The sequence below is a fragment of the Dipodomys spectabilis genome, unplaced genomic scaffold, assembly GCF_019054845.1.
Source record: "Dipodomys spectabilis isolate Male_0828 unplaced genomic scaffold, ASM1905484v1 ptg000157l, whole genome shotgun sequence".
Taxonomy (NCBI): Eukaryota; Metazoa; Chordata; class Mammalia; order Rodentia; family Heteromyidae; genus Dipodomys; species Dipodomys spectabilis.
In genome coordinates, this window is record NW_024870834.1 from 5,112,534 (window position 1) to 5,183,158 (window position 70,625).

Sequence of the window (70,625 nt, forward strand, 5' to 3'; positions counted from 1 at the left end):
ACACACACACACACACACACAGATACATGGATTGGGAGCAGTGAGGAGTAGGGCCAGGAGACAGTGGTAGAGAATGGGGAAATGGCTGCTCTCTAGAGACCTTCCCCACTTCCCCAGGCTGGGCCTCACACAGTGGTGAATGCCTGTCATCCCAGCAATGATGGGAAGCTTAAAATAGGAGGATTGTAGTCCAGACAAGAATTGAACCCCATCTCAAAAAGAAGTTAAGACTAAGATAAACATGAGCCACCAGTGCCTGACAACTTCTTTTAAAAAAAATAGAGAGAGACACACAGGATTCAATACCAGTTCTATTCATGACCTTAGACAAATTAACACCCCTGAACCATTTTCCCTTTAATATAACAGGGACAAAAGCAGCTGTTTGACAAGACAGTAACAGAGATCAAACAGGATAAGGTACATGAAGAGCCTGGCACACAGTAGGGGCTGCCTGGCACACAGTAGGTGTTCTGTGAAAGGTAGCTGTTATTGGCTTTTTCTCTTGTCAGTTATAGGGCTTGAACTCAGGGCCTGGGTGCTGTTCCCGAGCCTCTTTATGCTCAAGGCTAGTGCTCTACCACTTTGAGTCACAGCTCCTCACTGCTCCTACATTTCTAGTTTTCTGGTGGCTCATTGGAGACAAGAGTCTCACCGACTTTCCTGCCTGGGCTGGATTTGAACTGCATCCTCAGATCTCAGCCTCCTGAGTACTTAGGATTGCAGGTGTGAGCCACCAGCACCTGGCTCTGTTTTTGGCTTTTGAGAGTCACTTCTCTACAAGAACCTCTTTCTGCAACCCCATCAGGAGTTAGCTGTCCCTGCTCTGTGAAGCCTCCCATCTTGGGCTTATCTCTCTACCAAATGTTATTGTATTCTCTTACTTCAGTCTTCTCCAGACTACAAGTTCCCCAAAGGAAAGGCAGGGTATATTCTGTGTTAGAAGCTCACAGTAATTCTCCAATGCACAGTTGTTGCACACAACTAAAGCAGCTCTTCCCTAAGAGGCCAGAGGTAAGTGACATATGCAGAACGATTGCTTATGTCTACAGTGTAGGGTAGTATTGCAACCACTCAGGAAATTACAACTGCCCAGCAGACCAACAGTCCCATGTGCCTCCAACCCTGTAAACCCGAGCTGAAGTTCATGCTTCATAGAGTGCGGCTTGTATTCGGTAGGCCTCCTGGCCAGGGCCTAGAAAACAAGTTCGCTGGTGAGGACTATAAGCCTCTACACAGGTACTGGGACACAGAGTCTGTCGAGGACAGCGTCTGGGGACTCACCCAGCCTGACTCCCAGAACTGAGGCTGCACATTGCCAGGCCCATCCACTGGCCCACATTCTCCCGGGCATTGACTCTGGTCCAGAGCAGCTCCAGGTTCATCCCAATACTGGGCACCTGGTGTGAGCTAAGTGATCTGCCCTTGGGGTCAGCCTGACAGACCAGGGAGGCCTGGCTCCCTCCTCCCCAAGCCCATGTCCAAATCCCCAGCCATCCTTACGGCCAAGTTCACATAGTTTAGGACAGGAGGTTTCTATCTGACAGCACACAATGACCAACTCCGCCCAAAGTCCAGATCCATGGCCTGCTTCAGGTGGCTTGATGACTGCCACCATCCTGGGTGCCTCCCTGGTTACTTTTTCGCACTGTTCTTGCGGCTCCCATGGTAGCTGGGATTACATGGACACATCGTGGTGGTCTTAATGGCTGGGGAAAGGCTGTGTTGAAATGCAGCCACATGAGACAACTATGTCCATGGAAGCATAGGCTAAGGGCCTGCACAGAAGGTGTGGTACTCCAGGGTGATGGTCATTAATCAAAACAGTCGCATAAAACGGCCCCAGTCATCTCACGGGGCCAGGAAGTCCAGAAGTTCTCCTGACATTCAGTCAGAGGTCATCTAAGGTTGTGATCTATATGGAACTACCAGAATGTCTCACTGTATAGTACCCCACTTTCCCCATACCCAAACAAGACAGCCATGAGGCCAAGATGGGAGCGGCAGCACCTTTTGTGACCGCCACTTAGACGTTACACACTGTCATTCTATTGGTGGCTCAGACCAGCCCTGAGGCTACGTGGGAAGACCCGTCACAAGTGCATAAAATCCAGGAAGCAAACATCCCCGGCGCCATCTTGGAGGCTGGTCCTCACAGACAGGGAAAAAGCAGGTCCCCAAGTGGAAATGGCGATGGGGCCCCAGAGAAGATGACATGTCTGTCTCTAGACTTGAGATTTGGAGGTAACAAGGTGGCCAGTCACACTCTCCTAAACTGAGGGTGACCAAGGAATAATAAGATGTAGGGTGAGATCAAAAGACCCTGGAGTGGGCCAGGTGCTGGTGGCTCACACCTGTAATCCTAGCTCCTCAGGAGGCTAGAATCTAAAGATTGGGTTCAAAGCCCACCCAGGTAGGAAGGCTCATGAGACTCTTATCTCAAATTAACCAGCAAAAACCAAAAGTGGAGCTGTGGCTCAAGTGATAGAACACTAGTCTTAAGCTCAGAGACAGCACCCAGGCCTTGAGTTCAAGCCTCAGAACCAGCACAAGAAAAGAAAAAGATCCTACAGGGGAACCTAAACTGAAGAGCACATGTCACTGTGTGGCCTCTGTCTGAGGTCCCCTCACCTCCTGTAAAGTCAGCTGCGGCCGTGGCTGGCGGCTCTGGACCTGCAGAGCACACATCTAGTGCCAGATACCCTTCAGCTTCTCTGTCTCCTACTGGCTTGTCCCTGACTTGGGTCACACTGGAAGTACAGAGGATGCCACCGCTTCCAACAGAGGGGAGAGCTGGTAGACGCATGCCCCAGCCTGTGTTCCCATGAGAGAACCCCAGCTCATTTTTCATAGTTCCCAGGAAGGGCTGAAGGCCCAGGTGCCCCCAGCAGGCGGTGCCAGCTCACGTTGCCTTCCTTCCCTTTGCCTGCCTCTGTCACCTTCAAGACGTACTGCATACCTATCATACCTCATTTCAGGGGGACCCACGCTTGCACAGTAAGCTTCCCCATGTATACAGCTTCCCCCATGGCCTACATTTATAACAGCCTCTGCTGGGTCTTTTGTTTTACAGACACTTTCTGAGCACTTGCTCAGAAAGCCAGACAGACATGATCTCAGCCCCAAGACCTTCAGCCGCATACATAGAGGTCCCAGACAAAGGCAGTGGCCTCTAGGGTACTGCGACATAGCGAAGACCTAGTGTCCATGCACATGACTGGATCCACACTGTCAAGGGATTGATACTAAGACTCTGTTTCTTTCCTTCTTCCTTCCTTTCTCCTCTTTCTCTGTCCTCCTTCTTCCTTCCGTCCCCTTCCCCCTTCCTTCCTTTCCTCTCCCTCCCTCCTTCTCTCCCTCCCTCCCTTCCTTCCACATTTCCAAGAAGCTTTTCCAAGTAGTTACCCTTCCAGAGATCAAGTCATGTAATTTTCATAAGAAACTATGTGCAAGCCAGACGGTGGTGGTTCCCATCTGTAATCCTAGCTACTCAAGAGGCTGAGATCTGAGAACCATGGTTCAAAGCCAGCCTTGTCAGACAAATCTGAGAGACTATTATCTTCTATTAACCACCCAAGAGCCAGAAGTAGAGACGTGGCTCATGTGGTAGATCACTAGCTTTGAGTGTAGTTCAAACCCTAGTGCACGCGTGTGCGTGCGCGCGCGCACACACACACACACACACACGGTAGCTGTATACAGGGTACCTCTCCCAATTTTACAGATGAGAAAATGAATGGTTACCCATGCAAGACATGGCAGGGCTAAGATTCAGAGACAGGCCAATCTGATTTTCAGCCCCCTGGTCTGAGCCTCCCACATGCATTTCCTCCCGAGGTCGGTGGGGTGGGGTCAGAGAGGGCGGGTGGGGCTGGAAGCCTCTGCAGGGCTCAGAACATAACAAATGATGGGCGTTTAAGAGAACGACAAGCTCAGCTTTGATATTTTCCACAGAATTCTGAGCCCCGCCACATTTCCTTCTGTGTCCCACCATTCAGGAGACAGGACCTTGTCCGCTCCATGGCCAGAGGGGTAAGGAGCAAGCAGCACCCCCATGAGGCTGGTGTGGGGGTTGCAGCAGTAATCAGGACCCTGTTTCTAGCCAGGCTCTCTCCTTCCCTCCCAGGTAAGAAACTGCCCTGTGGACCTCACCTTCTAGGATCTGAGATTTTATTAAAGGGAGTGACATATTTTTTTCCCCAAGTTTATCCCTCTCAGAGAGCTTAATAAACATCGTCTAATGAACAAGGAGGGCCTCAAGGGCACAGTGAAATACACTACAATGATTTTTTTTAACTCACCCTGCTCTTTTCTAGAACAATCCTAATTAAGTCCAAGGTGCCAGTAACTCAAAGAATTTACCAACTGCCTCTCAAAGTTACTCTGATTAATAGCAAGGGCACAAAAGTGTCTTCATAACCAGGTCACACGACATAATAGAAATGACTGTCTGTTGCTATTTTTAAGTAATGTTTGTTAGAATCCCTTGGCGCGTAATAAATTTAATTTACAGCTGCTTGCTGCCCAACTTACACATGGCCTCCTGTGGCTCAACTCATTAACACACTCCGAGAAGAAATGAGTTTTTTCTTATAATTCCCCATTCCATTTCTCCTTCCTAATGAGGCTAGATTGCAAAACTTTGGGAGAGAATGCCTGCACTGACTCCAGTACAAATTGTCTTAAATGCTCAAAAAATTTTAATTATCTCAGAGGTGCACAGCACAAATTCACATTGGATAGCTTGAGGCTGAGCTAGACAAAGATTCGGTGAACTAGCCAGGTTCCTGGGAATCAGGGCCTTCAGCCGGAAGAGGCAGCCTGGAGAGGCCTTGGCATCCAGAGAACATTTCAACTGGAGATTTGCAGGCCTCTGAACAAATCCATCTTCTCTAAAGAAGAGAAGGGCTCAGGGCTCAGAGACTTACAGACTCGGGACTTAATCCTGCCTGTGGGGTTGAACCAGAAAATCTCAGAAGATCCTCATCTGATCCCTTCCACTTCTTAGATTAAGGACCAAATCCGAACACCAAATATCTCCACCAAATTCATAGAGCAAGAGTCAGTACGCTTATTTGCTGACAAGTCAGATAATATACATTTCAGGCTTTGTAAGCCGAGAAGCAAAATCAAAGATACTGTGTAGACACTTAAATCACAAGAAAGAACCAATGTCCACAAACTATTATTTGCAAGATTCAAAACATAGCCAAGGACAGTATTTTGTAATTAATGAGAAGAATGGAATTCTTTTTTATAGACCTCGCAGGTTCCTGACTTTGGGTTCAAAGATCAAATTCCCAGCCATCAAATTGGTAAAGTTGTTCACCTGTCATGACAGTTCTTAGCTCGTGGGTTGTAGAAGAACAGGTGCAGGCTGCCTGGGCCTGAACCCCAACTGCAAGCATAAAAGACAGTATCTGAGTGTGGCCTGCACAGCTGGACTACTGGGCTCAAACCTTGATAGACACTCAGCTGAGGAGCTGCAATGATCTCTCACATCAGGAGAAATCTTTACTTAACTCAGAGTCTGCAAAGATGCCTTGACCCAGGCCAGTCCTGCAGCTTGCTGGGCTTGCTCATGATCTACAGGTGACCACAAGTTGCCTAAATGGCTTTGCCAATGCTAACAGGGCTCATGCACAGCCCAAGTGAGGTTCAACAGCACTTAGCTGATCCCAAGAGGCCTCAGATGGGGTGACTTGAAGGGGGCACTGGGACCCAAATCAGCATGAGGGGCATGCTCAGTCACATGGCAAAGAGGACAGATGTGGCTGGGGACTGTCTTGGGTGAGAACAGCAACAAACGCTGCACATTATCATCGGTTTGAGTACCCCTGGGACCAGGGTCTCCGTTCCGGTCACCTGGTAAGAACTAAGGGTCAAGACATGAAAGCACCTGGAAGGAATTAGACTCTAGGTCTCTTAGAAATCTCTCGATGCCTACGTTGGGTCTATGGCTGCCATGGGAGGCTCACAGGAGACTGAATCAGTCTCCTGATCCTTCCAGTTAGGAGTTACACAGAGGCTAGGTAGAAAGAAGGCTCTAGTCCTGCAAAGCGATCTCCCCGGCTGTCTAGGATGTCTGCTAGTGTGTCTTTTGCATGGGTGGATGGCTGCTTCTTGTCATCAGTCCTCTCCCTCCCACCCCTTGTCCTTTCCTAACTACATGCAGCCAAGCATGTCCCCAAACACAGACCACCAACACCCAGGACAGCAGCCTGAAGACATTGATCTGGGAGGAGACGCTGTCTGGGGAAGAGCTTTGAGCTGGATTTGGAGGATGAGAGGGACTCTGTTAGGAAGCAGAGAGCTCTCTCGCTGTCCAGGCAGGAGAAATGGTATGTGAAGTTTTGGTGGGGCAGAATGTGTGCAGGAAGCCCCAGTTTGGTCTGTCACAGGCAGAAGCTACAGCAGTGCTGCAACGTGAATGGCTCTGGGTCTTCCAGGGTTTTTACAACCATCGCTTTCCTTCTTGGTCATCCCTGCAGAACCATATGGCTGGTGCCCAAGGTCTGGCACCAAATCTACAATCTAGATGTGCTTGAGGAAGTCCTAAACACACACAGCTAACCTCAAATATCTCGCAGGGAGGCCCAAATCCAGCCTTCCACACGTTTCTCTTGAGAAAGGCATACTCTGTGCAGGGCTGGCTCATGCTGGTGTGAGGAGCAGGTCCCCCAGTTCCCGGAAGCCTCTGACATTTCTGACTAAAGTAAATGGCAAAGCTCTCCTCCTTCCCCGAAAAAAAAAATCTACAAAGTTCACACCAGACAGGTTTGCAGGCAGAAGCCATCCCATGAAAATCCCAATGTCAACAAGAAGATGCAGAATGCAGCAAGCTATCCCTCGGATAAAAAAGCCACCCAAACATTTTACCAGAAGGCAGGGCATGAAACGCAGAACGCTGCACATTGTCTTTCTTTCTGCGCATTCATTGGGCACATACAGGCTGGGCCACTACAGGGTCAGACGCTGCTCTGGGCTCCAGGAATATGATAGCTCATAGATTGGGTTCTCCTAAAGCAGATGATCAGATAGCACTGGGGTGCAAGTGAGCCCAGAACAGGAAGCCAGGTAAATTGTTGATAGGGAGCTGGTTACTGCTGTGGGTGATAGGCTGTTCTCCCCTGGGGCTCCTGAGAAAGTGCACAGAGCACAGAACCATCCCTGTGGAGAAGTAGGCTGAACATGCACACAGAAGCCTTCTGTTGTGAGGTGCCCCCTACACGGTCTGGTTTCCCTGCTAAGTGGGCTTTCTGGGCTCAGGCAGAGAAGCAGAGAGAAGCGTTGAAGCAGAGAAGCCAGTGTATAGAGAACTAGGCTGAAAGCTGTGGTCTGGAGAGATGTGGGGTGCAGAGTTTGCTCCATATAATGAATAATACAGTCTAAACCCTTCGCTCTCATGGATCTGTTTCCTACTGAGGAAGAGACACAACAAACATAGGGAAGGAGTAACACACAATGTGTCCCTTAAGAAGGCAATCCCCACTAGGGACCACCAAAATCAGAGTTCATTCCACAAACACCACCACATGTACCTCTTGACACCCTCCCGCCCCAAGGTCTGTCAGTATTTCCTATTGCTTTACCAAAACACCCTAGAGCTGGGTACTTTATAAAGAAAAGAGGCTTTTAGTTCACAGTTTTAGAGTTTGAAGATCCAGGATCAGGCAGCTCCATTGATGAGGGCCTAGTGACTGACCACATCATGGAAGGACAGCCACCAGTATGACAGCAAACCAAAGCAGGCAGGGCCAGCCTTGTTGTTGTTGTTGTTGTTAATAAGTAGGCATTTTCACAGGAACTAACTCAAGGCCTCACAAGATCTTCCTTAATCCCTTCCAAGGGTGGCACTACCAATAACCTAACTACCTCCCACGAGGCCTAGCTCTCTCTTAAAGATCCCACCACCTCTTAGCATTACCACACTGGGATCAAGCTGCCAACACACGGAGGAACTAGAGTACAGTTGCATAATGAGAGCCATTATGATGGGTGCTATGGTTAGTGGGCATCTGAGATGGAGAGAACAAGTCAGGAGGACTGCACAGGAACAGGCCAGGATCATGGGAGGACGAGAGATTCTAGGCAGAGCAAGCAGCAGGAGCAAGGAGAGGAAGGGTGCCACAGGGTGCCTGTTGTAAGCTGCAGAAACCCGAGTACAAAGGTACAGTAGACAGGGAGGGGAGGGGAGGGGAGGCGCTGGGGCGTGGCACAAGGAATGTTAGGCAGGGAAGAGACGTGCGTGCTATTTGCATTAGGGCTGTGTACATTTCTCCTCCTCACCAGAGTGTGAGATCTTAGAGCGTAGGACCCAGATCCTTCTTCCTGGTGGTCCCAGAACATACTGGCCCTCACTGACTCTAGGACATGGCTCTGTCCACTGGGCTGGCGTTTGGATTAGACTGTCCTAAGCAAAGGAGCAGCCCACCAGGAGGTTCCAAGCTAATGTTCTCTTGGCCCCTATCCCTTTGGACTCTTTTAATGCAGACCCGGCTGGGACAACCAAGCAAACTCAGACTTCACAACCCTTACAAAGTCTTGGTCAGTTTTTAGTTTTGAAAGTGAAGTTTAAAATCTGAGCTTCTTCCTGACACACACACACACACACACACACACACACACACACACACACACCATGTGGAAACATCTACCTCAAACTCAAAGACTTGAACCAAGGTGTTGGTGGAGAAAAAGCAAATGCACAGTTAGAGATGGAACAACCCTCCTCCTCTAGAGGCTGCTGTGGAGGGGACAAACCTCAGAATGACCAGTGTGATGAGTCAAGCAAAGTCAGGAGAGATGTGGGGCTCTCCACACACAGACATTCATGATCACACCCCCCCCACCCCAGACCTGGCCAATCAGGAAAATACTCCACACAGTCACACAGCCGACCTATAAAATGTGACATTGACAATGACTTGGTTAACACTTTGGATGATTCCAATGCCTTTTTCTTTTTGAATAGCCACGTGCTTAATTGCAGCATTTCAAAATAAAATTGGGCTGCATCATTTCAAGGTTTAATAATGAATGCTCCTTCACCGCTCAAGTGTTTCTTTTGTGTTTTGTTAAAAAAAAAAAAACCACCCTGGTGCCAATTAACAATCTCCCTTGCAACAGATAACGTCTTGTTTCCTGCTCAGACGTGTGCCCGTTTTTACGCTTCCCCCTATTTTATGCTTCTCACCGTTGCTGTGGTGACAGGTATACGCCACCATGCTCAGTGTCTCTCATTGAGATGGAATCTGGCGGGTGGGGGGCGGGTCTGGGCTGAACTATGATCCACCAGATTCCTGTGTAGGAGAGATGACAGGCACAGGCCAGCACACCTGAAGAGCCAAGTTTAAAGGTGAGGAAATTCTCCAAAGATTAGAGAACCAAATAGCCCAACACAAGAGCCCAGATTCTGGACCAGTATGAAACTCTCCCTGCTGGAAATGAATTGCTCATGTTCACAAAAATGCAGAGGTGGAAGGAGAGCCTCTGGGTGGTCAAAAACCCACTCCCTCCACTTCCCACGGACTCCCAGGTGTCCTAGTTCCCATGGTGTTCCACGTCATTTCACACACATGCCGTAACCTCTAAGGCTCATGACCCCAGAGGACCTGTCCAAGCCAGCGGGTCCTGGGTCCCAAGGAAAGCTGAAGTAATCACTTATTTTGGGGGTACAAGTCCAGGTCAGAGGGCATGAGGGAAGAATGAGAAGGAAGGTGACCAATGCAGGGGTGCTGCAGAGCAGGTCTCTGTTCCACGAGACCCCCACGGTGGTCACAGTCCACCCCCAGGGCGTTCACACTGGTGTGAGCTTAGGTTGTGTTGATGGCCAGTAGGGAAGCCAGCTCCATGCTCTATGGTCTGAGGCTTATGGTGTGAGCCTGGGATTGGAGCGGAAGCCTCAGACACTGGGGCTCTGCTGGGCCTGGTTCTACCACCACTGTGTCCCCTGCCCAGTGGGCATGGTGGCAGCTATGCTGCAGGTGACACAGGGGAGGGGCCAGGAGATGGAACAATGGTAGCAATGGCTGCCTTTTCCATTGGGCAGCCGGAGGAGGTAGGCGAAGCATGCACAAGCGCATGCACCAGCGGGGTCCAATCGAGCTCACCCAGGCTTGCGGTGGTGTGAACGTGGTTTGTCCTCACTCCTGCCTCCCTGTGGTGGCGTTGGGAGGTTGGGGGGCCTCTGAGGGGTACTGAGGTCATAGGGGCTCCATGCTCAGGAGGAGCTGATGTGGTTTCTGCAAGAGGAAGCTTTCTCAGCTCTCTTGTGCTTCACACTGCCATCTGTTTGCGTTCTACTTGTCCTTACACGAGGCCCTCCACAGAGCCCGAGAAGCTATCAGGGCCCTGCTCTTGGGCTTCCAGAACCGTAAGCTACAATGAGCCTCTTGTTCTATAAATTACCTAGACTCAGGTACTCTGTGACCAAAAATGGATGGATAGAGCCGTTCCTGTCTTCCTACAATATTTAGACTAACATGAGAATCAAATGTCATCATCTCAAAGAATGAAAGACTTGACACGGTCAGTTATAACCTCCTTTAAAAAAACAGCCATAGTGTGACCTGAGTGGCCACTCACAGGACTCTGATGGACACTTGTTAGCGAGCCCCCTTCTGCCCCACTATTTCAGGGCCAGCTCGTCAACTGGTCTTGGGTCCTCACACTATGGAGCCTGTGGATGCTGCCATTGCCTGCTCATGGTTATCTCTAAGCAGAGAAGCCCCAGCAAATCCTAGACAGGCAGGTAACCTAACAAAGTGCCACAGGCTAGGTGGCTTGAATAACAGGAAAACTGATTGATTGATTGATGGCTGGAAGTCCCACGTCAGAAGTTAGCAGGGTCAGCCTGTGGCTTTCTCACTGGCTTATACAGGACCGATATACTCACATGACCTTTCGTGTAAGTCCCCACTTAGAGAGAGGAGAAGAAAGGGGGAAAGGAAAATGAGGGGAAAGGAAAGAAAGGGGAGAAGGGAAAAGAAAAGAGAGGGGAGGAGGTACAGCGCCCATTACTGGAAGTCCCACCTTCTAGGGGCCAGGACCTCTAACCGGACAACTTCTACAGGAAGATGACCTGCTACGTCCAAGCCTGCGTCCTCTCCTTGTGCAGTCTAGCTGCTGGAGGCATTGCACCAACTCCTTCCACGTCTAGGACAGTGCTCCAACCCCATCAGTTGTTGTCTCTAAGCTGGTGGCAGAGCTGAGCCTTTAAAGGGCTAGCCCATCACGCAGGGCAGCACTGAGGTGGCCCAGGAAACAGGCTGTGTCCTCCTGTCCATCTGATGTTGACAGAGGCCTTGGCAGTGGATGTTCTCATGTGGGCCTGGACCGTCACCCTTTGTGCTCACTCCCCCGGGTCCCTCAGTGACTGTTTACCTGACCTTCAGGTCCCTGGGTTTTGATTTTTTTTCTTCCTTACACTATTAGTCCAGCCACTCACCCTGCATAGGAGGTGGTACATGCCTGGCACCTCAGGCCACCAGTCCTGCTCTTGAATGGGGGTGTAATGCAACAATTAGCACCAGGACACTATCAGTCAAATGCAAATGAAGCTCTGGTGCTTTTCCTCCTCTGTCAGGCTGTCATATGGAACTCCTAATTGAGATCAAAGTTGAAAGTCGAGGAAGAACTTCCAAAGACACACATGCATGTATGCATGCTCGCACGTACAAGACTCTGGACCAGTTGCTTAGCAGCTTACCTACTGCCCAAGATTAAACTTCCAGATGCTTCAATCACTTGCTGGATTACTGTTGTCCCTAACCATCCTCAGTGGCACTGTATGGGTCCTTCAAGGAAGCTCAGCCACTTCTTCCATCAATGGGCTCTGGACTTAGAACAAATTTCCACTACTGTAGTTGATGTCATTTTGGTCCTAAAAAAATATTTATCTATACAAATCAAGCCATGCTCTGTCAACTTTCCATTAGTCTTTTCTGTAGTCACAGGATCTGTTAGCCACTGACGTGGCTTCCCGTAGCTTAAGGCACCTCATTGCCAACCCATCTGCTGCCCATTAAGGTCATTCTGCCCAACTTGTCTCTCGTGACAGTATGCCTCTTGGCCTATGCCATTGTATTAATTCCCATTGACATGAGGAAGTCTAGTCTCTCACGTTGCCATGACCCACCAAACTCAGCCTGCAGAAGACAGCCGTGGCTGGGCTTCTCCAGGATGCAGATATCCTTTTACCCGTATTCAGGTAATGAAATGTTCCTTGGGTCATCTTGGGGGATAAAGTCTATGGAATAAAAATCAGAGGCATTGTCATATCTAAAGATTGAAGTCCTGGATAAGAAAAATTCTCTGACTGGAAAGGCATTTGAACAAACACCCAATAGAAAACACACAAGACACCATTTGTCCTCAGCTGGCCAATAGGGGCCCAGTTGTGTACTTTAGTCCCTTTGTACAAATCATGAATCTCCCAGGAAGTCCCACTCTCCATCCTTTGCTTGCCATTCCTGCTCTCTAATGCTGAAGTTCACTCTTTTGGCATCAAATGCTGTGGGCCCTAGTAGGTGCCCTAGTATGGAATGAATGAATGAAGGCAGGAACAGTATCTCCATATCTTAGTACAAGGGGTTACTAAAGCGCCTGACATTTTCCTCAGCCTCAGGTCACTTTGTCCTGGAAGTCTCTACCTCCTGTCCCTCCTGGCAGTCTCCAGGTGCGGGCCCTTTTCTCACACAAGTGGAAAGCACAGAACACACAATGGCTGACTTTATCACATCTTATCCAGCCCCAGATTTGTGTGTGTGTGGTGTGCAAGCAAGCACATGTGTGTGCATGTACATGTGTGCACTGGCACTGGGGTTTGAATTCATAGCCTGGACACTGTCCCCTTGGCCTTTTCACTCAAGACTGGCGGTCTACCACTTTAGCCATAGCTCCACTTCCATCCAACTATTTGCTGGGTAATTGGAGATAAGAATATCATGGACTTCTCGCTCAGACTGGCTTTGAACCTCTCCCCTCAGATCTCAGTCTCCTGAGTAGCTAGGATTATAGCGGTGAACCAGGACACTCAGCACCAGGTTCTTGGGGGAAAGGAGATAGGCCTTATTTAGGCCTTATTTACACACACACACACACATATATATATATATATATATATATATATATACATATACACACACATATATATATATACATATATACACATATATGTATATATACCTATATACGTATACATATATGCATACATATATATTTAACATGGGGTGTCAGGGAGGTGCCCATGGAGATGGAGAAAGGGCACTAGTAACTCTTTATGAATGAACTCTTGGTGTCTGACTCTCTTCCCAGCGTCCTTAGCCATTGACTATCTTGCTCAACCTAAAATGGCCTTGACTGGAAGCGTCCCCCTCTCCCACACAGTTTTCAAAGCGCTTGCAATGCGCACACACCAGGTGAGCCCTCCGGCTGTCTGCCAGGTAGGAGCAGCTTGCTTATTGGGACGAGAACGTCGGTCGTACCCCAGCTCCTTTCCTACCAACCGACTTGTTGATAACCATAGAGGCCAAGCAATGATGGAGAAATTCTGCTGAGGGCCGTCCCAACTCCTTCGCAGACGCAGCGGAGTGCTGATCCCGCTGCCAAGCAGACACTGCAAGGGGGAAATCAAGGCACGCGGCCTGGGGGTGTGGGGGCGGCCTGCTCCGTTCCAGCTGGCACCGGGCAGAGCCTGCGGGGGACGGGGGCGGGAGGAGAGGGGGCGTCCGCAGAGATCCAGCGCCAAAGCCGGTCTCCGGGCAGCCTCGGGAGACGCTGGGGGAAGGGCAAGCCAGATTCCCAGTAACCGGGAGTCCTCGGCCTCCAGGGTGAATAAATAAATGATTAAGCGCCCGATACACAATAGCCTCGCTAGATGGAGACGAGGAATCACTGCAGCGGCGCTGGCGGCGGCGGCGGCGGGGAGCGCGGGCGGGAGCGCAGCCCGGGGCGGGAGGCGGGCGAGGCTCTGGCTCGGCTCACGTCTGTTTTCCTTTTTCGTGCATTATTTATTTCGCTTCCACCCGCGTCTCGGCTGCCTGAGCGGGCACCCGGGGCCGGCGCGTCGGGCCGCTGTCCCCCGCGGGCCGGCGGAAGGCGCACGGCGATCTCGGGTCCCCCCGCGTTCCCCCGCAGCCGCACGGCGCCACCGGGAAGGGCGGGGATCTGGGTGGTGCTGGGGGGCGGGTGGGAGGGGGGGGGGTTCCGCCATCCGCCCGGGGAGGGCAGGCGCGGCTGGCTCGGCGTGGCTTGGAGGAGACTTTGCCCGCCCTCGGCCTGGGCTGCCCGCCCCGGCCCGGCCCCGAGTTCCGCCCCTCCCGCCCTGGCCCCGCGCGCGCCCAGGCGCAGCCGGAGCCACCGCGCCCCGCGCCCCGTGGCGAGCGCGCCGCGCCCGGGTCCCCGGCGCAGCCGCCCTGGAGGCCCAAGCGGCGCGCAAACTTTTGCTCCAGTGCCCAGCGCTGCTCCTCGGCATGTGAAGCCCCCAGGCGCCCGCGCAGCCGCCAGGGTGAGGACCGAGGCCCCGCCTAGAGGGCGGGGGTACTGGGGAGGCGGCTGGCTTTAAATGGGGGCCGTCCGGTGGCTGGCCAGCAGAGCCGCTGCGGTGGGGGCAGCGCTGACCTCCCCTCCCCGCGGCGAGCGTCGCTTGGGGCTGCCTCCAGGCAAGGTTGCGGGGAGCCTCGGAGGGGTGCGGGCGGACATGGGAACCCTCGCCCTGGGGCGGGAGATTGGGGCCTGGCGGGGGGCGGGGGGAGAGGAGAGGGGTGCGCACGGAGGCGCCGGTGTCGTGAGGGGTGCGCAGTGAGGCCAGAGGGACCGCTCGGAGCGCACGCAGTGAGCGGTCTCGTGGTGTGAGCGTGCAGGGCCCCGAGTGTGCGGGCAGGAGTAGGTGAGTGTGAACGGGGGCCCGTGGGTGCGCACGGCCGTTGCCGTGGGTGTGCGCGCCGCGAGCGGTTCCCGCCGGCTTTCGAGTGAGTTGCGTACGGCCTTCCGGGAACTGCACCGGGCTCTCTAAGTGTGCCGGGCTGTTTCCGGAGGTGTGCTTGGGCTCGAAGTGTGCACGCAGTCCTCTGGGGGTGTGCGCCGGGAGTGATCGTGACTTCTGGAATGCACGGAGCCTCAGCAAGGGTGTGCCAGCTCCGGGGACGGTTGCGGGTTTGCCTTAAGGTGTCCAGAGTGCGGGCGAACCCGCTGGCTCCGGACCGGGACGCGTGCCGGTGCGGTGCGCGGGCCGCAGTGGTGCCCGCGCCTGTCCGCCTGACCTGAGCTTGCTTCCCTGACAGTTCGCCCCACCCGTGGGCGCCGCCGGGCGAGATGCTCCTCCGGGACCTGGTGCTGCGTCGCGGCAGCTGCTGGCCCTCCTTGCTGCTGCGCTGCGCCCTCCACCCGCTCTGGGGCTTCATGCAGGTGAGCGAGAGCAGGCTGCGGAGGGCTGGGGCCTGGGGAGGGGAGCGGGGAGAAGGTCACGTTAGACTCTGGCCCCCGACAGACAGCCATCCCCACTAATTGGTCCAAGGGAGAGTTTAGGAAAAGAAAAACTAGTATGGTCCGGAAATACACTGGTTCAGATAAAGGTGAGAAACTTGGAAGGAGGCTTCATTTGTGGCCTAAGAGCCTGCAGGCCAGGACCTTGGCATAGAAAGGAGGTTAGACATTATTATTATTAATAATAATTATAATAATTAGTATTACTCTACCAGTACTAGGGCTTGAACTCAGGGCCAGTGTACTCTCTCTCTCTCTCTTAGCTTTTCACTCAACGCTGGTGCACTACCACTTGAGCTACAGCTCCACTTTTAGCAGTTCTGTTTTGGGTAGTTAAGTGGAGATAAAAGTCTCGTGGATGGGCTGGGAAGTTGGCTCAGTGGTAGAGTGCTTGCCTTGCATGCCTGAGGCCCTGGGTTCGATTCCTCAGCACCACATAAGCAAAAAGAAAAAAGCCGGAAGTGGCGCTGTGGCTCAAGTGGTAGAGTGCTAGTCTTGAGCTGAAGAGCTGAGGGACAGCGCTCAGGCCCAGAGTTCAGGCCCCACCACCGGACCGCCCTTCACCCCCCCCCCCAAAAAAAAAGTCTCATGGACTTCTCTGCCCAGGCTAGCTTCAAACCACGATCCTCCAGTCTCTTAAGTAGCTAGAATTACAGACATGAGCCACTGGCACCCAGCTTGACATTACCTTTTGATGCTAACATTTATGAAAACAAAATTAAAAAAGAAAGAAAGAAAATGTGCTTTATTTCCTAACCAGAACACTCATTGAAAGTTTCTGTTAGCTTCTCCAAAGTGCTTTCCATGCAGGAGTTGGTTTCCTGTGGCTCCAATTGCTCGGGAAGCTCTGATGGGTTGTAAAGACCCACCCATCTATCAGGAATGAGGTGGAAGCCCTCATTCTCCTCCCCCAGTTTCCTGGCAGAGATCAGGCAGCCAGCCTCCTGCTAGCATTCCTTGGTCAGAGAGAGAGGATTTGCTAGATGCTGTGGTCCCTGGTATTGTCCCAAAGGTACCCGGTCAATGGTACAGTGGAGAGCTCTGGATTTTAAGCACCAGCTCATATTTGATCTTTCTGAGCCTTGATTTCTCCTCCTATCTGGGCAACTGTAGGTGATTTTGGTGGTTGGATTCTTTAGTTTGTTTGGGTTTGTGCCAGTATTGGGGCTTGAATTGAGTACTTGGCACTCTTGCTTAGCTTTTTCTCGCAATGCTGGTGCTCTACCACTTGAGCCACAGCTCCACTTCTGGCATTTTTGATGTTTAACTGGAGACAGGAGTTTCTTGAATTTATCTGCCTGGGAGATGGCTTCAAACCTGTGATCCTCAGCTCTCAGCCTCCTGAGTAGTTAGGATTACAGGCATGAGTCACCGGCATCTGGCATTAATGTAGGTATTTGGTGAGCTAAGGATTACTTAGGGCCTGCACTAAAGTAAATACTGTTGCTAAGATTCCTCTCTGCAAACGGGCCTTCCAGGTCTGTTGACCACAGTATGGTCTGGGATTTTGGAAGTGGTTGGAGGCTTTCTGTTTGGGGTTTTGAAGGACCCACTCAGTAGTAGTTGCAGTTTCATCTTCTCCTAGTGGCGCTTGGGGGGTTAGGAACTCTTTGGATGGTTGGCCTGAGTTGGGGTGACAGATCAAAGAAGGGATGGGGTAACATGCTATGGTCCATGAGCTGTCCCAGTGGCAGGACTGCACTGGCATAGACAAGGTCAGTCCTATTGGGATGGTAGCCTTGGCACCCCCCCCCCCCACACTACACACACACACAGAGAACTGGGTGCTCTGAGCTAATGCGCACCCCAACCCCCTGCTCAGGCCCCATCTTCTTCTCTCTTCTGTAGCTTACCTCTGTTGCACAATTGTTTTCCTCTCAGAATTGACAGCTTTGTTTAATGTGTGAAAGAGCGGTTATTAGACTCAGCTGTGTGCGCTCAGGATGGAGGATTTTGTCACTGCTAAACACTTGGGTGGTTTGGGACTGGTTTCTCTTGTTCAAACTTTTAGCTGAACCTCAGATGTGAGATTTACTTTGCCTTTGAATCCGATGTGTTTATACTTCTCGCTCTTCCGGAAGACTTTACAGCTAGGATGGAGAGGCAGCTGGTGAGGCCTGTCAGTCTTGAGCCACGTGTCCTACCCCAGCCCCAAATCCTCCTTTCTTCAAAGCAGCTCAGTTTTATTAGTCCTTCAGCCAGGCAATACTTGCACAAGCAAGTGTTGTGTGCACGCGCGTGTGTGGGAGTGTGTATGTGTGTTTTAAATCATCTGACTCAATACAAATCAATTTTCATGAAAATCAATTAGTAAAGAATCCTCCAGATAAATGGAATGGACAATGGCTTGAGGTCTGGAGAAATTAATTTACAAATGATAAGGACAGAGAAACCAAAAGAAAAGGAGTTTTGGAATGAATGGATCTGGTTTTTAAGCAGAAGAGCTGAGTCCAGGGAAACGTAGGAGAGCAGAGAAAAACATGGAGACGCAGGAGGCCATGTGGTTCTCTTTAAGTGGAGAAAATAAATCTGTCACGTCATAGGAATTTCTCAACTAGAGAATGAGCTTAGAGTTGTCTGGGCTTCCTGAAGCATTTCTTTCCCTAGAAGACTCCCCCACGGGGTGAACATTGGGGAGATGGGACAGACACCAAGTCTTATGATTAACTGAGTGGTTGATGAAGCCAAAGACCCTGGATTCCCAACGCACCAGGCTCCTTCCTTGAAGCCAGTGGTAGCCTCTGGCTGCTGCAAGGTGATAAGAAAGTTAAATCATTGAAGTCAGATGACTTTTAAATTGCTTGAGGGCTGGTGGGGGCATTCCTTAGCCTCTCCCCTTTCTACTTTCATGAGTCTACAGTTGAGATTTTGCACTTTTGTGATTTAGGGTTCTTTTAAGTTCACTTCAGTCGATTCTTTTTTCTTCTTGCAAGAGAAGAGGATGACAGGCTGGCGAATTTATTAGGTGTGACAGGAGTGTGTCTCATCAAGTTACTGTGGTGCTGGCCTCTCTCCATAAAGGATGCCAGAAGCCATCGTCTTTGTGGTTGCTTGTCCAAAGCAAGTGCCAGCAGACAGGCTCAGATCTGGCCTGATGGGCCTCTGTGTACTGCCACAGGAGCTATCCTCGATCCAATGCCATAGGTCGCCATAGCTGGGATCAGTCAGCAGCATTTATTGGGCATCTCCTGTATACCAGGCTCTGTGTTAAGAACACGTGGCTCAGTGGTCCCTGCCCTCTTGGTAGGGTGCCACTGGGAGGTGATTGGACCAGGAATTGCAGGCAAGGGCTCAGGGGAGCAAATAGCTTCCATGTTCGCCTGTTGAAGATGTGGTATTGCAGCAGAGACATGAAGGCAGATCAGGATGCAAAGGTGTGCAATAAGAGACAGCACTAGATCCAATTGGCTTTTTAGACACAGCCCAGCTCCAGCACAGTGGATGAACTGGGGGAGGGGTTGTGGTAAGGTGCAAGTAGGATTGATTACAAGACTTGCAGTTAAACTGAAATTTCAGATAAGCCCTGGGCTGGTTTGTTTGTTTTCCCCCCCAAAGTACTAGGGCTTGAGCTCAGGGCCTGGCTACTGATCTTTAGCTATTTTACTCAAGGCTGGTGCTCTACCACTTGAGCCCACTCCCAGCTTTTATTTTTCTTGTCAGTTGTGGATCTTGAACTCAGGGACTGGGTGCTGTCCCTAAGCTTTTTCACTCAAGCCTAGCACTTTACCAGTTTGAGCCTCAGCTCCACGTCTGGTTTTCTGGTGGTTCCTTAGAGATAAGAGTCTCACAGACTTCCTTACCTGGTCTGGCTTTGAACCTCAATTCTCAGATATCAGCCTCCTGAGGAGCTAGGATTACAGGCGTGAGCCACCAGCACCTGGCTCACTTCCAGCTTTTTGTTGATTAATTAGAGATAGTCTCTTGGACTTTCCTGCCCAAGCTGGCTTCAAACTGTAGTCCTCAGATCTGTCTCCTGAAAAGCTAGGATTATACAGGTGTGAGCTACCGTGTCTGGCACAGGGTCTTTTTTAAAAGAAGTATATATCCGGACGTCCTATCTTTTATCTGGAAACCTAGACAAGAGGCAAGTTCCACCCAGTGAGAGCTGATGAGGGCCTGGTGTGGGCAGTAACAGGAGATCAAGAGAAGTGGGTGGATTCAGAACCTGTTTGACCTGAAGGCTACACTGATCATCCAAAACTGAGGTGGTGCATGGGGCAGGGGAATCGATGCCATGAAGCAATGTGTTCCCCAGACCACAAAACCCAGTGTCTGGGGGCTGGGAAGGTGGCTCAGTGGTAGAGCGCTTGCCTTGCATGCCTGAGGCCCTGGGTTCGATTCCTCAGCACCACATAAGCAGAAAAGAAAAGCCGGAAGTGGGGCTGTGGCTCAAGTGGTAGAGCGCTAGCCTTGAGCTGAAGAGCTGAGGGACAGAGCTCAGGCCCAGAGTTCAGGCCCCACGACCGGACCCCAAAAAAAAAAACAAAAAACAAAAAACCCAGTGTCTGGCTGTAGGACCTCCCTATGTCTCAGCCCACTCTGTAGACACAGTTGGCAGGATTCTGGTTCCTGGTAGAACTGTGGGAGGGTAGTAAAGCAGGTGATGGTGATTAGAAGAAATGGTCCCAGCAGGTAATCATAGCAGCTTCCATTCTGGCAGGGAAGGGAGGGGGTCACAGGTTAAAGGCCTAACTGGGCCTCTTGATCTTTCTAAAGTTCAGCCACGAGCAAGTGGCTCTTTTTGCTTTTAGGACATCTTGTTTTTAATTCCTTTTGCTTGTAAGACTTCCCAAGTTAGAAACCCATGAAGCCAGATGCCCAGATAAGCTTTTCCAACCACCCAAGTCTTCCTCTAAATCTACTACCACAAGCCAGCAGAACCCCACAGTGGGCAGGGGTGGGTAATAGAACTGATCCTGAGTTTCTACCCTAGTGGGCAGATCCCCACACACCTCTTTGTTGGGTTCTGGTCACATTCCTTAGACTGGCTGAGCCTTCCTCCCACCGGTTGTGTGGCTGCTAATCTTCCCCTTTCCCTCATGTTCATGGAAAGATGTGCTCTCATGACTGACACCCAGCAGGGCTTTGTGTGTCACCCATTAGGAGAAAGAAACAGACTCACCTACCATTGCATACATGCTTAGTGTGGAGAGACACAGTCTAGACAGCAGGGGAATTTCCAAAAAGAAAATGGTTGAGGTAAAAAAGCAGTGGTAGGCTGGGGTCCACATTGGGGGCTGTCAAGACAGTTTTAGTCCCAAGTCCCTCTCATGACAGAGAGGACTTCAAAGGATGAATAGAGGCTGGCTAGTAGAAAAGGAGTGAGTTGTAGACTGTGCTGCAATCGAACAATTGGGAAACTCCAAGAGGGGCCCCTTGAGTTGGACCGGACCCAGCCCTCAGACAGAAGGACGGCCAGCCTAGATTTGTTTTGTTCTATAAGGACAGCTGGTTCCATCTCAGTACACCAAAGACCGGAAGCCATCGGTGTTTAAGAATGCAGTGTGTTCCCTCACATCCTTCTCCCTCAGCCCTAAAACTCAGCCCCAATCTTCCTTCCTGTCATTTCATCCTATTAAACACCCTTATACATCTGTGTCCTTCTGCTCCCAGAAATGGGTCATTGTGTTGGCCCAGGTTACACAAACACATAAGAGTTCAAGTTTGAACTATTGCATAGAGGGTCCCTTGGAGCCTGGGAAAGCCCTTGCTTTGGCCGTGGCATAGCTCAAAGCTCAAACACGTGGTAGCTGGGGTGGGAAGCAGCTGAGAGGCCAGCCCTTGGAAGCATGCAGCTCTCCAGTGACCTCAGGGTCTTGGAAGGTGGTGATGGGGGTGGGGGGGCAGGCCTGACAGTAGGAACTCAACCCCCCTCAGGGGTAAGGAGCTAATCATCTTGGTACCATAATTGAGCAAAAAGGCTCGCTGTTGGAGGATGTGCTCTTTCCAGTGGGAGGCAAGGCAGAAAGGCAATCAATGGTCCTTTAAAAACACTAAAAGGTGCCAGGTGGGAGATTGCTGGCCTCTTAGATATGCGGGTGAGGCTGTAAATCAGCCTACCTACCATTGCCACCCAGGTGGCTCATCTCCCCCAAGTACAGTAGGCGTACCCAGTCTCTCTGCCTGCAAGGGACAGGCTGAGGATATCAGCATGTAGGGACATTGGGTTCTGTCACTCATTCTGGTGACTAGCCAGGCCCATTGCTGAAGGGCCATCAGCTCTTCCCTCCTGGCCTTTGAGTCAGCTTGTTTCCTGCAACCTGCAACTGGCACAAAACCCTGGACTCTTGACTTTATGGTCCTCTGTGTATAGTGGTAGTCCATCACAAAGGAGAGAGGCATCCATGGGCTCTGCCTCCATTTAACCTGGAAGCCACAGTGGTACCTCCAGCCTTTGTGAAAGTCTAACTCAGGTAGGGGAATTTGTCCAAGCTGCTTGGGTGGGGATGGAGGTTCCAGGGTTGGGAACTCCTAACTGATGCCTTGTGCTGCGAGTCACTGGGCCAAGATGCAGAAGGCATGAGTTTGGTTCAGTCTTTGATAGTCATCCATCCATCCATCCATCCATCCATCCATCCATTCTCCAGAATACTAGGCTTTCCTTGGGTGCTGGTTTATAATAACAAGAGGGAGTTCAAAGCTTGGCCCTGCCTTCCCTGAGCCTGCAGTCGCATAGAGAGGGAACCTGGTACCAGGGAGCCTATGAGGCGACTCATCCTGGTCAAGAAGGTGAGAGGCTTCTCTGAGCTTGACAGCCGGGCTGAGTCGTATGTAAAGAAGCAGGCAGTAGTGGGAAAACACTGCAGCCTGAGTTACAGCATGTGCAAAGACCAGGGGCCGGCAGGAGGCTGAGAGTAGGGCAGAGGATGGGAGCACAGGGGAGAAAGCAGAGGTAAGAGGCTGTCGGGGGTCACATGGCACAGGGTCTGAAGCCTGAGTAGTAGGGAATCATTTAGGAGATCTTGGGAGGGAGGGCGATGTAGAGTTACAAATGGTTTGTTGGGCAGAAGCCTGGCCAGGTAAGTTTCTTCCTAAGATGGGGTGGCCTCACCCCAGAGTAGATACCGAAAGGCCATGGGAGCTGTGGCTGGAGAGATGGCAGAGGCTTGACCTTAAGATGGAAAGCTGGTTGTGCTTAGGTGACTGAGGACTCATGTTAGCACAGTGCCACTGTCTTCGGCAGCCACTTCTGACGGAGTGATCTGTACCATGGGGAAGTTCTTCAGAGTAGTACTCAAGGTCTAGTTCATCTCTCAGATATCCAGGTTGACTGCTCAAGGTCCCATCACAAGTCCCTGGCAGAACTGGGAATAAAACTTTGGTCTCCATCCTGCCAGGCCAGGCTTCTAGCCTCTTGGACTTTTTTGGGGTCTATTCTATCTGCCTTGGACTTGGGGAAGAGTTCCAAGTTCCAGCCTGGCAGGGACCAGATGGGCCCCTTTCAGCCTCCAGTTGCCTTATGGTGTCTTGCTTGTGCCCGTGTCTGCAGGTGACACACGGTGAGCCCCAGAGGTCCTGCGTCAAGGTGACTGACAGCTGCCAGCACATCTGCCAGTGCCGGCCCCCGCCCCCGCTGCCCCCACCGCCCCCGCCCCCACCGCCTCCCAGACTCCTCTCTGCACCAGGTAGGTAAAGGCTCAGCTGGTGCTTTTTACATTTTTTCTTTCTTTCTTTCTTTTTTTTCTGGGATATTCTGTATATTTTCCTGGGCCCAGGAAGGGTGGGTGAACACGGCTCAGGGCAGCCCTGCCTCCTTTGTAATTTTCCACTGGCCGAGCGGGAGGCAAGCCAAGGCCCAACTTTTCCCTGCAGTCTGCAAAACGCTGTTCCTCCAGAATGCTCCTGCGAGATGGAGAAGGATGTTTCCCCATCGGTTAATCGGATAAAAGTCAATCTCTGTTTGATAAGTGACCGAGCCTGGATTGTTCTGAAGGCCAGATCTTTATAGGGGGCCGCTGCTGGGTACTGTCTTAGATACTTCCCCCACCTAACTATGCCATTCTTGTTTTTAAATTCGTTTTTGAGAGGACAGGGTAGAGCCAAAGGTGACACTTTCAGTCATTTGCTCCTAATTGTGCTTAAACTTCGGGGTGACCACATCTTGGAACAATTTGATTGTCTGGTCACTCAGACAAAGGAATAGCTCTTTAGCCAGAAATGGCCTCAGTTCTGACCTCTGCACTGTTGAGTTCCTACTTACAATTGCTGGTTATGAGGCCTCTCAAAGGAGGTTCTGTGTTTTAGATGGATCACTCCAGTTTCAGTCTACAGAGGCCCGTGATCATGTCTCTATCTACCTCATTAAACACGTCACAACTGAATTATTTGGGGGCATATTTTAAATAACCTTGATGAGGCTTGCTTTCTGTGACTCTAGGTACTTTGTCGGTGATTGCTGATGTTCTAGGACAGCTTTGCAGTTGGTGTGAATTTCTGCCTTTTATCTGTCAGGACCTTACCAGTCTCTGCCCTTTCCTGACAATGTGTGGAACTGGGCTTCTCAAAGTGTGGCCCTCAAATGACCTGTCTCAGCATTGCCTGAATCCTGGGCTTTAAAGTACAGAGTTCCTGGCCTACTTCAAACCCACACAGATAGAGGCAGAGTCTTTGAGGTGGGCTCAGGGATTGTTAGGATAAGCTCTGAGGTGATTTGAATGCAGAGTCATGTGGAGAACCAAGGATTCTGTGGCCCTCTGCCCCAGGCCTCTGTGGGAGCCTTCTTTTTCAGTATGTTCACTGGAGTCCCAGGACCTGTGCTCCAGGGCATGGCCTCAGTGATTTCCCTGTCCTGGGAGTTTACAGTCTTCCCTTCCTGGGAAGCCCTCTCTCCCACTCTCTGGGTCCCCAGCTCACCATCTGGGTGCTGGTATGTAATAGATCCACATCCCTCAGTTAGGGCGCCCTATTCCTCTTGCTCTGACTGAGCTTCTGTGCCTCACAGAAGGGTAAAGGCCTGTTTTGGTTCTGGGACCACTCAGGCCCACAGAGAAGGCCATCCTGTCAGCAAACCACAGAAAGAACACAGAAACTCTGAAATCATTAGGGCAAAAGACAGCCCCAGTGGCTGTAACATTGGCCTTGGATTTTAAGAAATAATGGGCTTGGTTAAGGAGGTTATGGGAAATGTACATCTAGGTAGAGGGAAGAGCATGGACAGAGGCTTGGAGGTGTGAGTCTGTGGAACCCATGTTGGGGTTTACTGTGCTCAATAAGGGGGTTGTCTTAGTTTTATGAATGAAAAACCAGTGATATAGATAGAAGGTGACCAGAAAAATAAATACAAGGAAAGCAAGTCAATGTTTTTACATTGTAGCCTTTTGTAGAAGGACTACTCTTCCCTTCTCTTTTTGTTAGAAGGGAAGAGAAGCAAATGGTGGCCTGTAGTAGGCCATAGTAGCACCGTACTGAGGGTTTGAAAAAAGAATCAAAAGGAGTGTATTCATTCTTGTTTTGTCACAGGCTTTGTGTTAGTTTTCTGTAACAGAATTCCTGAGATTATCAACTTAATAAGGGAAAAGGCTGATTTTTGGCTCCCTGTTTCTGAGGCTTCAGTTCACAGTTACTTAGCCCTTCTGTCTTGGGCCTGTGGCAGAGCAGTACATCATGGCAGGAGCACATGGTAAAGGAGACCTATTCACCTCATGGCAGCAAGGAAGCCAAGAAATGAGGACAGATTACCAATGACCTTCCTTCCTTCCATGAGGCCCTACTCCTTAAAAATTCCACCCTACAGTATGGCAGGCTGGGAGCCAGGCCTTCAACCCAGTGGATCTGTGGGGGAACATTTGATGTCTCCACTGTAGCTTCAGTGTTCGAGTTCTTCATGAGACTGCAGGAGCAGAACCTGGGCTTTAGGAAACTTAAATGGATAGTGCTAAAGCCCCAGATGGTAAGCAAAGAAGGGCATGCTCTTGTGTGGTCTGGTTCAGAGACAATATAGGGAGTGCATTGGGTTTGAACTGCCAGATGAGAGGGAATGTGGGGGGTCTCCTGAGGCTGTTCATCTCCCGGAGTACCCATGAAGCCTGAAGCCAGGCTAGGGCCCACAGATATGGAACCGGCTAAAACATGTGACCTTGTGGGGAGACGGAATATTGCTGGGGGAGGTGTGGTTGGACAGTGTTACAGGACTTTTTAGTTATGAGTAACAGAGAGGGGAGGGGAATGTAAGTTTTTTTGGCTCATGAGTCAGGATTTCCTAGTAGTAGATCTACTAGATCTACAAGTGAAGATGGTTTGGGTTGGGATATTTTCCCTCTGTCTTTGTTTCAATCTTTCTCTGACTGTCTCTTCTGCTTTCTCCTGGTTGCTTTTCTCTCATATTGATGCAAATCCTGTGGCCCCAGGGTCCAGGACCGTGTGCCACCAATAGAGCCCCCTCTCCCACTGCAAGAAAAAGCCCAGGGCTGACTTTCATTGGACCAACTTGGGTCTCGTATTTGTCTTTAGATCAGTCATGGAAGAAGTGAGGTTATTTTAAAAACTAGGTTCCCAGATTCCAGCCACCCAACAGGGTTGACTTGACAAATCTCAAACGTGAGCAAATGATGGGCAGGTACCCATCCTTGCTAATCGTTCTGTGAACAGCCTTCTGTTCAAAAGCAGCCCATGATGCTGGCTAGACTTGGGGCCTTGAAAGGTGCAGTTGGGGACGAGATATTCAATCCCAGCAGGGATGAAGTACACCCCTGCTCATTCAAGTCCAGAAGTGTTTCATTATCTGGAAACAGCCTCAGCCTTGCCTTCTACATGGTTAGTTCCCTGCTTGTAATTGCTGGTTGAGGAGGTCTGTAATGGGAGGCCTATATCTTAGATGGATCGTTCTGGTTTGGGTTTGTGATCATGTCTTCGTCTACCAGACAGGAAGGGGGTGGAGAGAAAGTCCTGGGAAAGGAGCAAGAGACTTCCCTGGGAGACCTAGGATAGGCCTGGCAGCAGGGAGAGGCTGGCAGGCATGGGAGATGGAGAGCTGCTGTGGCAGGGGCTCATAATTAGGACCTTGGATCTGGCAGGAGATCTATTGAAGGACCACTGATCCTTTGGAGTTCTGGCTTCCACACATGTGCTGCGAATAGAGAAAGGAAGAAAGGAGAGAGAAAAGTCTATTTGTGCAGACCTGCGAGATCTCCTCGTAGGAACATTAATCAGAAGCCTTTGCAGGAATAGCTGAGTGTCCTCCACATTGTCCGGTAGATGTCCCCCATTATCCAGACAGCACCTGATTTGCTCAGAACTCTCTTGCTTTTACCCCTGAAAGTCCTGGGCCTGCTCTGGCAATGGCAAAGTGGTTCTCAAAGTTGGCTTTTGTTATTGCATTTGTTTGGAGGGTTTTGGGTATGTTCTACCAAGAAATCTACCAGAGCATGGGTTTCCTGGGCTCCATCTGGGACCCACTCATGGGGCCTCAGGTTAGGGTAATGCCAGTCTGGCGGTGGCTGCCCTCTGGCTGTAGGGAGGCTCAAGGCAGGGGCCTCAAATTTGACTTTGCATCAGAACTCCTTGGAAAGTTGTTCAAGAGTCTGGATCTGAAGAAGTTGACTCAGAACCTGGCTTTCCTGCCCTCCAACCTCTCTGCTCATTAGCTAGGGAATCCTGAACTGCCTGGAGCCGCTGTTTCTGAATCTGTGAAATGGACTAATAACTGTGCCTGTTGTATGTAGATGATCTCCAGGATTCCGTGCAAAGCGAGCCCCATGCAGAGGCTGGAATGCAATGGGTCATGCCACTGGCCATCAGACTGTGAGTTATCTAAGGAGGCCTCGGCTTTCTTGCCTCTACGAAACTCCAGGGTTGAAGTGGGCTCTTGAAGGGGGAGGTGTTAGACTCTTTTAGAACTTCAGTAGAAAAGAAACACTTCTTGCCAGAGAGCTGTCTCAGTCTAGTGGTCCCCAGGGTGCAGTTATTTCTAGGCGCTGTAGGAGGGAGAGATCCCAGGCAAAGGCAACATGGGGGGGCCCAGCCAGAAAAGCCCATGACAACCTCCCGAGCGGAAGGCCTGGGCTTGCCTTGTAAGTGGCAGTGATGTGGTGACTCAGATGGTCAAGGCCACGGGAAGAGCGGTGTACCAGCCCTTGGGAACAGCACACAATGCCTTCTGTGAGCTCTTCCAGGGCAGATGGGGCCAGAAGTAACTAGCAGAACAGAGGCAGGAGCCTGCCTGTCCACAGAACCAGTCTCTGAGAAGTTCAAAGAAGAGGCAGGAGCCTGCCTGTCCACAGAACCAGTCTCTGAGAAGTTCAAAGCCCCGAGACAGATTTTATTTTTGCGTTTATTTTATTCTTGGAAAAAAATCAGAGGAGAGATTAAGTGACTCCCCAAAGGCCACACCGCAGTGATGGAACTAGGAACAGGGTCACCTGCTTCACCTCTGCATGCAAGGGCCACGTTTTAAGAGAGAATAAAAACCTCAGGACTGTGGAAGTTCTAGAATGCTAGAAATAAACCAATATTTAGTAGCCTATACTCTGGTAGGAGCTCTGTTTTTTGTTGTTTTTTTTTTTTATCTCATTTAATCCTCAAACACTCCTTTATAAAAGGCAGTCTTAGCCTCGATTTCTATGAAGAACCCACAGGTTCAGAGAGAGCAAGTTACTTGTTCCAGGCTGCACAGCTGGTAAGGAAAACTAATTCAAGGCTGTCTCATTCCTTCCTGCTGTTTTTCCTGCCTAACATTCCCCTTCTTCCCCATCACCGATATCCTTCCTGGGTCAGAGTCTCTGTATATTCTAGTCCTTCCTGGGTCAGAGCCTCTGCATAGTCTAGTCCTTATAGATACCTGAGGCTGACCTTGAATTTACTTCACCTTATATAGATAGATTTCACCTGTGTGAAATGAGCTATCCCCCCAAATCATTCCTCCTCTCACAGCTTCTGGACTCTACTAGAACATTCTTCCCTCCTCAGGTCTGGTGGTTGGCCCTTGCTGACAGTTAGATGCCCAGCTGGCCTGGACACTTGAACCCCTTGCATGGCATGTCAGCATGTGGTCTGGGCTTCCTTACAACATGGCGGCCAGATCTTGAGGCATTGAGCAGGTAGAAGCTGTAGACAGTGTCACTGCTACTGTGTTCTGTTTTTAGAATCAAGTGACCAGAGCTGCCTCATAATCAGGCAGGGGGGGAATCAGATGCCATTTTCTTTGGGGGTAAGTTCTAGGAGGAGTGAACTCAGGGCCTTGTACTTGCTAGGTTGGCACTGAGCCATGTCTCCAGCCCTGTCTTTCATTTTTAGGATAGGGTCTTACTTTCCATCTGGGCCTATGCCTAATTGTTGCTGGGATTACAGCTGTGTGCTAACATATTCAACTTCCCTCTGTGGAGATGGAATGTCACCGACTGTTGGTCTAGTACCATATATCTCAGGATGACAGGCATGTACCACTGCTTCTAGATATGGTTGAAAAAGGGTCTCGGGAGCTTTCCTATATGGCTGGCTTTAAGCCATGATCCTTCATCCTGTCTCCACCACCGGCCTCCCAAGTAGCTAGAATTATAGGCATGAGCCAGCAGCACCCAGCTTAGATGCTATTTCTTAATGGAGAAACATCCGAGATTTTCTTTACTTTTCTTATGTGAAACTTGGAATGGGGCTTGTGCATGCAGGCAAGGGCTTTACCACTGAGCTACACCCCTAACTCTTCATTTTACTTATTTATGTTTTGAGCAAGTCTCCCTCTGTAGCCCATCCTGGCCTTGAGCTCCCAGTCTTTCTGCTTCTGCCTCCCAAGCAAGAGCATAACACAAAGCAAGAATAGAACATATCTAAGTGCAACTTTCAAAGCATTAGATTCAGTGAAGGCCCAAGTGAGGGGTTTGCAGGCATGTTACCACATGGGGTGCCTTGCTGACGTGTCAGAACCACCCCACCCTTCATTAGCAGGTTCCCACGCATGTGTGCAGACGCTCGCTGCACTTCTCACTTTCCTTCCTACTAATAACTCACCTTTTAACTATGTATTTGTTTACTGATGTCAGTGCTACTAGGGCTTGGACTCAGGAACTTCCATTTGCCCTGTAAGCACTTACACTTGAGTCAGGCCCCCAGCCCTTTCTGCTTCCCCTGTTCCCCCAGATACACTCTTTCAGATAATCCTTGGACTTTGATCCTCCTACCTGGGCCTCATGTGTATTCAGTTTAGATAGGGTCTTGCTAACTTTTTCCCAGGCTGGTCTACAATCCTCTCCTTCTCAGTCTTCTGAGTAGCTGAAGTAATAATTATTTGACAAGTGCCTAGATCCTCGGTTAGATTATATATAATTTCCTAGTTCTGGGTTCTGAGGGATAGGCTGCCCGAAGCCTGACACATGGTGATTCTCAGTATTCAATCTATTTTCACGGATCTACTATATGCAGCTTTCGTTTAACCAACTGTGGCCTTACTTAGTATCAAGATTGAGTGTCCCTTGAACATTGCTGCTTTAAAACTGGAGCCACTACGCCTTGTGCAAAGGGCTGAGTTCCCTCTGTATACCACCGGGAAGCCTGGTGCCAGGTGCAAAGAACTCGGGGCTTCTTACCTGACCTGCTTCATTTTATGTCACTACCCTCAGTTTATGTGACAAACTAAATCCAGTTAGGAAACCATTAAAGCACACGGCCCAGGAGTCCTTTCTGGGAAAAAGAACGCTTAGATGATTTCTATAGGCAGCAGGGATAAATCCCACTGGAAAGGGTGCTGGAAAGCAGGGGTCCTGAAATTGTGCATCTTAGGTGCTGATTCAGTTTGTCCAAAGCAACTGAATACTGAAAGAGAAAAATGCAAGCAAGAGCATAACTCAAAGCAAGAATAGAGCATATCTAATAGCAACTTTCAAATCATTAGATTCAATGAAGGCCTCTGCTCTTTCTCCAAGTCACAGGGGTCTGGTGCCAGGTGATCTGACATACACAGCATGGCCGTGGGAAAGAAGGAGGTGAGGGGGGCTTGTGTGGAACTTCTCCTCACCAGGCTGCGAAAGAGACGAGGGGCCTTATGTGCAGCAGTGGTTAGAACAGGGCCCCCTCCCCTGCCAGCACTAGCTTCTTAGTCTGAGTCCATATTCACCTTGTAGGTCTCACTTGCATCCAGGACGAGGCAGCTGGTCTGAGGACAGGGACTGTTTATGCATCTTTGTCCCCAGACTCAGCCGGAAGGTGCACGCCAAGCATTTGCATAAATGAATGTCGGGGTGACCGATGGTGAGGAAGGGGAAGCTTTCTGGGAGGAGAGCTGGGGCAGGGCCAATGTTTCCTAAGAGTTTATTCCTTGTTAACAGACTTGGGTCCTTGTCTGTCCTTAGGCTTCTCTAGAAACAGACTCTGTGGCAAGTGGTGATTTGGGAGATGATCCCAGGAAACATCAGAAGGGCTTTGAAGGCAAGAGAGAGGTCAGCTGCCAGTCAGGCCGGGTACCTGGAGATGCCGACTGGGCGCCCTGGGAAGCAGGGAGACTGGCACGTGGGAGTCAGTCAGCACTGAGGGGCAGGGAAGTGGCACATCCTGCAGATCCCTGGCAGCATCTGCCCACAAGCGGTCACCTTCTTCCACTGTGACCACCATGGCTGACCTCACCCCTGATGCTACGCCAATCAGTCTGCCTCCTGGGCTCCAGGCAGGGGCTCATGCGTTTCCCTTCCACTTGGAAGAGTGGGCATTCAATACAAGGGCGTCAGATAAGTGCTTCCCTCACACAGATACCTCGCTGGTTGACTTAAAGAGCATCCTATGGCCCACACACATTTCTTCACGCAACATTTATGGCACAGGTGTCAGAGAGCAGCAAGGTGTGCTGGACGAGGCACTGGCTGGGCTGAGATGGGAGAAAGATTCTCCAGGAGGAGGCTGGCAGTGGAGGTGTGGAGGGGAACCGTATCAGCACAGGGAGCGGCTGGGGTAAAGGATTGGAGGCCAGAAGCCCTTTGGTGGGCATGGGCTCTGGGCTGAGTAGTAGGCTGAAAGCAAAGTTAAGAGGAGGTGGGGAACGAGGGAGCAGACCCTGTGGTGGGGGGCTGAGCCCCTTCAGATCTGCTTTGCTGTGGGGAGGAGCAGAGGTGATGACTTCCACATTTCTCCAATGAGCCTTGAATATGCAAACGAGCTGGCATGGGCAGGAGTCTGGGGCTGTGGGTGGCGGCCTCAGCTCTCTTCAGTAGTGGCACAGAGATCCTTGGGGATGGCTCAAGGAGGCAGAGAAGATAGGAGAGGACAGAGCCCGTGGCTCAGGAGGATGGGGAACCTGCACTGGAGGGTGAGCACAGAACCGCTTGGGTGGAGAAACGCCACAAGCCAGGGGAAGATCGGAGGGCAGGAAATGCAGCCAGACCTCTGTCCACCGTCCTGTATCGATTTACCTCAAAGCATTCAGAGCGGACTCTGGTCCAGCCACGGTCTGAGCACTTTCAAGTCACAAGAGCTCAGAAAGCCCATGTGCCCCTCTAGGAAGGCTGTCTGTACAGACAGAAGGGACTCCAAGAACACCCGCAGAACCGTCACGGTGAGGGTTCTCTCCGAAGTAAATCAGTGCCAACCGGTTAACTAGAAAATAACAACGAAGAGGCTCTGCATGCCCCAAAGCAAGGTTACTACTTAAAACCAAACCACACAACACAAAACTTCCAACTTCTTGCTCAAGAACCAAAGGAAGCTAGAACAGAGAGAGCATCCGTGGGCGATCCCTGCAGGTGTTCTAGACCCCACACACTCACCCATCCACTCAGCAAACTTCTGCTGAGCACCTGCTTCTGGCCATATGTTGGTAGGACCTGAGGATCTGGAGGGGGAGGGGGAGAAGGAGTTGGCAGATTCCAGAGCCAAAATGGAGCCTACAGAGAAGGCCCTACTTCAATAATGTCTGGGAAGTCCCATCTCAGCTGGTTGATCTTCGAAGGAAGAAAGTGAACCAGCCCCATGAAGCTAGGGGAGAATATTCTAGACAGAAGGAAGAGGACATGTAAAGGGACCTGTGGCAGGAATAGCTGTCAGGGTTTGACAAACCGGAAGACCATGTTTCTGGGTCTCCAAGGGAGACTGGTCAGGAAGCTGCAGCCAGGTGCAGGTGGTAGAAGGACGTGGCTGGAGGGAGTGGGGGCTGGGGGAAGTGAGAGCTCCTGCAGAGTTTGTGGGAGCCACAGGGCGAAGAGGCAGTCATCTCACAGCGGCTGGAGGGGGCCTGAGCTCCACGCTTTTGTTGTGTGTCTGTGTTGAGTTGCTGGCTGTGACAACCATCTCTTTGTAAAGTGTGCCAAGACACCACCCTGGTTTCATTCCCAGTGCGTGGGGAGCTGATTTATGCTGCCTGCATCCCGGAGCTTTCTCTAAATATGGCCAGGCTGCCCTCAGGGAGATGGTGTCTCCCCGCCCCCAGGGCGGACCTTTCTGAAATTCACCAGGACCAGCTGTGACCGGGCAGCCGCTCTGCCCTGGAGGAACTCAGCGAAGGTTCAGGTGTCTTGGGCCAGACTGTCTGGAAAGCTCCCAGACTGTGAGTGTCCAGACCACGGCCTCTGCCAAGGACAGAGCCGGGTGGTAAACAGACTCTTTCTGGAGGCTCCTCTGCCAGGGACACTGGCCACTCCCCCAGGTTTGGAAGCTGGAGAGTAAGCAGCAGCTGCACGGAGCCCGCTCCTGTGGCTGGAAGCAGCGTCTTTCCTGGACCGCTGGGGGCAGGCTGGCTTCCTGGAGGGCGTCCCTCCTCCCGCTCTGTGTTCTCCTCCCAAGTTCACCTGCATCCCCACCCCACCATGGCCGCTGCCTGCCTTCCTCTCTCTCTTCTCAGTCACCTGAGCCGACTTTGTCCACAAGTGGCTGTCCCTAAGAGGTAGAAAGGCCTTTTGGTATAGCTGGAGCCCTGGGTTGTCTCCTTCCTGCCATTTTGGTGGGAGGTCAAGCGCTCCAGGTACACAGTGGACAGGAGCAGGGGTGGCACGTAGCATGCACACAGAGTTGCCCTCCCTGCCACCACGCCCGCAGAGGCGTGCCCAGCACCTGCCTGGCCACCGCGCCTTCCTCCCAAGCAACCAGAGCCCACATCCTGCCCAGGCGCCCCTCAGCCAGTCGACGCTTTCTGGTTTTGGAAAACTCAGTGAAGCCATTGTTACCAGAAGAGGCTACCATGGGCTGGGAAGGTGGCTCAGTGGTAGAGCGCTTGCCTTGCATGCATGAGGCCCTGGGTTCGACTCCTCAGCACCACATAAGCAAAAAGAAAAAAGCCAGAAGTGGCTCTGTGGTTCCAGTGGTAGAGCGCTCGCCTTGAGCTGAAGAGCTGTGGGACAGTGCCCAGGCCCAGAGTTCAGGCCCCACGACCGGACCCAAGAAAAAAAAAAGAAAAGAGGCTACCTCTTCTATTTAATAACTACCTCTTCTATTTAGAACAATTGTTTTGGTTGTCTTTAGTTATACAGAGGGCTTCGTTTTAACATGTCAGTTCAGGAGTACAAAGCATCTTGGTCAATGGTACCCCTCCCCTATCTCTCCCCATCCCACCCATCCACCCCTCCCCCAAAAAATATATATATATGAAAATGGAATTAGGAACTATATGTGTATATTTGTATATATATATATATATATACACACACATATACCTATACATACGCACACACACACATAGATAGATTGAATATTATGACTGTATTTACCCATCCTTCCTGTCTCTATTTGTCTAACTCCTACCCTCAACGGTGCCACCCCCCCCTCACACACACACCATAATTTCCAATTTCTAGGTATCCATTTTGTTAAGCTGTAAGTTGTTCAGCTGAATTCCACCATTGGAATTCTCCCCTACACAAACCATACTTGTGTTGACACGTCCACTCTCTCCTCTGATTCATGTGTGAACTATTTACTGAGCACCTGTCCCACGCCAGTGGCACACACGTGCAAAGCCTGTGTGCGGGCCTCAGAGCTGAGGTCCCTCTTTGCCCTTGATGACCACACCTACTTGCAGGCAAAACAGAGTGGGTCCTCTTTACCCCTGAATCCACCCCACAGGGCCGGTGGTGCAGTGCCCTGTTTGTGGGTCACTCAGAGACTGTGGGACATATTGACTTGACCCAAGGGGCGCGCTCCTGGCTGAGGGTCAGGACTGTGACCTTCGGCAGGGCTCTTGTTGCACTCTTCACTTGTGAATGGCCTCTCATCTTGAACTCTCCTAGACTCCCGTGTACTCCCTTGAGGCTGGGTCCTTGCAGACTTGATGTTTTTGTGGCTTGCATGAGTCATCCTGTCTTCAGTTGCTTCCTAAAGGCTTTGCTGAGACAGGCACCAGGCAGAAGGGAGGGAAAGGGGCAGGAAAGGGAAAGAACTGAGCAAGCCCCTCCCTTCCAGGCAGCCCACACAACCCCTGAAGTGCTGGACACCAGACAGGAACCTGCCTGAGGCGGGGACTAGCATGGGGGGGGGGTTCACTCAGTGAGTGGTTAACTGTCCCAGTAGAGGGTTCTCAGCATCAACTCCATATTCCTCTTGAGAAGTAGGAAAACACCATCAAGCACAATATACACTTTCAGTTCTTGACCCAAAATTGGCAGAATCCAATGACATAAGACTTAAAGACTTGGTAAATTCATCTAAACACTTGCAGGATTTTTCAAATGTTTTCTCCTATTTCCTCTTACGTCCATTCCCTTTTGTCCATTTCCACTGAACTTCTGCTCCTCCTTGGACCAGAGCACACTGCCCCCGACACCCAGGGCACCTCAGCGTGGACACCACGGGAGGGGCAGTTCCCACAGGCCACACATGTAAACCTCACAGCCAGGCCCCACCTCACAGCCCGCACCCCAGGCAGGCCAGGGCCTGGATTCCTTCACTGTCAGAAGTACACAAAGGATTTGCGTCTCATCTCCGAGAACATTCTGGGCTGTATATCCAGCAAAGCAGTTTATCTCCTTACTCAACTCTTAAGATGTTTTCTGCGGCCCCCTAAGCCCTGTGGGATTAACTAGCTCTGACGTTTCCACCCAACCTCACATCTGTGGGTGAAGGAAGAGCAGAGTGTGGGCACTGTTCATGGTGGTGTTGGCAGGAATGAACTGCTGCTGTCCCTCACGGCAGCCATTAGGCAGCAGGACTAATCCCTCCCTCCCTTCCTCCCTCCTTTCCCTCCCTCTCTCCCTTCATTCCTCCCCCTTCCTTCCTTTCTCCTTTCATCCCTCCCTCTTCCTTCCTCCTTCCTTTCATCCCTCCGACTTCTTTCCTTCCTTCCTCCTTCCTTCCTTTCTTCCTTTCTTCCTTCCTTCCTTCCCTCCCTTGCTTCTTTCCCTCTCTCTTTCCATCCCTCCCTCCCTCTCTTCCTGCCTTCCTTCCTTCCTTCCTTCCTTCCTTCCTAACTCACATCCCACAACCCACTCATCCTCCCCTTAAAAGATCTCCCACTGTTGCTGGCTCTGATCGCTCTGTTATTACTTGGAAAGTTTCTAGATTCTTCCCTACCAGAGTAGTAACAAAATGAGAGCAACATTTGCCAGGGAGGGTTTTAGGCCACCTTTGGCAAGAAGTCTCTAAAGGTATTAAGAAGGACGTGAGCCACCTGATTCAGGCTGCCATGAGGGGAAGGGGGTAGGGTGGAGGCGGGTGGATGGCTGCTGCGGTCAAGGAGGCAGAAGTGATTGGTTGGTTCTTGGTTTGAGTGGAAGGAGGGCTGAGGAAGGGAGGGAGATGGTGGGGGATCGCCCTGCCACCCCCAGGTTTCTGGATTGGGCAGCCGGTGGTCAGGGGAGCAGGCAGGGAGTGAGGAGGAACGAGTTGTGTTGGACATGGAGGCCGAGGGCTGCCTGTGTCGTCCAAGGGGAGATGCTGAGTTGCAGCTGGACACAGTCCGGGGGTGGGGACACTCTGGGACTGAAGCTGTAGATATAGAGTTGGCCTCTGTCTAGAACTGAAGCAGAGAACTGGACAGATATTCTGGGGAAAGTCAGCCACTAGGGGTGGTTCTAGAAATAGTGATTCTGGATCTTCCTACCCATCTACCCTTGGGTAAGAGGCAGACCATACACCCAGGACCTAAAAATACTGCATTTATTTTGCTCTCCATCTTTCAAGATGACAACTTTGTTTCTTTGCTCTGTTCCCAAGGACGTTGGTCAAAATGGATCCATTTCAGAGGCTGTGGCCCATGTCCCAGCCCCCTCAGAGGTACAAAAATGGAAGGAAGCCTTGTCAGAAATGATACCAAGTCACAACCATTGTTTCAAAATAGAAGAGGGAAGCCATGGTCTCTCACAAGCAAAGATTCCTCACGTTTAACAATACTGATTTCTGTACATCTCACAATGCTTGGAAGAGAGCAGAGGTCAGTGTGAGCTCCTGGAGGTGGTCCAGAGAGGTTGAGGCAAGGCGCTCAGCAGGAAGGGAAGGAAGATCGGGTGGCTGCCTGTGCCAGGAGGGCATGGACTGGGGAGAGCAGGGCAGCATGGAGGAGTGGCAGGACTGTCTGTTCTTCATTGTGCTTGGTGAATCCTTCCTCACCTCGCTAGGAAATCTCAAGCATTTGGGTTAAGGCCTCCTGTGGGATGGGATGGCTGGGGGGAGGGGGGAGCTGAATTGGCCCCAGAGTAGATTTAGAACAAGAGCCAAGCCATGGGTGCCCATCATCGTATCTGGCTTTCCATTTCGCTAACAAGCAGAAGCTTGAGGAAAAGTCCATGTGCCTTAGCAGGCCCCAGAAGCTAGAAGGGTTTGGAAATCAGAAGGCCAAGGATGTTGGAGAAGTGGTTCCTGCTATACACTGTGGCTTAAGTGTCAGGGCTAGGCAGGCCAGCACTGGGTAGGATTCCTGCAGAAGACAAGCAGACTACTGAGTGAGATCAGGGAAGGCCATAGAAAGAACCACTTTTGCACATAGATAGTACCACATTTAGCTTGGGTACCAAGCTAGCTTTTTGGGTTTGGAAATTACAAATAAAGAGTTGAAGTGTTATATCTGAAAAATAGATAAATTGTGGACTTCAATGATACTCTATTGAGCTCTTAAAGAAAAAGAATGAGTAGCTCCACTCATACTGATATGAAAACATTACCAAAATATATTACTTCTAAGTAGTATTTTATATCTCACAAGCAATAACAGGCCAGGTATGTACAGGGGTGTTCTCACTCTGAAAAGCAGTAAATGCATAAAGTTTAGAAGGATTGATCAGAAAGGAGTTGGCCTCTTCAAACTGGAAAGTTCTAGAAACATCTAGAAGCTGGCCAGTGAAAGGAAATGGGAAGCTCTGAGTACCCAAGGAAGCACTGGCTGCTGTGGTGTTGGTCTGGGTAACGTGTGCTAAAGCAGATGACACAGCTGGTGTCTAGATGAGCAGCCCTTACCTCTGAGGCCCCATTAATGTCCCTGTCAGAGGAAAATGATGGAGAGGTCAATTATGGTGACCTGCGTGACCAGCTGTCAGGAAAAACAAAGAGCAGATGGCAGTCGCTGTATTGTTGAGGGGCTCAAAGTTCACTGCATTTTTAATAAGGTGTTTACAGGAGTTCATGACTATACTGAGTTAAAGGGAGAGAATTCATTCTGAAAATGGTATGGAAGAATGACTCCCCATATCTCCCTGGCTTTGAGTCCACAGTGTGAACGAAGTAAACTTTGCCTGCCCAGGTCTAACTCACCTCTCATACCAACTCTTCAGTTTGTGGTGTCAGCCCTTGGGAGGAATGGGTGAGAGGCTGGGGAAGGTTAGAGATACCCTTCATGGAAGCCATGGTTCCAAGCTGAACCAACATGACTGTTGCTAAAATCCCATAATCATGGTCTTGCCTGATTTGCAATCGTCTGTGGTAGCATAAAGTGAGGCTGTGGGGCGAGGTTTCCTGACCCCTCTTCTTCTGCTAAGGGGGACAATGGTATATACACCTCCTGCCTGGCTCAGACACCTTAGACCACATGCATGTGCCACAGCACTTGACAAGCACCGCAAAGGGGGGTGACAGCTTTCGTTCTATTTTTCTTTTTAAAAATGGAACTTTTTAAGGTATTAATATTTTTCCTCCATAAAATTTGCTGAAATCATAGAATTTGCTCGTTCACCAGCAGGTGACAAGTAACAAATAGTAGTGAAAGTGTGGGAACAGCCTGGCACACACACACAGTGGCCCTCATTGATTTTAGCGGGGACGCATTGAACAGTGGCTCTGATTTTCTATAACTTGTGGTGATGACATCTTTTTACAGCAGAAAAGTTGTTTATGGTTCACCCTGGGATTTAGCATACCATGGGATTTGTGGGTGCACCCCAACTTCAAGCTGTCCTTCCTACAGTAGGTCAGAGTGGCCTTACCCCTTTTATCTCCCATGACCAAAGGAGTTCTATTTGGAAGACATGGTGTCCCCTGCCTGGTTTGGTGAAGGTCAATCTCCTGCCGCCCTTCAGAAGGCTCTGTTGTTGTCTTCCATCTAGGAAAGATGGCAAGATTGTACGTGGGTGAGGGAGGACCGTTTCTTGTTCTGCCAGAGAAAAACAAGGCAATATATGCACTTCCTGTTTTCTGCTCCCAAGTTTCAGTGTCACCCCTGCCAGCAATCAGAAAAGGCTAGAGGCCACCATTTCCTACCCGCTCCCCACCCCTCTGCCCCCTGCCTCAGAGTCAATGGGCTCCTTATGCTCAGATTTAGAATGAACTGGATTGTGGGTGGCAAAGAAACATTGTTTCCCCGCTTTGGTGGAGAGAATTATGGGTGCTTTGGAAATAATGCCTTGGCTTCTTCCTGGACCCTGTTACAAACAATCCTACTGCACAGCCTCCCAGTAGCTGTGGGTCGTTCTGAAGGCAGTTGGCTAGGAATCTTAGAATGTCCCAGCCAGAAGGTCATCAAGTATAACTCCTTAGGTGGGCTAGAGTTGGTCCAGTGCACTCCAAAAGACCAGGTGGGTCTGCATTACCCCTAAAGCTGTGTCCTTGGGGCCCTGAAACCTTCTAGATCTGTGGTTCCTAACAGCAGACAATCATGCTTGTCCTCTAGTGGACAGAGATCAGGGATGTGCATCTGACATTATGTGTAGGACAGCCCTCCATAAGGAATAATCCACCCTAGAGATCAGTGATGCCAAACCAGAGTACCCTTTTCCACCCAAAGTTGCCACTCCCACTGGGCAAGAGGTCTTTGAGGTCCAGAGAGATGAGTCAGTTGCAGAAGTTTAAGGACTTCCAGTGACAACCCCAGACCCAGGTTGTATGACCTTGGTATTTACCAGGAACTGACTGTCCAGATAGAGAAGGGCAGTCGCAAGCAGGAGCCCATTGCTAAGTGAGACCCAGTGGCAGAAGCTGCCCATGACTGTTCTAGACCAGGTCTCAGGCCTCACCAGGTTCACCACAGTGGCATGTCTGCCTATCATGGCTTCCATTTTGAAAAGAGGAGCAGTACCTCCCAGAACTCTGGGCCTGTGCCATCCAACAAACTCTGTGCTAATGGAAATGACCATATCTGTGTTGTCCAGTATGGTAGCCATTCCCTCCACCTGGCTACTGAGAGCTTGAACTACAATGAGTATAACTCACTCAATTCTTTACTTTATTTCACTTTAATTAATTTTAACTTTAAGAAGGCACACACGACTAGTGGCCATGATATTGGAGAGTATGCCACTAGAACAGTAGCATGGATATTTCTTCCTCTTTAATATTATGGTTTTGTCCCAAAGCCATAGGCAGGTTTGCTTGCTTGCTTGCTTGCTTGCTTCCTTCCTTCCTTCCTGTCTTGCTTGCTTGCTTGCTTGCTTGCTTTTTTCTTTCACTCTCTTTTTTCTTTCTTTCCTTCTCTTTCTTTATATATATACATACATACATACATATATGTGTATATATATATATATATATATATATATATATTTAGGGTCTATCCAGAGAAGTAGTAAGAGTTCTGGGAAGGAATGGTCCAGATTGAAGAGTTCACAGGCATCTCCCTGGGGTAGAATTTCATCTCTGCCCATGCCTGGTAAAGCAGCCAGGGACTGTCAGCACCTTAGTGACCTCATGTCTGGGTCCCCCGATATGGACCCACTCCTCGGATCCTGCCACAAGGATTTGAGAAGGAGATGTTCCCAGGGGAGACAGCCATGGAGAGGTGGGAAAGGGTGGGGAAGGAGTCAAGTGAGGGTGACAGGCCAGGCCCTAGAGGTGCTTTGAGCCCCAGGGTTGCCCCAGCCATGACAGAGGATGGTCGTCACACTTGGCCCTGTCAATCACCCATGAAGGACACTCTGTGGGTACTGGGAATAAACTCCAGGCTCCTAGACCCTGGTAGAGTATCACAAAGGTCTGCAGGTGTCAGGGAAAGTTGTATGTGTCACTCTGGTGACACTTTACTGCATCTAGTATACATGGAAAGCAGTTCCTTCCCGCCATGAGGGAACATGGTCACCCTTTTCTGAGAAGCTGAGGATTGCCAGGTTCAAGTCCTCTGGCAGGGGGAGGGAGGTCACTTAGCACATACGGTGTAGCCAAGTTAGTACCCAAACTCAGGTTCAGCTGTCTGTCTATCCTTCCGTCTGCTGTGCTTCACAATTCCCCACATTGACAATGTTAAAACTCCCAGGCAGGGCAGGGCCCTGTGCCACAAACCTAGAGACTCCTACCAGAGTGGTTGGTGTGACATTTACAGTGAAGAACTTTTCTAAAAATAAACCAGAAGGAGCCCGAGTGTTTACTTGCAAAATACAAATTCCAAGTCTGATTTCGGTGTGCTCTCAGAGCAATGTTAAGAATCTGCCTAAGAATCTTTGGTGAAAACTTCCTCTTGGTTAGGAGCAAACCAACTTTCCAAGAAGTAAATACCTGAGTCTTTACAGGTCCCACATTCTCTGTCACAACTGTCCAGCCCTGCCGATATTCACAGAAGCAGTGAGAGACATTTAAAGGCATTGCTGTGTCCCAATAAAACAGGCAATGGGAGGGATACGGCCTACAGGCCAGGTCAACCACAAGTCCAAGTTGACCCTAAATCTGCATTCCACATCATAACTGTTTAGACAGAACAGAGATTCCACTAGACTGGGCATTTGGAATCTTCCCATCACCAATCAGTTAAGAGGCCCCCTAAGGGGAGAAAGAAAGCTATCCAGTGTCTACTGAATGTCAATAAGGTGGGCTCTGCTGGGCACTAATGCCAACATTGGGAGCACGTTCACAGGAAGGATGAGCTCACTATTGTTGGTCCACTCCCATTGGTTCCCCAGGCCAGGGCATTGCTATTTTGGTTTTATAATCTCTTGCTGTTTGCCCTTAAGGCACACACAGTAAGGTAGTGCTGGTAAGGCAAGAACACAGTCTGCATTTCCTTGGTGATTGTTTGATTGATGTCTATTCTCCAGCAGCTTATGTGCATAATGAGGGTGGGAACCCTTTGTTTTCCTGACCATCATGTTCTCAGTATCTTGGTACCCCTAATCCCCTCTGCTCCCTGCACTGGTGTCTGAGACCTCCTCTAGTGTCCCGGGGATGGGGCTCAGGACCTTTCCATCCATGATTCTCACCTGTGGCCCCTACGCCTCTGTAGCCCACTTGCCCTCTGAGTTATTTATTCATTTCTGTCCAGTGCTCTGGACACAGAGCACAGTGTGGTAGCAATGGGATAGATGGGTGCTGAGTGAGCATATGCCTTCCCACTGGAGCGATGAGGAACTGGGGGAAACTTGGGGCTCAGGTGATCACCTGGAGCTTTCTGGACATGCTCCCCCCTGGTCACTTCTCCTCAGCTTTGTTCTGTTATAAAGCTGATGATTGTGAGTGCACCTTCATGGCGAGGGCGCATCTGCAGCTCCGTTGAGAGCAGCGTGCTTGGGGGGGTCTGGCACAGGGATGGAGGGACAGAGGGCAGGGCGTGGGACCAGCTTGGCTGGGACAAGCACAGTGGCTGCTGTGGATAAACAGGTCCTCACCTTCAGAAGCCGAATAAAGAGGCTGTTTGGGCAAAGAGCAAGGAAACAAGGCCACAGACGCATAATTAACTATACCAGCCAGCCTCCCACTGTTCGCAATTCCCACCCTGGCCTCCACCCTCTTTCCCTCATGCTGGCAAAACGCGGTGGCCGCCCCCAGCCAGAGAGACATAGGCCCAATTCATAATTTTCCTTTCCTAATTAGGCTCAGGAGTGATGGAGATAATGATTAATAATGCATGGGGTTTAGATGCTCCGCAGGAGCTGAGCCTGAGGACGGGACCTTGATGAGAAATAGCCGCACTGCCACCATGCTGGCTCTGTGCCCAGAACGCTGGGCAGAAGTAAATACATTGGAGGGAAGAGTGGTCTGTGGAGCACAGGCCACAAGTTAAAGTCACCAGTGGAAGAGTCTAGGGCTCCTCAGCCCGGGCATCAAGGGATGAGGTTCCAGTCACCCCCATGGGGAGCAGGGACCAGTGGGATGCCAGCTGCCAGTACCTCTCCTCCATCTCTCTCTAGCCAAAGCCAACCTGAATAGCACCTCCCCACAGGGCCTCCTCTCCCTTCTCACAGAGAAGGGAGCTTGAACATCCCAAAGAGGGGCCTGGGTGCCACTGTGGGTACAGACAACTCCCATAGTCATGCCCCTCCCCACACCCCACTTCCGGATGCTGAGATCAAGCTTCTGGCATGCCGTCTTTTCCAGGTGGGTGATGGATGCCTGATCTCCATTCCCATCTGTGCATGGCAGCTCCGTCCTTCCACAGCCCAGCCCCAGATCCTGAGAGTCACTCTTAGCTCTTCTGTCCCTCCCTCCCTCCACCCAGTCACAAACTGACCTTCAAAGCATTTCCTGAATCTAACCTTTGCTCTATCACTGTCTTCCCTCCCCCCATCCCCACAGTTCAAGTCCCCCTCATCTCTCTCCTGCTCCTGGCAATATGCTCCAAGACTTCTCCCCCTGGAAGTCAGGCCTTGCCACCCCTCTTGAGAGGCTCCAGGCTATGCCAGTTCTCACTCCTCCTCCCGGCCTCCAGACCCCACACAGCCTTACCTCATTGTCCCTGCTGGGAGCGGTCACTCAGGGATTTTACGTTGACCCTGCCTTCCCTGGGTTGAACTCCCTTGCCAAATTCCAGCCATTGTTCAAACCTCACCTCTCTAGGCCACCTTTGCCCTTACTTCACGCTGAGACCTACCCGCCCTGCCCTGAAGCCCTCCTAGCCCTTCAAGCTGTTCTGCTTTGCAGAACACTGGTGCGGGGATGAGGCCTGCCTCTTGCTGGGTGCCTCCCTCAAGAGCCAGATGATCATTTCCTGACATTGCTGTTCCGGTCATTAGCCTGAGCTTCATGACCCCTAAACCACTTAAAGGTAGAAGGACCTGTCTGAGCCATGGAAACCCACTCCTCAAAGTGTGGGTCTGTAGGCACAGGAGAGGTGGAGGTTGGTTCGGGGCAAGGGGAAGAAGTGGGTAGGTATCCCCAGCTTTTCACAACATGCAGTGGAGAAGCCCAGATAACATCAGGGCCGGGTCAGGGCCGGCACGCCTCTCCAGGCCCTGATTCAAAGTCAGTGCTGCCGAACTGGGCAACTGATACCCAAAGAGGAGGGGCTGCTGAGAGGGGAGCAGGAGTCAGGGGGAGGCAGAGGGACTGGGCTGAAGGGACAGCCACACCATTTGGCCACCCACGGCCTAACCATGGGCTCCGAAGACAGGGCTCAGCAGAGGGCAGCTCCAGGCGGGGCCTGAACCTGGCAGGGAGGAGGCTCCTGGTGGGACTGAGGAGGGCAGGGAGAAGAGGTCCAGCCCATCGCTAGATGCTTCCAGCTGGGGAAGACCAGGCTGGGGTGCTGGCTCTTGGGAGATGCCACATGCACAGAGGTGTGGCTGAGAGGAGGCTTCAGGGCCTCAAGTAGAGCAGTTAGGAAGGCTGGACCTGGGGTCCCGGGAAGTCCTCCTATAGGAAGCCGAGCGAGGGCCAAGCTGACTCAGCCCTTGTGGTGTGGGTGACTCTGGAGCTCAGAGACAGCCTGGTGACACCCTGACATCTGTCATCTCGGGTTTGTGCATGTCATGGACCAACATTTCCATCTTCAGCACCTGAACAGCTGGGCTGACTGGAGCAGCAGTGGTGTAGGGACAGGCTGGGGAGGCCATGGAGCGAGTCCCGCAGGGCTGGAGTGCCTGTCCATCTGTACCCCAGGGCATGAGGCACCGCTGGTACACTGCTTCCCAGCAGCTGCAGGCCAGGAGCTCCAGATAGGCTACAGCATTCACAATCTACAGCAGAATGGAAACGTCTAGCCCCTCTGAGGCACCTGCGGGGGTCCTGCAGTGCTGTGGGGCTGGGCCTGTGCCCTCTGTCTTCCGCTTAGTACGGGCAGGGAAACCAAGGCTGACCGTTGTGGGCGGTCAGCTGCTTCCTGCTGCAGGAGCCACTGGCTGAGGGAGGAAGGCTTATGGAAAAGAAGTTACCTTGTGTAGGACCCAGAAGCTAGAGATGGCATCCAATCAGTAGAGGAAGGGTGAGGGCCCCCCCAAATGGAGGCACAGATGGAGGCCAGGTCCACAGCCACCTCTTCCCTCTGTGTGGAAGGGGAGTTGAGTTCAGGGGTTGGCACAAGCACCCAGGCCAATGTGGTTTCAAGTTCATCCCAGAAACCCAGGTACCTTCTTCTGATTTCTTATCAGGAATGAGCTGCCCCACAACCGGCCCTGCTGGCCCCAGGGCTGGTAGATGCCCCTGGCACAGGCCTGCCCAGGACTGGAGGATCCCTGGGGCCCATGAATGGGAAGCAGTGGCTGAGAATCAACCCCTTGTGTCCAGAGACAATGGGGCTCTGTGTGGGGTGGGGCAGAAGGTGCCCCTCCCCTTCCCTTCCCCGCTGGACCTTGGGTCTGGGTCAAGCCATTCATTGGGATCCAGGCTTGGGACCAAGGCAAGAGACCAAACTCTGAGCCCCACGCCCTTTGCTCTGGTATAGTACATAAAGCAGGCTGGGCGCTGTGAGAATCTGAGTCTGGTCTCTGTGCATCCCTGGCAGTCCTTCTGCTGTTCCATGCCTCAGTTTCCTCTTTATCCCAAGGGCCTGTGAAGCAGCTTCAGCCACCACACAAGCCACCAGCAGAGCTCCCACCTCTCACTGTCCCTGTGAGCCACACGAAGCCAGGTGGTGTCCTTTGCCAGCTGGCTGGGGCTGGACGGAAGCTGTGCGGGTGGCTGGCGGGCGGCAGGTTGCGTGCTGCGGCTCACGTGCTGCTTCTGTCCTGGAGCTCGGGGCAGTTTCCTCAGACCTGGTGGGAGAGAGACCTGCAGAGAAGTCCTGACACCCGATTGGGCCACCTGTGCCCATTCCAGAGGAGGACCGTGCTCAGCCCAGGGGCTAGATAAGAACCTGGAGATGGGACCAGTGTGGATGCTTCTCCGCAGCTTCCCGTGGCCATCTTGTGTTAATGATTTTGTAAGGCCCACAAGTGATGGTATAAATATCTGAATGGCCATTGGCAGATTGTAATTAGATTAGGCCTTCCCTGAGGGAAAGCTTTCCTCCTGCCACATGTCTGGGGTGCTAACCCTAAGACAGAGCAATAACTCCAGGCTCAGCCCTGCAGCTCTGGCCTTTGACCTCTGTGTTTGGAGACAGGATCGTGGACGTTGGCCCATGGGATGAGACAGGAACTGACCTCCATCACAGAGGCAGCGCTGGCCAAGTAGGTAGAGAGACCCTGTGGGGCTGGGCAAGGCAGGAAGCCTTCCTCACCTGGCCATAAGTAAGTCGAATTTCCCCACAGTGCAGTCAGGCAGCCACTTAGGCAGCCTGGGCATGAGTCACCACGGAGTTTGAAGTGAAGAGGGGCACATCTAATGATGCCCCCCAGGTCCCAGCGGGGCCCAGGGTGCAGGCTATTCTCAGGAAGGGCACTGCGTGAAGGAACAGCCGGCCTCTCCACTGGTGGCCACATGCAGGGTCAGGAGGCTGAGTCACAGATAAAGCCTCCAGCTCAAGATGCAAAATAGCTTTAAAAGAAATAACGTGGCTGTCACCCCGTTCCTCCAGACAAGTGTGTGTGACTGCATGGCTGCATGATACCTTACTGCACGTGGTGTTGTCTCCAGAAGCCTGCAGCAACTCTGACTGGCTCATCCCTCTCGCGGGAACACTTCCCTCCTGTCACTCAGCGCTCAGCTTCCCTCGGACCTCAGATTCCCAACGTTTAGCTATTCCAGGGCTGGGCTGGGCCTATGTAGCCTCAGTTTCCTCACTGTAGAGCAGAGTATAATTTGTCCAGGCTCCATGATGCCTACCTGTGCTGTGTGCTTTGAAGTTACCACTGGACTCACAGGAAGGCAGACAGGGAGAGCAGCCGAAGGGTCCGTCTGGCCAGACACCGTTCTTGTATGAATTTGGGGGAACCCACAAGCTCCCCGCAGAATCGCCCCTGACTCTGAATAAGAGGCTCACCTGAAGCTCCCACCTCGCTGGCTTCTCTTCTGTTTCTTTTTATGGTGTTCTCCGCCAGGTGTAATCAGGTCTCCACACCATCATTGTTTGCTGTTGGCTTTCCTTACTCCTCCATCCTAGTAGTGGTGACTGCCTCTCCCTGTTCACAGCTGGCCAGGGCCCCAGGGCTCTCCCTGCCCAACACAATTCATTGTGTCTCTCGTGTCTTGGGGAATCGTTGTTTGCTGATCCTCACTATTTAGAGAATCACGTGTGGCTTGTTTTCTGGGGGTTTACGTGGCTTCTGGTCCCCCTTCTTGGCTGGAAGGAGATGTTACAAAGCTTAAACTCAGGATCTGGGTGCTCTTCCTGAGCTTTTGGCTCATGGGTGGTACTTTGCTACTTGAGCCACAGCTCCACTTCCAGCTTTTTGGTATTTTTAATTGGAGTTACGAGTCTCACGGACTTTCCTACCCAGGCTGGCTTTGAACCACAATCCTCAGATCTCAGACTCCTAGTAGCTAGGGTTACAGGCGTGAGCCATGAGTGGGTGCCCAGCTTGATGCATTTCTTTCTTTCCTTTTTTTGGGGGGGTGGGGTGAGGTGGGGGTCAGTCCTGGGTCTTGAACTCAGGGCCTGGGCGCTGTCCCTGTGCTCTTTTGCTCAAGGCTAGTGCTCTACCACTTTGAGCCACTGCACCACTTCCAGTGTTCAGCTGGTTCATTGGAGATGAGAGTCTCATGGACTTTCTTGCCCAAACTGGCTTTCAACTGTGATCCTGAGCTCTCAGCCTCCTGGGTAGCTAGGATTACAGAAGTGAGCCACCAGTGCCTGGAACTGATGCATTTCTTAACTGAAAAGAATGAGGCTTGCCTGAGAGAGCAAACATGAGCTTGGGTCCTTCTAACTTGCCCTCTCTGCTGGCCTGCCCGTCACCATCTCTCCAGGTGTCACAAGTGTGTACTGAAGTCAGCAGACCTAGCCTCACTGAGCATGGGGAGGGGGTGTGGCCCCTGCCGCGGTGTGTGGGCAGCTCCGGCCGCTGTCATGTTCAGAGGTGGCAGAGGCTGGGGTGCCCTTACTTGGGCTCGTGACAGTACTGGTGTCGCAGACTCTCCTGTCTGGCCACCTGCTCCTCCCCGGCGTCACCCCGCCAGCACCACCTGAACACCTGGTGTCCCCTCTCCAGTTGACCTTCGCCTGGCCTATCAGCAAATCATGTCGCAGCTTTTGGAGACTGCTGGCTCCTTGAGCAAGATGAGCGGGTCTTAGTCAGCTCTGTAATGATCCAAGACACAGCTGGCGCCAGGCCTGCAAGGGCACGGCGCATGTGTGATTTATCGCTGTATCTCCAGCTCCCAGCATGGTGCCAGGCACCAGGCATGCTCAGTGTATGTCGGATGAATGAGTGAGCGAATGAGCACCTTCAAGGCGCTGTCTCCTCAAATCTGAGTCCCCAGTCTGCTCAGGACATCACCAGCCGCTCTTGGTCTGGCCTGCCAAGTACTAGAGGGGACTGAGTAGAAGGACATGGGCACAGTTCAGCGCCGTCAGCGTCAGCTGTGACTTGAGAAGTGACCGTAAAAAAGAACCCCCACCCCAATAACAGAACATAAAGCAAAGAGATGACGTGATCAGCCGCCAGGTTTGGGGGTGCTACAGAACCCCCCAAGCCGATGAACATGGGGGCTTCGATGGACCCATTCTTCCTTACATCTAAATATTTTTTCCCATGTCGTTAACATCCATAGATTCTAGGATTACCCAATCCCCATATTTCCAAGTGCTATTAGACTGGGGTACAGGCCCTGGCCAAGACTGCACACTGGTAGATTTCTTTCTTCCTAGCCCCAGGATGGGGTGGGGGAGGCAATCTTCTGTGGTCCAGACTTGCCCAGAGGCATTGCAGCCTGAGATCATCACCAAAAGTAGCGTTGGCAGTGAAGATGGGGCACGTCTTTTGGGGGTGGAGCCCGGATGGACAGAGAAAGCCTGGAGGGAACCACTCTCCCACGGTGGTGTGTGCAGGTGGGTCGGCGCCAGGGCACCCTGCAAGGTCTCGTCAAGTCAGAGACACCCCCAAATGAGGAAGCGAAAGGAAGGATTTGGAGTTTGGTGTCAAGTCTTAGACAAGTTCACTTCAGCGTTTGCTCCTGCTTTGAATTCTGGGCTCTGTGTCTTTGCTGTGGTCGTTTCTCGGGCCAGACTGAGAGCGGCTGGTGATGTGCTGGTCCTGCCGTTCTGCAGAAGGCTTCACCAGTTTTGTTCGGGGTCTGGGAGGATCTGAGGTTTGCCCCTTGGGCTTTGCATCTGTTAATGGGGTTTTAGCACAGATCAATCCCCCAGGCACCAGGCAATGGCTTCCTGGAGCTCTGGCCCGGCTGAGTTCAGTAGCATCTCAGTAGCTCTCTAATTTTCTCTCACCCGTTTTCTTGGCTCTACAAGGAAGCAGGGCACGAAAGTATGAGTACTTGGGCAAAGCAGCCTGGCAGTTCCTCAGGGCATCATCGATCACGCACACTCTGTGGGACCCGGAGCTGCCACTGCTATGCTCATCCAAGAGGAACATGAAAACCTGTCTGTGCAAAGACTTGCATGCAAATGTTTGCAGCAGCTTTTTTTCATGCTGGACAAAAACCTGGGAACACTTTATAGTTTGCCCACAGGAGACTAGATAACTGTGGCACGCCCACACGGTGGAATATTACTCAGCAATAGAAAGGAATGACTGAACTGTGCAATCGCACAGGTGAATCCTCAAACCACTACGTCAAGGGAGGGAGGCAGACAGAAAGGAATGTTTGTTGCACGCATTGCATTTATATGGATGTCAGGAGCAAGCAAGTCTAATGTGTGAATTTAGAAATCAGAACAGGAGTTGCAGAAGAGTAGGGTACAGATGAGCTAGAAAGTGCTGGAAATGCCCAAATGGGGTGTAGCTCCCATTTGTGCTTCCCTCCGGCCCAGCTGTCAGAGGGGGTACTCATGGTGGACACAGACACAAGACCATCCACGCTGTGCCTGCGCAGTGCTCCACCTGACCCTGCACACACATGCAGCCCCTGGGTGCCTAGTTCCGAGCGGACCGAGTGGGGCACAGTTCCGATCATTTGCATGTCTGACATATCTTGAGGACCTGCCCTGAGTGAGTCTGTCTGTCCATCGCTTGCTGCTTTTTTATCCTGCACCCCAGCCCTTCCCTGCCTCTCTTTTTTTCTCCCCTACTCCCATCCCTTTTGCAGTTCTAGATGCTTCCTCCTTGGGTCTTGCCAATGGTTGGGGATGTCCTCGCTTTTCTCAGAGGGAAGTGAATGGGCCCATTGACATGCGTGCTTCAGGGGTCCCTCACACAGCGGATGCAAAAGGGCGTCCTTACATTTCCAACTGGCCTCCCCTCCCTGCCGCCGCTCACACAGGAAGCTGCAGGTGCCTACCACCTGGGCAGGAGCCACACATCAGACAGCCAGCCTCCACGCCGACACTGACCGCTTCCTTCTCTCTCCTTCCTCCCCCAGCGTCCCCTGTGAGCCCAGCTCCCCGCCCCCACCTGCAGAAGAACCGGATTTAATGCCTCAACTGAGAGAATGAGATGTTCTGTTATTTTTCATGGGAAATTAAACCTGACCCTGCTGTCAGTTAGCTCATGCCTGGGAGGATGGACGGCCGGGCAGCGCTCAGCGCACTCCAGGGCCAGGATGGAGCCACAAAGGAGGGGAGAGGAACCGCCTGGCTGGGGGCCAGCCATGATGTCAGCTGCCTGGGGTGGGGGCAGAGACAGGAAAGGTCAGAGGGCCTTCCTCCGGGTGATGGATGGCTGGATGGCCGCAGAGACAGACGCACCTCAGACACTGGCTGCGCCCCGCTCCTCTGGGGAGACTCAGGCTGTTCCTGTCTCTTCCAGCTCCCAACTCTACCTCGTGCCCCACTGAGGAAAGCTGGTGGTCGGGGCTGGTGATCGTCATCGCCGTATGCTGTGCCTCCCTCGTGTTTCTCACCGTGCTTGTCATCATTTGCTACAAAGCCATAAAAAGGTGAGTGCTCACCCACCGTGCTGGCTCTGTGCCCCGGAGACCCCGGCGGGCTGGGCGCTCTTCCGCCCATTCGTCACTTTCTTTTTTTAAGATATATGATTAAGCACAGAGTGTATAATGAACTCCCATCTACCCTCACCCAGAGATGGCCAAGATTTTTTTTTTGGTCGGTCATAGGGCTTGAACTCTGGGCCTGGGCGCTGTCCCTCAGCTCTTCAGCTCAAGGCACACACTCTCTCTCTCTACCACTTGAGCCACAGCACCACTTCTGGTTTTCTGGTGGTTAATTGGAGACAAGAGTCTCATAGGCTTTCCTACCCAGGCTGACTTTGAACTGCAAACCTTAGATCTCAGCCTCCTGAATAGCTAGGATTACAGGCATGAGCCACCAGCACCCAGCAAGATTTTTTTTTTTTTTACTGTAACTACCATAACCATTCCCCCGGAACCCCTCACTCTTTCTTATTACTAGACTATTGTAAAGCAGATCTCGGGAATACAGCCCCTGTCAGGCTTAGGGGAGTAATAGGTCAGGCTCAGAGCAGTGCAATAAATGTAAAATACCACAGGGGAATGGGGGTTGATCATGTATTTTGAAGAAAGATTTTTTTCCCCTTAATTTACTGAGGTCCAAAGAATAATTGTGACACTTAAACACATCCTTTTTTCATTCTTTAACCATTCAAATACAGCAAGGCAAGCATATCAAGTTAAAAGTCTTTAAAAACAAGCCAAGCACTGGTGGCTTACACTTGTAATATGAGCTACTCAGGAAGCTAAGATCTGAGGATTGCTATTTGAAGCCAGCCCTGGCAGGAAAGTCCATGAGGCTCTTATCTCCAATTAACCACCAAAAAGCCAGAAATGGAGTTATGGCTCAAGTGGTAGAGTGCTAGCCTTGAGTAAAAAAGCTAAAGGACGGTGCACAAACCCTGAGTTCAAGCCCTAGTACAGCAACACACACACACATCTTACAACAAGCAATTGATCTACACATGGTTTGAGAGCCATGAAAAGCCATCAGCCTGCCTCCAGCGCCTGGCAGAAGACCCACACACCAGGGGGCACTGCCACACTGGACAGGCCCAGCCCAGGGCTGTGCTTCCCAGGGAAAGCCCTCCTATACTGCAGAGAGATGGCTAAGGCACACTCCCAAGAGACAGGGAGACTGTGGCTCCCTCCCGTCGCTCCCCAGCCAGCGCTGACTCCTCTCTCCCCAGTGTTCCCTCCCATTTCACCTTCTCACCTTCTCACAGTTAGGGAGCTGCTGTGCAGAGGATGGCACAACCAGGGAGCGTGAAGCCAGACTTTGAACCTAGAACTGAAGCCCAGCCCTGGTCACCGAGCGGTGTTGTGGTGTTCACAATAAGTTCAACTCTCACTCTGGCTAGGAAGATCCTCCCGCCCGCCCCCCCCCCCCCCCCCCACGTCCCGTCTGTCCTCAGGGCTGTGGAAGAAGGGGCTCTGAGGACTGGTGCAGGGTGCCTTGCCCCTCCCTACCTCGCCACAAGGACAGGCAGACAGAGACCGCGGGGCAGGGCCTTGGCCTTGGCGAGATCCCACTCAGGCTCTGCTATTACTAAGTAACCCCAGGGAGGAGGGACCTAGAAGCCCTGAGGCTGGGAAGGGAGCTAGTGGCTGCGGTGGCTGTTGAGGAGAAATAGTGAATTCAGCAGAGTCGGGGCTAATGAACTTCTGGACTAGGAAGATTTTCAGGAGCAGAGCATGGGCCTGCGCTCCCAGGCCCCAGGAGGAGCTGCCCCCTCCCCCCGGGGACCTGACTGGGGAGCCTCTGATTCCAGGCTGAGCAGGCTGCCTGTGACTGGGCTGTGGGAGCCTGAGGGTTTCAGGGGAGAGTGCAGCACTGCGGCCCTGGCTGCCAGTCCCTCCTCATCTTTGGGAGATGCTCAGCCTAACCTTTCATAGATTCAGAGCTTCCGAAAGGCACACTGAGACAGCTGGGCCCACTTCCTGCCCCAAGCTCCCCTGAAGAAATGGGTTTCCTGCCTTTGGAGGAGAGGAAGGGAATGTAGCAGAACTGACTCCCATTAATACGTCTGTACCACATCTCCCAGCCTCTCCCAGGAGAGGCTTTCTTACTATGGAGTGGGTGTGGCTCCTCCGGGGGTGGGCGTGGCTCTGGTCTAGGACATCTCTCTAGGCATATCCGCTGGCTGGTACAAGCAACAAAACTGGCTGGGAATAGAGCAGTGGGGATGGTGAGCACCCTAGGGAGAGGAAAGACTAGAAAATTATGCCATGGGTGCCTTCTGAGAGCAGGAGTGGCTCACACATTAGAAGGACTTCCAGCTGGGCCTGTGATTGGACCTGCCAGATGTATTCCCAAGACAGGGAAGAAGGGCTGGATCTTCTCCCAACCTCTGCTACCTCTTGAGTCTCCATGGATGACTCAAATGGCCAAACCCCAGTCCAAGAGGAACCAAGCCAGCTGAGGCCAGCTTCCTGAGGCACAGGGCAGGGAGAGAATGGGCAGCTGGGGGTAGCAGAGGCGGCAGCCCAGCCATTTCCACTCAGCCTTCCGCCTGCAATCCAGGGAGAGTCCCCGGCGCAGGAGGGTATTGAGTGTCAGGAGGGGCTCTGCAGGGAAGGTGAAAGCAGGCTGAGCCCTGGGGGAGAAGGACGTTCCTACCTGTAGACAAGGCCACCCCCAGAGCCCATCTCACCGCCTGGAAGAGCAAGCCGGCAGTGCGGCACTGCCCAGGGACCACCCTGGTCACTGCGCACATTCATTTGGAACACGCCTTTTCTCTCACCATGGAAAACAGTCGGAAGACAAATGCAGCAGTACACCCCACTCTTTTTTTTTTTTTATTGTAAAGATACTATACAGAGGGTTACAGTTACATGAGTGAGGTAATGAGTACACTTCCTCTTGAACATTGTTACCCCCTCCATTGTTTTCCCCCTACCATCCCCTCCCTCCCTCCTTCCCCGAGGTTCTTTTTATTTTTTTTTTTTGATTGTGATTAAGTGATTACATAATTTCAAAGTCACAAGTTCATTCTAACTTCCCTGGAGCAAATTGTCTACCACAGTCTGTAATATATAACAGTGTTCACATGTTATATACCATATTTGTGATCAGCAGCATGGGGATACTTAGTAGTGGTTCTACCAGATGAGCGGGAGTTCTTTGTTTCTTAAGTCCTGTTAGTTTTGTCGTATCACCTAACATTTTGGATTTAGCATCCACTTATCAGGGAGACCATGTACCGTTTGTCTCTTCGTTCTTGGCTTACCTCGCTCAACATGATTCCTTCTAGCTCCATCCATTTCCCTGCAAATGCCATTATTTTGTCATTTCTAATGGCTGCATAATACACCCCACTCTTTAAACAGGATTTTTTTTAACCCTCACAGCCATAAGTCCCAAGGTAGTTTTTCTAAGCCATTTTTGTTAAATGGCCCTACCGCAAGTGGAAGGTTCTAGAACTGGCTAGGAAGGTGATTCTAGAGATGCCAGGTTGACATTTGAGGATGTCTTCAGGGGAACTCAGGAAGTACCCCCAAAGTGCCCTGCCATCTGTGGCCTGGCTGCAGGGGGCGATCTGGTCAGCTTTTCGGCAAAGATTTGAAGACGAGACTCGGCGCTCCAGACTGAGGCTCTGCACCCCTTCCCCTGGGCTCAGCTCTGGCGTTCACGGCTGTTCACAGCCACTTGTAGTAGAAGCTTTTACCTCATGGTTGGGGCCTTGAAGCCCAGTGGCTGGCACAGGGCTGCTCAGGACGTCCGTGTTGGTCCGTATGTGTTCACTGTGTACGTCCTGGTGCCCAGGACCCCCGCCTTTTGTGAGTGGAAGGAGGGGATTAAGCACAAGACCAGCAAACTACCAGAGGGAACAGGATGAAAGACCGTAAGGGCTACGAAGAGAACGTGCAGGTTGTGGTGAGGGAAGGAGGGGGCAGCTTTCTCCACCCAGACTCGGGGTGTCGGTGCGTGCCTCCGGAGGGTGCTGCGTGATGAAGAAGTGAGGTTAGGGCTCTGCTGGCTTCATACACCTTTTTAGTTTAGTTTTTATACATACTGGAGTAATCACACACACATGCAGTTCCCAAGTGGCAAATCGTTCCACGAAGGCTATGAAGAAAAACAATAGTCCTTGGCCTTCACCTCCTCTTCCCTTAGTCCCCTTGAGAGGCAGACGTGTGTGTGTGTGTGTGTGTGTGTGTGTGTCTGTCTGTCTGTCCATGCCTGCCAGTACCAGGGCTTGGCTCTTTCACTCAAGGCTGGCATTCTATCCCTTGAGCCACAGCTCCACTTCCAGCTTTTTGCTGGGTAATTGGAGATAAGAGTCTCACAGACTTTTCTATACCTAGGCTGGCTTCAAACCTTGATCCTCAAATGTCAGTTTCCTGAGTAGCTCCAGGCGTGAGCCAGCAGCACCTGTCCAGGCAGCCACTTTTAATTGCTTTCTTTGGTATTTCTCCGTAGATTCTAAGTGATTGGCAGGCAGCTATTTAAACAGTGCTTATTGACTTTCTGCTCCAGAAGACAGCAAGGTCTATGAAGAGAAAAGGCAGGTTATAGTGAGGAAGGGAGGGGTCCAGCTCTCCCTGCCTGGGGGCGTCATGTGCTTGCCTTTGGAGGGTGCAGAGTGGTTTTTAAACAGTGCGTACTGACTTTCCGCTACGGAACACAGCAAGGTCAGCACCCTTAATTCTCAACTCCCATTGTACCTGTACCTAACAGACACCCCTGGGGGAGGGGGGAAGCAGACCTGGAAATTGACTTTAGCATGACAGTGTCCATATTGGATGTGGCTGAGCCGCTTAGCATGCTGTGCTGGTTCCTTCTGGAGCCACAGTGCCTCCTGGAGATGTGATCAATACGCGGCTTCCAGGGTCTCCAGGAGACCCCAACCCCCTGCAGGGCGGACTGGGGCTCCCTGCTCGCCCCACACTCTGCCCTCGGTCCCCGCCCCTTGCCACCTGGGCACCAGCTCCCCTTGAATTCTTCCCTGGATTATAGACTCACTAGACATTCATTGTCAATGTGACAATGGTGCTTTCTCTTTGGAGATTTGGGGTGGCGCAAAGAAGGGCTCCTTCTTACTGAGCCTGTGGCATTCCCCTACCCCCCCACCCGCCCCAAAACTGGACTGTCAGAGAGAGGGGAGGGAATGAGGTTCCTACAGAGTCTGAGCCACTATAAGCGTCCAAGGTGAAGGGTCAACCTGCTGTTTCACAGATGAAAGCAAGTTCCGTCTGTCTTCCCTGCCCTGGGTCACTGCTCTCTGCCTCTGTTGAGGGAAGGGTGGTTCACGCGTGGGCCCACGCAGGCGTGTCTGAGGGTGTGTGCACACGCGTGTCAGGTGGCTTCAGTTATCTCTTCTGACTTGTGCCTGGCACAGTGCCTGGCCTTTAGGGACTGTTTGGTGGCTATTCCTGAGGCTTGAATAGAGACTTGTTTACAGAGACATCCTGGACCGCAGGTTTTAATCTGGTAAGTGCTCTGTAGAATCCCAGCACACTTAACTCCCTCCGCCCCTGCTCCATTCTGGAAGAGTGACTTAGAACCTGGCTTGGGAATGGAGAACATGTCCAGTTTTCAATGCCCAGCCCCCAGTCCTTCACCAGCACCCCTTTCCCGGGCCCTCTGTGGTCTTGGCTCCCCTAGTTTCTGGTATGCACACTGTGGTCCCTGCTAGCAGGGAGGACAGGACAGGACTGGGACTCTCCATCCATGCTCAGCTCTCCACAAATTGTGGGAGCATGGAACTCACCTTGAAGTGTCTTGGAGCCCTGGGGCCATGGCACGGGGTTACCTCATGGAACCAAGCATCTGTGGCCAGGTGGGGGCCCGTGCAGAGACACCCACCTGTCCCATCTCCCTGCTGGGCATGTTCTTTAGCCCTACTCCCCAGATGTCCTCAGGCTCAGTCTCTGTCTCTCTCACCCAGTATCCAATCAGCACAGCTTCTCTTACCGAGAGTCAAGTCCAAGTTCATGCAGGGCCAGGAAGGGCCTCTTCTGGTCAAATGCTGGGCACTGACCATGGCCTTGGCTGCTCAGAGCCCTTCGGATGTCTTTGGTGCCTTGGTGACAGTCTAGATTCTGGCTTTGTTGCAGTATACGAATCAGTCTTGTGGCTAGGGCCAGCGCTCTTTCACTGGTGTCCCTGCTGTCTAGGTTTGACATTTCTCCCACAGGCTTCCCTTGAGATTCAGGAGCTGCTGTTTCTCACCATCATTGCCAGGCACGGTCCTGACCGGACTGAGGTGCTCAGCTCTGAGAAGGGCTTGGAGGTGAGAGGTAGCAGCAGGGAGGCACCCAGCCCCCTCCATCTGTGCACCTTCCTCCAGGCCCCAGGGCCTTGGAGCCTCCATCATCAGCAAATATGAGGGGGGGCCCTTGGGGCTCCCCATTTGGTCTGGAGTTAGGACATGTGTTGTCTACAGTAAATCTACAGTTAGAGGAGCCACACAGTGAACCTCAGTGGTGTATGTGCATGCAGGGGTGTGTGTGTGCGTGCGTGTGTGTGCGCGCGTGCATGCGTGCACGCCCGTGCATGTACACGCTATCCATCCTGGGCAGTGGGGAGAACGGATATCTTGGGAAGGAGGCCTCTGGGTCCTGACACTTGCATCAAAGCAGACCCTGTGCTGGGGCAAGTGAGAGAGGAAGGGAGCTGGGCAGCCTCCCCCTCCTTCCCTCCCCCCTCCCTCCCCCCTCCCTCAGCAGGCTGCTCAGGACTACCCTCTCCCCTGTGAAGTTGTCATCTCCTTAGCAGTGGGACCCAAGAGAGCCCCCTGGGTTCTGCTCTGCCCGCCCAGCTCGGAGATGCCAGGCGACACCATTTCTGCAGAAGTCCCTCGAGACTGTGCCGCAGGAGCTCTGGGCATCGTCCTGCCAGAGGACAGCATGGAGCAGCTGTGGCTAGCCAGGCCCAGGTCCGGACAAGAGGTCTCCAGATGGGACCAAGCTCCCTCGTTCCCAGGACCCCTGGGCACAGCCAGGGAGAAGCTCACTCGCCTTTCTCTTGGTTTTAGGAACCATGCCATTTAAGGAGCTCTGGGTGGCCATCTCTGCCTGGACCCGGGTGGCAATGTCTTTCTTGGGCTTAAGGGGACCACCCCTGACTGGCCCGCCAGGAGCCTGGAGCCAGGCCAGCTCCCCCTAGCACTTCTGGAACCTCAGAGGGCGTGTTAGGTAGGCTGCCCCGGCAGACCAGAGCGTTGTGGCCTTTGCTGCCCAGGGCACAGCTCCTCCTGCCGACACCTCTCCCACAGCAGCGCTGAGAGCTAACGTGTACTTACCTATGCCGGAGACCCGCCCATGCGCTGGACACCACTAACGTGTCTAATCATCCCAGCAAGCCTGCTAAGTGGGCGCCACGGTCATGCTCATTTTCACAGATGAGGAAACAGAGGCTCAGAAAGGTGGTGCAGCATGCATGCCATGTCAGCCACTCAATGCCGTGAAGGGAGGAAGTCGGGGACAGGGGTAGAGTCATCTTCTGCTCCAGGAAAATCCAGCTCTCATCGGAAACCTGACAGGTTTGGGAGCAGCGTTGGGGCACAGCCCAGGGAGCACATTGGTAGAGGATGTGTCCTGGGTGCCAGGGGAGAAGCAAGTGGAGTCCACTTCTCAGGAGAGCCCTCCATGTGACCTCACGCCCCTGCCCTGGCAGAGATCAGTGAGCAGCTCCATAAATGAGGTATAGGGCGTGATGAGCGTCCAGGGTTAAAGGTGAATGCAGCTGACAGCCTCCGGGCCCTTGGGAATCTCTGAGGAGTGGAGGAGGCTTTCCTGTGTCTTGGGGAATAGCTGCTGGGAATGCCAACCCATTCGTGAGCATGACTAGGACAGTCAGACAGTAGTAGTGGGTGACGATGAGCAAGGCTCCACCACAGTCTAGCTGGAGGACCTCCGCAGTCAGAGCCCTCGGTAAGCCTCAGGTTCCCCATGAAATGACCTCCAGCTCCAGCCTAGCTGCTTCAGAGGAGTGAGGAGAGACAAGGCGATCTCTACTGCGAGTGTTTTATATAAAGCACGCTGCACCGTGCTTTGAGGGGTTTGATGTCCCCTCTCGTGCTGCAGGGGGTGACTTTTCTCACAAAGAAAAGTGTGTTGACTGAGGCCGGGTGATCCCACTCAGAACACCGCCGACAGTCTCCTGGAATTCCTCTCTCCCCTCAGCTCACTCACACAGCCTTTTTCCTATGGGCTTCGAACGTGTCACTAAGTACCACGATTGCTTTGGGAAGCTCTGGGGATACTTAAGACAAATCCATCTTGGGCTTTTGATAATCGCCATAAATACTCAGTTTAAACAGCATTCAACTGCAGTCCGCCTGGCTCAACCCCAGCACCTCTGGGGACATGAGTGATGGCCCCATGGGAAATCCTATCCACCCAGGAGGCAGCAATGGGGCACCGTGCCCCTGAGCCCCACAGGACGCACAACACAGGCAGGGTGCGGGATGCAGGGTAGGAGTCAGAGTCTGAACGAGCCAGGCCAGAAGCAGGCACTGTACAGAGACCTCAGCAAGCAAGCAAGCAAGAGCAAAGGCTCTGCCCAGCCTTCCTGACCTCCTGTGCGCAGAGGGGAAATGGTCTCGGGGCTCCATGGCCTCTGGGACAAGCTTCAGATGATTCAGTGTGAAGTATCCAAAGCCACTGGTGTGTACCAACGAATGGAGCGTGGGAATTCACCATCATCATCCCCACTGGTCTTCTGTCCTACCATTGCTATCACCACCAGCAGCACTACCACCACCTCTACCACGTTAGCAGTGCAACCACCACACCATCATCATCACCACCGCCATGGCCCTCATCCCCACTAGCACCACTATTGCCTTCATCATGGTTACCATACAACCACCACCACCATCATCACTACCACCGTGGGCCATCATCAGCACTAGCTCCTCTACTGTCTCCTTTACCACGGTTACCAACACAGCCACCACACCATCATCACCAAAGCCCTGACCACCACTAGCACCTCTGCCGCCTCGTCCGCCATCATTACAACACAGCTACCACCGTCAGCGTCATCACCAACACTAGCCTCTTGTGACCAACATCCCCTTCATCACATTTTTCTATTGCTTTTGGCCACACAGAGGCAAGAGTGCAAAACGCGGTCACTAACGCCTCTCTTCTAACCATCCGGACTCCCAACTATTCACCTTTAACTGTCTGCTTGTAATTAAAGGATTCGATCAAAGCTTGATCCTACTGGGCTGACCATACATTAATTGCCTAGAAAAGCCTCAGTTCAGGCATGTGGTCTCACTCCCCTTCCCTCCTCAACCATGTCCTGGTTGACATGCTAAATTAGAATCTTACCTAGCTTCTGACTGATCCACAAGGACCAGCAGTCCAAAGATACTAATCCCTAAGGGCCTGGAGGGCTGGGAGCCCCCCCCCCCCCCCAAATGCCGATGACTAACCCTGTTTGTGCCTCCCCCCCCCTCCTGCCTTCGCCCCCTTCCAGGAAACCACTGAGGAAAGAAGAAAATGGCACCAGTGTTGCTGAGTACCCCATGAGCTCTGCACAGGGCAACAAAGGGGTGGATGTGAACAATGCGGTGGTGTGAGTCTGCAGGCCTGGACCCCCTGGCCGGGAGGACACCTTCGTGGCACTAGTGGACATGGGAAGGTGGTGGGCACCAGCTGACCCTGGCCTCGTCCGGGACTTCATGCCTTGTAAACCCGGAGCCTCCTGAAGGAGGAAAACATCCTCTTCCCAGGCTGGCCCTGGCTGGGCAGCACCGCTGACAGGCTGAGCGCAGCCCCCCTGCATGCAGCACCTGGGGTGGTGGCATGGCCTGAGGCTCTCCACATCCCTCTTTGTCTTGTCTTTGGCCCACGAATGTCCCCAGAGGGTCTGGCTGTCTCCTAGGGTGTGGAGGCAGACACCCCCGTTAGTCACAAGAAAGCAGATCTAGAGCCTGGAAAACCTCTCCTCCTCCTCTTCTCCTCCTCCTCCTCTCCTCCCCCTCCCCCTCCTCCTCCTCCTCTTCCTCTTCCCCTCCTCCTCCTCCTTCTTCCTCCTTCTTCCTCCTTCTTCCTCCTTCCTCCTCCTCCTCCTCCTCCTCCTCCTCCTCCTCCTCCTCCTCCTCCTCCTCCTCCTCCCCTCCTCCTCCTCCTCCCTCCTTCCTTCCTCCTCCTTCCTCTCCCCTCCTCCTCCTTCCTCCTTCTCTCCTCCTCCTCCTCCTCCTCCTCCTCCTCCTCCTCCTCCTCCTCCTCCTCCTCCTCCTCCTCCTTCTCCTCTTCCTCCTCCAGGAAGCCCACATGCTTCTCTGTGGACATTCCAACAGAAGCCATCAGCACCGCCTTGAGACAGACATCCCCTTCAAAGGTGCTCCCCACACCTCTGTCTGTCACCCCCATGGCATCGTCTTTAGGCCCGCCTCCGCCCTCCTGCCCCACTCCTACCCCAGGCCATGCCTCCTGTCTGTCTGACGGTCCAGCCTGCAGAACTCACTAGGAGCAGGCACAGGGGACATGGCCTGGGAAGAGCAGAGGCCTTGTACCTGCTCTCAGACAGCCCCACACCACCGGACCCTGAAGGAGCCAGGCCCTGCCTGACCAGGCAAAGGCCACCACTTGTGCCAAAACCACTGGGACACTGTGATAGGTCGCTGCTGGCCCGGCACTGTGTCCCACCCACAGTCCCCCCACCCCGAGTCCTGACTGTGCTACCCACAGAGCCCCCGGGAGGTGGCAGCTGTCTTCCTGTGTCTCTCCTGGGAGGCTTCCTGTGGTCCAGCGTTCTGACTGACTGTGGGAAGGAGGGAGGGAGGGAGGACTCCTCCCGGGTGACCTGGCCTGGCAACCATTCTTGCACCGGGCTGCCACAGTGGCGGGGCCTTGTGATTGTACATCACTTGGCAAGTGGGGAAGACACTCTTGGCCCCACTGCCCCCCACACCAGCCCTCTGCACTTGTCCGGAACAACCAGGCACACTCCATGGTTGCACCCTCTAGCTGGGTGGATCCAGTTTGCTCCCTCAGCCACTGCTGTACCTCTATATGGGCTACAAGTGAGACTTTCACACCCAGGTAAGATTCACAGGCCTGAGAGTGAGTCTTCATTGGGGCCAAAGGACGCACTATCCCAGAGCCTCCGTCTGCAGGGCTGTAGCATCGTCCTGACCCAGGCTTTAGTTCTCCTTCGCTTTGGCCCTCTGCTTCAGTTTGGCTTTACATGTCACCTCCCAGCATACCTGGGCATCAGAGCAGGAATGCCAACAGCTTTGCCCTTAACTGCTCCCTGCCGCCCCCCCACCCCAGGTGAGCACTCAAGAAGCAGAACCAGGTGATAAATAGGTCTGAGGAGGAAGGTGAGGGGTAGAAAGGGGAACGGAGCCTCATAGGCCCCACACAGGGCACTGGCCTCTGCTGCTGCAGCCCCTGGTTCCCGCTGGACCTCTGCCTGTGCCCACCCCCGGGGCAGGCAGGACCCCAGTCCTCAGGTCTCATGGGGTAGAAGACCCGTGACTTGGGCCGGAGGGGAGTCACTGGCCCTGGCGTCCTTGAGTACTGGGATGGGTCAGGAAAGGGTAGGCAGGGTCTGGCTTTCCCAGTTTGCAGTTAACCTGCGGGAACTGTGGCCAAGTCATCCATCATCCTTGATCCCTGTGAAGACAGGCAGGACTCTGGGGGAGCAGGGATGGGGGCCACACATCAATTCTCCCTCAGCGGAACTTGTAGTCCGTCTCCCCCAGTAGAGAAAACCAAGGGAAAGACCTAGCTTTTCAAGAGGGTTCACCTGAGTACTGTTTACCCACCAAACCCAGGACTGGCCATTCCAAGAACACAAGGCCCAGCAAGAGACCCACCTGGTGTTTAGCCCACCGTCCCGGCCGAGGTGGGGGGAGGGGAGTCTGTCACAGACTTGGTCTCAGTCCCTGCATGGAGGTCAGGAGTGAAGCCCACAGGCCGTTGCTGCGTTTTCTCCGATGTCTCTGCCACATTTGAGCACGGGATAAGAACATAAGAACCCAGTGGCAGTTAGGAGAGCCCAGAGCTGCCCAGCGCTCCTGTGGGGGCCTCTAGAGGAGGTTCTGGAAGAACGACTAATAGGTGTACACATTAGACAAATATATATAGCTATATATATTTAAAGAGATATCTATACATACATATATATATATAGTAACTGTACTCTGCATCTGTACAAAGTGATTTCAACAGCCCAGGTAGCGTGACACCTGTTCTGCATGAATTGTAATTACCCCAGCCCTGCCTTCTTTGCGCGGGGGAGGGGACTTGGTCCCGGAGTTCTGTCTCAACGAACAAATACACAAGTCGACGCCGTCTTGTCCACCAGCGAGCCGTTCATGGCAGTTCACGCTGAGACTTCTGGGTAGGGAGTGGGCGTGGCAGCCCTGGGGTGCTGTGTCCTATGTACAAGGAAAGAAGCAGTATGTCTTTTTTATTTTCAATAAAAATATACTTATAAAGATGGCTGCTGCCGTGTGTGCTGGGCCCAGGGTTCTGAGCATGGGATGGGAAGGAGGCAGGGTGGGTTGGGGAGGGAGACTTCACTGAGGCCTACTCGTTGGGCTTAACCTGTTAGTCTATCCAAACCATGCCCTCGTCCACTCTGCCCTCCCTTTGATTCCAGACTAGACTGAAAGTAAGACAACCCTTCTCGGTGTCGATCAGGCCTGAGCGGTTCTCCTGAACCCAGGACTGGAAAGGTCCCAGAAGGAGCCGGTCAGCCTGATGTGAGCACTCACAGCAGTCAGAGACAGCAGGACCCCGCTGGACCTGCAGAAAAGGAACGTGGGGTCCAGGTCTGTGCCAGGGTCCTGTGCTGTGTCCATATCTGGCGCCTGGTTGCCCAACCTGCCACCTGCATCAAAGCCTGCCCTGCATTCCCCGGCAAAGGAGCCCCAAAGAGCCCAAGCCCACCCAGGCTCATCTACCCCTGGAGGGGAGGGCCAGGAGGCCCCCCCCCCAAAGCACCCCTTCCTCGCAGCACTTTTGGGGCCGCAAGGACTCTCAGGCAAAGAGAGATGCAGGAAAGGAGAGGAAATGATTTCCTTTTTGTTTGTTCAAATTATCTTTAAATCGTTGCACAAAGGAGTTGCCGTTTCGCGAAGCATTTTGTGAGTACATGTCTATCGATGTCACCCGTGTCAACGGAGGAAGGGGTTTCCCAGCAGTGAAAAGCGAGACAGGGCAGAGATGAGCTGATGACAGGTCACACAAGGAGCAGCCAGCAGGGATGCGCTTGGAGTCCAGACCTCAGTGCTGGACACTGGTCATAATGGAGGGGCCCTCACCCCAGACTGTCTGTCCACAGCCCAGGGAGCTGATGGGTCCTGCTGCTCCATTCCCAGGCTGCCCGAGGCTCCAGAGGGAACTTGGGGAGGGACACTGAAAGGGGTCTGGCGTGCTCAGAGCTGGGGGCAGTGCCTCCTGGGCAGTGGCGGAATCGCTGCCTTGGACTCAGGGCAGGGAGTTCCTCTGCCTTCTCTGCTGAATCACCACACTGAGGTAGGTGCAGGGCAGCTGCCTAGCTGGCCATCAGCTCCCTGGTGGAGGCTTCAGGCAGCCACTGCGCCCAGGCTAGTGGCCTGCTCTGCCCCCCACCCCCAACACCCAGTCCCTTCTGTTTCCTTCCCTTTGCCACAATCGGCTTGGAATCTGCCTTCTCCCCCTTCCACACAACATCCCAGGACCATCAGACCCCAGTCAGGGCTCCAGATGCTTCTGCAGCCCATTCTCCCCTCCCCCCACCCCTCTGGGCAGAGGTTCTTGGGCTTCTGCTCCTCTTCCCCTGCCCCCCCCCCCCACCTCCACCGGCTTCCTGTACCCCATATGATGTCTTGGGGCTACGGAGGGAAACCAATGGGCTCCTCCCTTCAGGAACAGGTTGGTCCTGGCAGTGGACTTGCAGTGTGTACATTTTTTGTTTTTGTTTTGGTCATTTGTGGGCTTGACCTCTGGGCCTGGGCATTGTCCCTCACCTCTTCAGCTCAAAGCGAGCATTCTACCATTTGAGCCACAGCACCACTTCTGGTTTCCTGGTAGTTAATTGGAGATCAGAGTCTCAAGGACTTTCCTGCCTGGGCTGGCTTTGAACCGTGTTCTTCAGATCTCAGCCTCCTCAGTAGCTAGGATTACAGGTGTGAGCCACTGGAGCCCAGCTACAGTGTGCACTTCTTAAAATCACTACCCCCCCTCCCCCGCCCCGCAAAGTGTACCAGGCACAAAGTTCACCACTTGCTCTCAGAGAGTACACTGTGACTTGGGGTATACAGAGTGTACCGAGTTGCTCACCGGAAAGCGGCAAGTGGAAGAGCTGCAGTTCAGACCTAGCTCTGCTGGGCTTACAAGTTCACGTTTCTTCCAACCCAGACAGGCCCCCGGGAGTTCACAGCCCATTATTCTCCCAACCCATGGAAGCAGACGAGCATGCGCAGCCTTGCCAGGCTGGAAGCTGGATTCCAGCACGCGCGCATCGAACCCTGGTCACTACGAATGGGACTTCTGGCAAGGCCCTCGTCTGGGAGCCTGGTTTTCAGCTGGGAGAACAGGAGGGACGCCGCCTGGCTGGCTCTGGTCCCCAGTGAGCACTTGTGGCTTTCTCTGCCTCCTCAGCATGCTCTGTTCTACCCCGTTGCTGTAACACGCTTCTCCCGACCTCGGAAACTTGCTTGTCTATGTGTGTGCTTACTGCCTGCTCCTCCTGGCACAAGATGAGGCAGCGGGGACCTCCTCTGGTTTTTCAAATTTTATTTTATACATTGCCAAAACTCTGGACGTCCAAATATCCAAAACACGCCCAGCACAGTAAATAGTTGTTGACTGTATAAAGGAATAATCAGTGGATTGTACCTTTAATACAGGATGTACAGGAAGAAAGAAACAAATATCCCATTTCTTTCTTTCACACAGCCGTCCTCCAGACGGACCTGAATATGCAGTATCTGGGGTGCTTTCCCATTCACTGGTGTCCTCAGGGTTGCTCGGTTTCTCGGGGGTTGAGGGGTCTTCCCTGGGCCACTCCCCTCTAGGATAAGCATCCACCTGGCCCTGGGCAGGGGGCTGGTTTCAGGAACACTGGACCTCCGGGGTTGTCCTCACAGCTCTCGCTCTGCTGCACAGAGGCTGGCTTGGGCTGCATCCTGGACAGGAAACTGGGCTTTGTCTGCCCTTCGTCTGGCCCTGAAGCTCACTGGCTGAGCCCACAGCGGCTGCCTCCGAGGCCCAGGCTGGACGTGCGTGGCGTCACCCTCCTGCTGGCAGCCGCGGCCTGGCGGGCCGGCCCCTCAGCACAGACGCCCGGGGACGTGTGGCCTCCACACACACACCCCACCGAGGGAGGGCCGTGGACGCTTCTCCTGGAGTTCGTGCGCCGCCATCCTCCAGGGCTTTCGGGTGGATTTCCAACCGGCAATTCTACCAGAGCCTCGCTCTAAAGAGGGAGGCTGGAGCCGTGTCTGCTGCCCCCCAGCCCCGCCCTACATTTCTCTTCCTGCTGCTGAAGAGGTGGACTCTGCTCCTTCCTCTCTGTCCAGAACTTTCCCCACATGTAAGCCTCGCCGCGCCTCCGTGGAAGGGCTTCTCCTGCAGAAGAAGAAGAAAAACATGTAGTTATTATTTTCAGACTATGATCCCCATTACAAACCCACTGCTGTGTTCACACCACGTGCAGCCCAAATGCTGCCGGAATGTGCCAGATGGAGGAGGATTTCCCAGTTGTTCATTCAGCCTCAGAGTCGCGGGGAAGTCTGGAGTCACCACACGCAGCGTGGCAACGTGGGGACACCACACTCACAAGCAACCGCCTGTGGCAAGCTGCGATTTCACACCAGCTGCCGCCCGGCATAACGAGCTGAGGAGGAAACCGTGGCCTGAACCCAAGGCTGCGATCACCGAGCCAGGCACTGTGCAGCGTGGCGAATGTTCTAGAAAGGCTGGCCCTCTTCTTACTTGTAGTCCTTCTCAGTTGTAAACACAACGGCCATCACCTCACTCCGCGTATTCTTCATGGGACAGGGGAACCGTCACCTCCATTTTTCAGGTGAGGAAACTGAGGCTTAGCCAGATAAAGTGACTTGCTCACGGTTGGATAGCACAACAGCGTCCACGTCCAGGCAGTATTTCACCTGTGGCTGCCAAGCCTGAGACTGTGGGGCCCTAGATGGCTCCCATGTTGGATCCCAGCTTCCACCCGCAGGCTGCCGGCTCTGCACACACTGTGGTTTGCCCAGACGCCACATCCCGTGCCCTACCCCGAGCAGCGTGATGGTTCTCACCTGGAGAGTATCTGTCCTTCAAATTGATTACTTGCTGGTTGCTTTCTTTTCCAAGTGGCCACTTGAATGAGCAGAAATCAGGGCATCTGCCAGACAGCCGCAGGAGACTCTCTCCACTGGCCTGCAGGGTGGGGGCAGGAAGCTGTCTGGGCTGCATAGTTAAAAAGTCAGCTCTTTATTCTTGAAACAGCCAAACTCACATATGCTATAAGGCATATGTAAGGCACAGCTGGTGTCAGGGATTCACCTCCGCCCACCCACCTGACCTCAGTTTCCTTCAGTTGAAGAATCTAAGGTGATATGCCGGGCTGACATTGGTTCTGGTGAGAGGCAAGGACCTCGGAAGGAGTGTCAGGGATAGGAGAGCCAAGGTGGGCTGAGAGTGCAACTCCCAGCCCCGTCCCCTCCTGGCTTGCTGGGGAACGTTCATAGCTGCTTGGGTCCCTAAAGGATAGGTCTAAACCAGGGTAGCAAACCCACAGCCTCACTGGACTTTAAAGCTGCCTAGAGGTCCCGGGGCTGGGTCCTCCTGGAGGCTAGGTGAAAGGCAGGAATTGGTCCGAACTGAACCCCAGCTCTAACGGAAGCATTTAAATAAAAAGAAGCAATAACAAATTCCAACTCACCAAAATAAATAAATGCCATACCGGTCATGTTTCTAGCATGTTTCTGGCTGGCGCCTGCTCTAAATGGTTCTCAGTCACCTTGCTGATCAGACAGGTCACAAAGGACTCTACTAGCATTTAGCGCCGTTTGGCAGCGGATAGAACCTGCGCTTCAGAGGCAGACACACTCAGATTCAGATTTTGCTTCCTTGAAGAACTCCTGCCAATATTTCGTTTGTGCCTCAACCTCCTGATCTCTAATAATGGACATGCCTCCCTCAACTCCATTGCTGTGAAGATAAAGTGACATTACTAGATGCAAAGTGCATGGTATCGTAAGACCTCAAGAACAAGTTCTTGAGGTTGAGTGAACTCTCACTAGGTCCCACATTGAAGAGTTCATCATCACAATCTTCAATTCATACAAGTTTATTCTTTTGCGTAAAACTATCATAGTAACTCAGTAACTAAATGTGACTGACGTTGCCATCCAGAATTTCTTTTTCATAGAAATGAATTCCCCCAAGTAAGGGAGGAAACAGCTTTGTCGGATGAAGTGACTGGCACGATTGAAATAGATGATCATCAATAAACAGAGAGACCAGACGGGCTTTTGAGCTGCCTCAGAAAAGCTCTCAGATTTCTGTACCTCATGCTTCTAGCACAGTTCTGTCAAAGGAACCTAGAACTGAAATAAGGGAAGAGAAGAAACATTTATATAATGAAGCTCTGACTTGGAAACAGATGGCCTCTGGTCCTACCACTACAATCGTGGGCTGCAGCGCCTTGGAGAAGGCCCTTTACCTTGGGGCCTCTGTTGCTCCATCTGCAAAAATGGGAGGAATAAGGGAGGGGGCAAGGGCATAAGATAATGTCTACAAAAAGCTTGGGACCAAGTTAGTAGATACTGAACAAAACTGCGGCTGTCTGGGTCTCCCTCGACTCTCCTTCGGAAGGCTCAGCCCTTGCATCTTGCTATGCAAGGACCTGGCCACCTTCTTACTAAAACCTCAGCCACCACCTGTGATGGAACCACTTTTGGTTCTATCCCACCGAGCTCCAACCGCGCTACTATTAAGAAATCACCATCGCTTTCAAATCATTCAATTTGTCCAATATACATATTTGCAAATTCATTCTATTAAAGAGGTACAATAAAGTGTCTGCATTGTCCAATTAATGCCAGTAGCCCTTCAATCACAGCCTGCTCGTAAAAGTGTCTTGATGGATCACTCATCTTCTCTGATCCAGTCCAGCCACCTTGGTCTGTTGTCGCTTGTCCATGGAGATGAAGTTGTTGCAATCATTGGGTAGCAGCTGAGACTCGTAGGGAGATTGGATGAAAACCTCTGCATGCATGGCGGAAAGCACTTGCAGAGGTGTGTGAGAGAGAGAATACACAATGGAAAGAGGACACTGCTGGAGAAGGATTAGATTTTGGCTCCCATCAGTCTTACAGGTCTTGATTCTGAGGTGTTGGCACAAATAAAAACCATGAGCCTGCAGCTGTGAAGGTCCCCTGCAGAGTTCTTTGTAAGGCAGCACCAGTCATTCCAGAGATCCATGATTCTGGTATTTCCCGAGTACCATCACAGTCCTCTGCCCATTTGAACTTTCCATCATCAGATGGAGATGGGCAGATAGCTCCATTTTACAGATAAAGGAAAGAGAGGTTCAGAGAGGTCTAATAACTTGAGCAAGGTCACTCCACTAGTAAGAGGCATGCCCACTGTGAAATATCATTAGGAATAGAGATTTGGGCCCATTTCCCTTTTGGGAATCTCAGAAGGGTGTGTTCTCACTCTGAAATAAGTAGGATTCCATGAAGGGAGAGGAAAAAAAAAACAGTCTATTCCATAACACTTCTATAAGCCAATAATTAGTGCTGGCCAAGCCTGAACCATCAGAATTGTGTTGCCATCTCTCTACCTTGCTTCCATGGCATGTGGGGCTGGTGTGTGGTATAATGGAGGTTAACTTGGGGGAGCTGGAGGCACCATCTCTGGGTTAGACAAGAGCCAGTGGTCCTGGTTCTGACCCTTACAAGCTATGTGACCTTGCGCAAGTAGCTTTCCCTCTGTAGGATTTAACATGAGAATAAAAACAATTGACAACTTTTATTGAGCGCTTACCAAGTCCCAGCTATCACTCTAAGTTTTTTGGGTTGGTTTTTTTTTTTTTTTTTTTTGCATTCTTTCATCATTTTTATTTTTTTGCATTCATTTAAAAACCTTCTGAGGTAGAATGTGTCATTGTCTCCATTTTAGTGGAAACACTAATAATGAAATTCCTAACCCCCTAGGCAGCAGGGGAAATATCTCCATGCCAGCGTCTCAGTGCAGCACTTAGTGCAGCGAGAGGAAGTTGGCTCACTTTCTGAAAAGGGCCAGATGGTAAATATTTTAGGCTTTCTGGGCCACTGTCTCTGCTGTAACTCTCCAACTCTCCCACAGCAGCACAAAACAGGTGCAGAGGCAATACTGATTGCCTCAATAAAACTTCACAAGAACAGGTAGTTAGTTAGCTGCATCTGGCCTGTACACTGTCATCTGCTGACCCTTGACCTAGAGGAACAGCTTCTCCCTCCTGTTAAGCTACCACAAATCCCCTTTTGTCCTGTCTTCTGTCTCCTAAGTGCCTGAGTCCAACTTACTGGAGAGTTGGCATAGGGAAACCAAAGATGCTTCCACGGGGACACATAGGGTGGGCTACTTTCCAGTCTGCGTCAGCCAGCAAAATGGTAGTGTGCTGGCAGTGATAGTACCTGGGTCACAGTTCATAAGGGAAGGAGAGAGATGTCCCTGGGCAGGATCGAGCTTCTAGGTAGTAACTGGGAAGAAGTCCAAAGAGAAGAAAGCATTCTGGGAGCCCAGACAGGAGGAGCCCAGAGCTGAAGGGGTTCCTTCCAGCTCTTGCAGGGGATGCAAATACAGAGAAGTTGAGGCAGAACTTG

At 52.2% G+C, this 70,625-nt stretch overlaps 1 protein-coding gene across 1 annotated transcript; it reads left to right on the forward strand.

Moving 5' to 3' along the window:
• Positions 1–14,387: 14,387 nt before the first annotated feature.
• On the forward strand, positions 14,388–60,525 carry Prima1 (proline rich membrane anchor 1). The gene is made up of 5 exons (XM_042692677.1): positions 14,388–14,509; positions 15,285–15,408; positions 22,976–23,111; positions 50,688–50,817; positions 60,284–60,525. The coding sequence occupies exons 2-5, from the start codon at positions 15,316–15,318 to the stop codon at positions 60,384–60,386; spliced, it is 462 nt and encodes a 153-aa protein (XP_042548611.1). The 5' UTR covers positions 14,388–14,509; positions 15,285–15,315; the 3' UTR covers positions 60,387–60,525.
• The last annotated feature ends 10,100 nt before the right edge of the window (positions 60,526–70,625 follow it).

Excerpts from the sequence above, each read along its gene's own strand:
- Prima1 (XM_042692677.1), top strand. The coding sequence starts at position 15,316 with ATGCTCCTCCGGGACCTGGTGCTGCGTCGCGGCAGCTGCTGGCCCTCC. Across the intron at positions 23,112-50,687 it reads CAGACTCCTCTCTGCACCAG|CTCCCAACTCTACCTCGTGC; the intron begins GTAGGTAAAGGC and ends TGTCTCTTCCAG. Across the intron at positions 50,818-60,283 it reads TGCTACAAAGCCATAAAAAG|GAAACCACTGAGGAAAGAAG; the intron begins GTGAGTGCTCAC and ends GCCCCCTTCCAG.